The sequence below is a fragment of the Telopea speciosissima genome, chromosome 5, assembly GCF_018873765.1.
Source record: "Telopea speciosissima isolate NSW1024214 ecotype Mountain lineage chromosome 5, Tspe_v1, whole genome shotgun sequence".
Classification (NCBI taxonomy): domain Eukaryota; kingdom Viridiplantae; phylum Streptophyta; class Magnoliopsida; order Proteales; family Proteaceae; genus Telopea; species Telopea speciosissima.
The window spans coordinates 54,530,194-54,591,141 of record NC_057920.1 but is presented as its reverse complement, the minus strand read 5'-3'; the positions used below and the strand labels follow the sequence as shown (position 1 = coordinate 54,591,141).

General features: G+C 38.9%; 2 protein-coding genes and 2 pseudogenes across 2 annotated transcripts; 2 read left to right on the top strand and 2 right to left on the bottom strand.

Annotated features, from left to right (window-relative positions):
• Positions 1–411: 411 nt before the first annotated feature.
• Positions 412–3,609, bottom strand: LOC122663411 (flavonol synthase/flavanone 3-hydroxylase-like). The gene is made up of 3 exons (XM_043859090.1): positions 3,059–3,609; positions 1,739–2,066; positions 412–669 (listed from the first exon to the last, which is right to left on the bottom strand). Exons 1-3 carry the CDS (start codon positions 3,583–3,585, stop codon positions 457–459), a joined length of 1,068 nt encoding a protein of 355 aa, XP_043715025.1. The 5' UTR covers positions 3,586–3,609; the 3' UTR covers positions 412–456.
• Positions 3,610–4,663: 1,054 nt separating this feature from the next.
• On the top strand, positions 4,664–10,249 carry LOC122663087 (annotated as a pseudogene).
• Positions 10,250–11,285: 1,036 nt separating this feature from the next.
• Positions 11,286–12,611, top strand: LOC122663086. The gene has a single exon (XM_043858791.1). The coding sequence runs from the start codon at positions 11,286–11,288 to the stop codon at positions 12,609–12,611; it is 1,326 nt and encodes a 441-aa protein (XP_043714726.1).
• Positions 12,612–20,264: 7,653 nt separating this feature from the next.
• Positions 20,265–21,019, bottom strand: LOC122662083 (annotated as a pseudogene).
• Positions 21,020–60,948: the final 39,929 nt, after the last annotated feature.

The window sequence follows — 60,948 nt, the reverse complement described above, 5'->3', positions numbered from 1 at the left end:
GAGCTTCTAGTTCAGCAGTAGGCCTCTACCCATTGAGAGTGGTGTAAGTCGAGGGGTCGAGTGATGGACGACTACACCCCACCTTCTTGACTATATTAGTAGTAAACTAGTAGTTGTAGGTACTTATCAATAAATGGGCCTAGTGCCCTTAGTCTAGCTCCTCATGGATCCTTCTCTGCCTCCAATGTGGGCCTCGCACCAAATAATAAAATCGTCATTTTATCAATGCAATTCAATATTTATTTTTAAATGCTTGACGGATGGAGGACATCATGTTGGCATACACATCTTTTCTTTCTAAATAATCAAGTTCCGCAAGTACACAATACGAATACAACAACTAAAATGTCATAATTGTCCAAACCTAAAGGAAAGGGAAAGAAGTGGGATCACTTTATTAACCACACTTTGTTTTATAAGCACACTTTGTTTTCTTTCCTTCTTTAGTAGAGAGTTCTACTGGGGAAGTTTGTTGAGCTTGCAATATTCATAGTCCTTGTACTTCTTGGTTTTGTATTTTGAAGGACTTTCTTCAGTAACAAGTTGTAGAAGAGGACCTATAACCTTCTCTGCAGGTGGCGAGCAAAACACTGGCCATGACATCCTTGTCTTCTCCTTATTCACAGTGGTCCTATGCAACACACTCTTGTACTTGCCATTGCTTAATATCTGACAGCAAAGCATGCATATAAATATACATGTAAGAAGTCTAATCACTTTCAAGTGTGTTAAACTCAGTGTAAGTTACGTGAGGTTCGTAAAAATTCAATTTAGATCTTCCACTGCCGAGCTGTTTGGCAAGCCATTAATGCATAAACATAGCAAGGCGAGAAATGATCGTCTTACCCCTATAGCCCTGCCCAAGCACTTTACCCGCCCAAGCACTTTACCCGAGTGAGATAAGAGTCTCCCTCATGAAAATTATTCCCTATTTATTTTTAGGGTTTTCTTTCTTTCATCACAATGCATAATCAAATATATCGCTTCACTATTTGGATGTGCCACTATATGGATTAATCCATGTGATAGGAATAAGTATTTCATTAGTTCAATTTCAATCCAAAATAAGTAAAAGTTGATAAAATTACAAAATAAATTATTTTATATTTTATATTCATCTCCATTTGATAAAATTTTTTATTTTTTATAATTTCACTAAAACTTTGAATCTTTGAGTTAAGCAATTTCCCTTGCTTACTTTGAATTAAAATTTGGCCTTCTATCATATGGACTAATCCATGTCCTATCAAATGACAAATAATGTCGTACCAAAAAAATGGTAAATAGTGAAGAGTTATACTTCACTAGCCATAATGACATCTAATAGGACTTATTATTATTAAGGCAAAAGATCGTTGTATGATCGCATGCATAGTCCCTGCAACAATGCAAGGACCGCTGAGAACGCACGAAAGAGCATCAACATGGATGAGACATTTGATTTCACATGAGGCAAGGTAATTTTACGCACTCCTATGCCTGAGAGTAGGGTTCATGTACGAAGTTTTTTTCTATCCTATACAATGCCCGGTACAGTGGTCCAGTGCCTCTCATAGGGAGGTAGAATGTATTATGGCAGAGGGTAGGTATTCATTTCCCATCCCCTATGAGAGGAATTGGATCGGAACAGGAGATGGTAATGATATGTCCATGTACATAGATGAAACAACTGTGTTTTTTATTGTTATTTTTTTATATATATATATTTATTTATTTTTTTGGGAGAAAGTTGAGTTACCTCAATCTGGTCACCAATGTGGATGATGAGAGCGTTGGGGATGTACTTAGCATCAAACCATCGATCATCTTTGAAAACTTGGAGGCCTGGAACATCGTTAGGCACAAGAACAGTTAAGACTGACATATCGGTGTGTGCCGGCACACCAAGAGTCAGATCAGGGCGAGGGCAAGGTGGGTAGTAGTTGATTTTCAGTAGATACTCCAGTTCTTCTCCACCTACAGCGTCTCTTAGCATGTTCCCTTCAAGCCCTAATCCTTGAGAAAGGGTCGTCAGCAGCTTATCCACTACCCCTCTCAAGTATTGAGCGTAGTCTTCGTTGGCTTCTCTGCACATACAAACAATTAACATTGCCATCAAGGTATCATTACTAAAAACATCTGACATAAATGCAGTATAAGCCCAAGGTGTGCGCAAGCATCGTCTTGGACGAGATTTTCGACTTTTTATAAGAATAGTATGATACTTTTATATGTTTATTGTATATAGATGCAAGAACCACGTAGGTTATATTATCAGGTGGCGTCCTTTTCACTAAAAAAAATTTTTCACAACTAATGGTAAGATAGATTTATCATACTTTGAAAGTGGAATAAATATTTTTTCAAACAAAATAAAATAAAATGGCCATCCCACCTACTGCCTAGAACTCCGTGCTTGAGTGGATCCACACCCTGTATGTATAAGGCCGCACAACGACCGCTCGTCTAAGGATCAAAATTGTTAAAAAATAGGGAAAGTAGTCACTATTTCAAAGTGCAATCTTTCCGTCAAATCACCTTAATTGAAGAGTTTTTCTCTTCAACCTGGTCGGTGGAAAACTTTCTCAAATTAAATTTTCCCTACAGTAAGGGTACCTCATATCATCAGAATCATAGATTTTTGGCAATTCAGACATCAACTCAACATTAAGTCAATGAGTTTGGATCATTAAATGTTCGAGCTGCAACGTGTTGAAATCTCCCACTCAAATTTTTGCGGATTTGAAGAAGATTATTTTCCTATTACACATAGAATCCTCCTTGCTATGGAGTCAGCAAAATTATTTTACTCTTTTCAAAAGTAAGAGAAACTACAGTCCACCCCATCCATCCAAGGGTTGAAACCACAGAAAACTTTTGTCAAAAAAAAAAAAATCTTTCTCTGACCTTATCTGTCAAATATTAAAGTTCTTCTCTCCTTTTCCCAAGAAAACCATTTCTTAAAAAAAAAAAAAAAGACTTGAAAGACTTGTGCATGGGAGGATGGAAGAACACATATTACAAACAAAATCAAAAAAATCACATGAACTAAGCAGCATTTTTAAGTTTAGATCCGAACCTGTAAGCAGGTGGGTTCTTGGGCCAAAACTGATAGTTGATACATGAAGTAGGCCAGATATTATGGAACAAGAAATCCACCCAACTCTTCTTCTCATCACTTCTCCTAAGGTTTGTCCCATACCCTTCATTGGTGGACGAACCAGGTTTCCTAGCTACAGCTTCCTTCTCTTCCTCTGGTAATTGAAAGAACTCTCTCCCTACCTTCTGCAACTTCTCAATCACTTCATTGGGTATCCCATGATTCACAACTTGGAATATCCCCCATTCTTTACTGGCATCAGATATCCTACGAACCAAATTCTCCTGATCTGGGTCCCTAAAATCAACGGTTGGGATTTCAGGAACAGGTCCATGGTAGGTTGTAATGCCTGGTTGCTCTTTCTCGGATCTTATGAACTCATCAGGGATACTCTCAGAAGGGATAGAGAGAGAAGCTATGGCTTTCACTCTCTGTACCTCCATTGTTTCTCTCTTACTCTCTGGAATGGACAAGGAAGCTATGGGTTGCACCCTCTCTACCTCCATTTTTTCTCTCTCCCTCTCTCTTGCTTTCTCGATCCGCCTTTAACTCTCTCTGACTCCGATGGTTAATTTATAGATGAAGCAGAGAAAAAAAGGGGCGTGGAGGAACTACAGTTAAGTGATGGTAGGCAGTGGGTGAGGGAGGGAAAGGGAAGGAGTGACGTGGAATAGTTCTCTCCACTCGTTAGGCCTAACAACCTCAATAAGTAAGTGGTTCCTTGGTGATTATGAGAGTCACGTAAAAACGTCCAAGAATCGGCCCTGGTTGATTTCGAGTCGACTCGACCGCATTGCATTAAAGGAGGATCATGATCGTTTACGATGCGCTGCCCATAATGGCAATAGCGGCCCAAACACACCACTTTGCACAATGTCCGCTCTACACCTGCCCGAGCGCCTTGCCCGAGCAGGGGTAAGATGGATATTATGCGCGGTGATGTGTCTAGGCCACTATAGCCATTATGAGTAGCATGCTGTAGAGGATCTGGTTCTTCTTCAACTGTGGTGGGAGCTGGAGGATTCAGCCCAGTAAAAACACCCAAAAAATAGGGAGTGTTTGGTCATTTCATAGGGGTTCGGTTGGGTCCCACCTATGAAATGATCAAAACCACCCTTGTTTTGCTGAGTTGGACTCTCCAGCCCCTGCCACGACTGACTATGTTTATCTGCTCTATTTCAATTTCCCTCCCGCTCCTCAATTTCCTCTAATGAGGGGGTGGATCCTACCTGAGTAGTGTGTTCGGATAGAGGTAGGATGGTCATTTCAACCCTCGGGAGGTGGCCAGGAAATAGAGCTGATAAAGAGGAAACCCAAATTGTGCATTATAGACCTCGCGACTTCAATTTTTATCATATGCGGTTCACTGACCGGTGCGGTTCCCTAGTGCCTCTCATAAGAGGAGGGTGAACCCCACCTAGGCAGAGTGTTCGGTCAGGTGCCCAGGGTGGATCCCACCCCACTTTTCTGAGAGGCACTATGAAATCGCACCGATAAGGAAACCTTAGACATAACGATTCCTCGCGACTCGGAGACTTCTTTTAGACCAAGCGTTTGATTGACACGTTGAATGATGGGTATGAAATGACGTGTCGCCTTCTCTGCATGGCTGATTTATGGAACCCCATGCTTCTGAAGACACTGGTAAGTATTTATTACACGTTGCAAGGGATTCGAGTTTTAATAGCATTTGAGGTCGGTGGAGAGTTTACATAAATAACCTTGTTACAAGTTAGAATTACAGAAGAATTGTCCTTAACTTGAATCAGTTTCTAATAGATGTCTGAACGATTTTGGGACATTGGGCAGAGTAGTTGTATGGGACTCTAGGTTAGGTTTCCTTCTCTTTTATCAAAAAAAGGTTAGGTTTCTTTCTCCTTTTTTTTAAGAAAAAATTTATTTCTTGAAATTCTTGATAACGTGAGATATTTTTTTTTGGCTTTTGGTAATGAATAGCGTGGGAAACCCATGGTTGGGCATTGTATAGATCACGCAACCATTGTTAGGTTTTTGTCTTGAAAAGTAAAAAAATAAAAATTTTCATACACGATCGTGCATGTGTAGATTTGAATGAAATGCAGTCAAATGGATATGAATGTCCATTCAAAATGACATAAACATCTCCTGTCTCTCTATTTGATGGAGTTAATGGGAGAATCTCCCGTGCACGAATGACTAACTTCTCTGAAGAAATTTTTTTTTTAAGAAGTTGGGTATCCTTCTTTTTTTATAATGCAATTTGATATATGATTTAGTTAGGATTAATTCTTCATAGCCATTTTTTCATAGAAAGAAAATTTATTCATTTGACAACAGCGAAAGCATGGTTGTCATGATACACAATTTCGTCAATCATTGAGACTGTTTGTTTCAACGTAAACGTAAAATATTTCATGTAAAATTTACATTTAAAATTTTTCATATTTAAACATTTTCCGATGTTTGTTTCTTGGAGGTAAAATACGATGTAAATTGTAAATTTTAAAATTTTCCAATGTTTGTTTTGTCATTTATTTACATGGTAAAATTAGTTAAATAAAATAATTTCATAAGATGCCATAACAAATTTGAATTAGACCATATTATATGGTTGTAAAAATCATGGATTTTCATATTTTTGATAGAAGTGGATCGACATATGACCCACAATTACATAAGCCTTATGTGATCTATTCAAGGCAACAAAAGATACAATCAAAGTGGCACTACAAGAAATCCTATTTTTTCCGACGGTAAGAAATCTGGTCCGTAGCTAAATATAATTTTCTACGACGGTTAATATAGTAGCGTAGCAGAATATTATTTTCCGCGACGGTTTGTAACTATCCGTCGTGGAAACTCTAATTGGGCAACGGTATGTATTTTCCCCCGTGGAATTGTATTTTTTCCGACGGTTAGAAACATGGTCCGTAGCCAAATATTATTTTCCTCGACGGTTCTAAATTATTTGTCATAGAAACTCAAATTGGGCGACGGTGTATATTTTTCCATCGTGAAAAATATATTTATAATGAAGGTATGTAAAGTTCGTCATGGATTACACATGTATAACGACGGTATATGTCTTACCGTCGCGATTTTCTGATATGTTTAACGACAGTACTAAAGATTCCGTCGCCCAATTGCCTTAAATTTTTAGCGGCCCCCTGAGTTTCCAGCTTCCCACTTTCTTCTATCCCATTCCCTCATGAAACATCTCTCTCTCTCTCTCTCTCTCTAGCCAACCATCTCTACCCCATTCTCACATGACGGAGAAGAGATCAGCGGTCAAGCGCTAGCTCCTCGGAGTTCTATTCCTCACCGTCATCACGAAATCGAAGTGGAAGGCCTCCCTCTGTTGATTTCTAGCCTGCTGTCATTACTGCTGGAGTACCTCCTTTTTCCGATGAGTTTTACATTTTCCGATCTCAAACCTGCCACCAACAATTTCAGTGTTTCAAAAGCCTCTCTCATCGTGAAACCCTAACCTCCAATCGGACTCACACCTCTTTGATTCCCTAGCCGCAACCCCTTCTCTACTATCTCTGCAACCTTCCCACTCCCTTCTCTACTGTCTACCTCCCCCCCTCTGAGCAGTTGCCTACGGTGGCAACAGAGTTCTCTCTGCAAGGTTTGTCTCTTTCTCTCTCTCTCTCTCTCTCTCTCTCTCTCTCTCTCTCTCTCTTTTAAGGTTGAGTGCAATGTTTCCATTTCACGGTTTTGTTGAGCATTTTTTTTTTTTTTTTTTTTTGGGGTTTAAAGCTCTGTATATGTTTAAAGATATAAGTATTTGTACAGCTTAATTTTTTCTGGGTTTAAAGCATTTGTATATCGTTTAAAGCTATAAGCATTTCTGGGTTTAATTCTTACTAGTGTCTAAGAATTGAGTAGATTAGCATTGGTCCATTAGGGGGAATGGCAGAGATGGTTTTGAGCAGAAGGTCTTTACATGGTTTTATTTGTGATTTTGGTTTAAAAACATTAAGCCATGGATGAGGCACTTCCCAAAGTCCTCTATTTCTAAGTTTTTTGTCCTCTTGCTCCACCCGGTTGTTAAATCAAAGTAGGAGGTATCATTAATCGGTGCAATACTTGATTATGGCAGTAGGCTTAATTGTGAAAATACTTGATCCATAATCTGAAAAATAATAATACTAATAATTAAATGAAAATTTGTTCTTCCTTAGCCCTGAAATTAACTGTAACTTGTTTAGAACCTCTTGAACAACTATTGCCTCATTATAGAACAGTGCCACTTCAATAATATAATCGGCAGCGGCATCATTGATGCTTGAAGGCTAATTACTTAGTAGTAAATGAGCCAAGGGTTCACTATTTCCTGATCTCTAATAAAGAAACTGAAATCATTGTAGTACAATCTTATATGTTTTACCTGCAGATAGAGATCAAAGTAACAAGCATTCAATTAATGGACAATAATATATAAATATAGTTTGTATTAATCATATATATCTGATCACCCGCCATAGGATGTGCAATCTCTAATATGATCCTTAATCTTACGATAATACCAAACTGCCCTAGTCCACCTAAAACTCCATAGAAAAGTTCAGAATTTTTCTCTTTTGAACAAGTCACAAAATCTCCTCTCTTCCTTCACTCATAAAAAACTCCAAACAAGTCAAATCTCCAGGTAACCCAAAATTAAAGATTCATTTATTTAATATAATTCTTCTTATTCTAGGTTCAAAAACAACAAAGTACGAATCACCCACAAGGTAGGACCAGGACCGAATTGGAAACTATTGATATCTGATAAATCAGAACTCAGATGGGGTGGGGAACAAGGTCGAACAGGCCTCTAAGATGGATGAATAACTCCTTTAAGTGTGATTGAGATCCAATGGTTAAATTAGGAAATATAGGCAAAGTTTTGAAATTAGTAAGTAAGTTCGGAATTAGTAACTGACTAATTTTCAATAGAACTAAGTAGTGGATGTGGTTCAACTTCTGGTCAATGGAAGAATACTAGTGGTGGAGGAACTATCCAAATAATCTCAAAGATCTGCTGGGCAGATTGAGAAATATAAGGAAGGAGAAGTTTCAGCAATAGAACTCCAAGAAAAGGTCAGAACTCACAATATATCAGCAACACAACTCCAGTAGGTTAAGGAACAGTTGTAGGGATTAAGCATCACTACAAGAAATATGATTTTTCGCGATGGTAAGAAATATGTTCCGTAGCCAAATATAATTTTCAACGACGGATACCATAGTATGTTTATTTCATGTATATCTCCCTTTTAGAATGTTTTCTGAAGAACCTCTTAATTGCTTCCTAACAAAAACGGCTATGTAATTTGTCTACCTTGTTATACCAACTATGCATGTTGTCTCATTAGACTCCTGTAGTCTTATTGAATGTAGTAACTATTATTTCTTTCAGTATTTCAAAATTGATATAAATTAGAAACATTTAGTACTTCATGTATGGTTGGGGTTTTATTGGATCCCGCTTTGCCTCACCACACCCTATACTGAGATGGATTGGGGCAGTGATGAGTTTTTGTTTGTAATTTAGTGGTGACAGGGTTGGTTTGGTTCAGTACCTAGGATATGGTGGTACAGGAATGACTAGCCACAAATAAAAAAGAGAAAAGAAAGAGAAGAATAAGAATACTTACAAGAGGGGGGAAAATCTGACTTTCAATTACTTACAGTCACCAATAATTTGTTTCCAATGTTACCTGAAATTTGCATAGTCAACATTACCAGAAAGGACCTGTAATCAAGTCCATAAGAATCGTGTCAAAAAATCTTGAGAAATGCACCTAAAGTCAGGAACCAATAGCCTGCTATGGTCTAGAACAAGAGTCTCAAATAACCCTCCAAAAGAGCAATATCAAGAAGATCTGTTTGCAACTCTCATCACAACGCATATTACGTGTGAGGAATGGGTTGCTAAAATTACAAGTGAATCCGACAGTTAGATTGGGAAAAATCAAGAGGTTGTGATGACTAAAATTAGAAATATAAGGTTAGAATCAGTACCAAACAACAACTTAACTGAAAAAATAGCAAGCTTTAAAATAGAAATTAAGGAACAAATTAGTATAGTAATTAAAAGTAGCTGGACAGAATTAGAAACGAAGCCAATAAGGCTCTGTATGGCAATGTTTCTATTCTAAAAAATCGATTCTAGGTGGGGGGCCTGCTGTCGATCCCTTCTGCCATTTCTAAGGATGTGTTTGAGAGAATTAGAGTTGGATGGAAGGTGTATGGCATAGCTCGTAAAGCTGGTGAACTCCAAATTCCAAGTTCTAACTATCAGTTCATCTCATGTGACCTCTTAGACCCAATTCAAACTACAGAGAAGGTCTCTTTGCTTGAAGATGTAATTCATGTGTATTGGATCACTTGGGCAAGCCAATACCCATTGGATTCCCCTGAGTGTTGTGAACAGAACAAAGCTATGATGTCCAATGCTTTGAATGCTATTCTCCCTAAAGCCAAAGCATTAAAACATGTCTCTCTTCAAACTGGAGGTAAGCACTATCTCTCTCTTACTAGCCCTACTAATAGTAAACCAATTCTTTACTATGAAGATAGCCCAAGATTGATGAAGGTCACATCTTCAACTACATTCTTGAGGATTTGTTGATGGAGAAACTAGAAGGGAAGGTGGCTTGGTCGGTTCACGACTGTGGATTGCTTATTGGGATTTGTAATAAAACTTATTATAACTTCATAGGTGGGCTTTGTGTCTATGCTTCAATATGTAAATATCTTAACCTTCCCTTCTTATTTGGAGGTTCAAAAGAGTGTTGGGAAGAAGTTTATATTGATGGTGCAGATGCAAGGCTTGTTGCTGAACAACATATTTGGGCATAAACAAATGAAAATATCTCATCTACTAAAGGTCAAGCATTTAATGTCACGAATGGTCCAAGCTTCACTTGGAAGGAAATCTGGCCTGCATTTGGAATAAAATTTGGAATGAAATTGATTGAAGAAGAAATGTTTTCACCGGATTTACGATTTTCGGAATTCATGACTGATAAGGGAAGTATATGGGAAGAGACTGTGAAGAAGGAAGGTTTGAGACAAACCAAGATGGAAGATCTAGCTAATTGGCCTTTCATGGATATCTTATTCAGATGCTCACACAAGATTTTGCTGTCATCGGAAAAGGTTAATAAGCTTGGTTTCACGATGATGTCCAAAATATAGTTGCAGTCCTAGTAGATGTGGCCCTTACTATTATTAACCTATTTACTAGATCAATAAGAGATCTATTTTTTCTTAATAATAGAGACAGTCTTAATTACCAAATTATTATCCAACATAAATGAGCCATTGTGAAGAGCTTTGGTTCAACCATCAAGCTAGGTCATCGCTAATAAAAGGGTGATTAATTAAGGTGGTCAACTGCTAATATATCTGAATGAAGTAACATGTAATAGCACAATAGTTCTGCTATGGATTTGGCATAGGATCCATAGTTGTGAAGGCATCGCCTAGGTGTCCAGGCGCTTTGGTCGCCTAGGCGGGTGCCTTGGACGCCTTGTTCGCCTAGTTGGTGTCACCTTCAACTTTGGCCCTCTCCACCGCCTTGGGTTGCCTAACCCCCATGACAGCTATGATAGGATCAGGTGGGATTCCTGTTTCATAGCCTTCATCCTTTTTTCTCCATTGATCAAGTAGATCAGGTTAGTTTTCTGTAACTTTTCTCTACATTGCGCAAGTTAATTCTCCCTTTTATCTTGATTCTAATTGCTTTAATTTCATACTTTTCATTCATCCAAAAAAAATTCATACTTTTCTGCTAATCAGTTTCAGCCTTACTTTACCTTTATTTCTATTCTGTGTACCTTGGTTCTTATCCTCATCTTAGATCTGTTTTAAACCTACAAAAAAGCTATTGATTTCGATCTAAGTCTTTGTTTTTGGTTTTCTTATCTCAAGTTTGATTGCAGACCACTGATAAACCATGCCCAGGAGTTGGATTGGAAAGTCAAGGGATCCAAATTTCCGACTGTCTTCACAATATAAATTAGAAGTCAACAAATTCATAGAGTATGCATTTTCTAGTATTGCAGTAGGAAATCGGATACTATGCCCATGTGTAAATTGCGTAAATCAACTATGCATGACTAGAGATACAGTGTTAGAACATTTGATAGTTGATGGAATCCTATGGAATTATACGAAATGGAGTTACCATGGGGAAGGTTCATCTTCACATACAATTCACCATGTTAACACAATGGTACATGAGGAAGGTGAAACATATGATGTTACACATACTATGTTAAATGAGATGCGTGGAATAAATACAAATGAAGAAATAGAGGATGGTGTCACCGGTGAGTGTACAGAGGGTGGGAGTACCATCGGCGATAAATTTGATCGATTGATGGAAGATGCAAAGAAGGAGTTGTATCCAGGATGCATGAAGTTTACCAGACTGTCCTTCATTCTTCGTATATATCACATAAAATGCCTTTGCAAAATGACCGACAAAGCATTCACAATGCTGTTAGAGTTGTTGCAAGAGGCACTTCCCGAGCCGAATACTTTACCAAATAATATGTACGAAACAAAGAAAATCATCAAGGACTTGGGGCTTAATTACCACAAGATTGATGTGTGCCCAAATGATTGTATGTTGTATTGGAAGGGACAAGAGAAAGCCACGACTTGCTCCAAATGTGGTACTTCAAGATATACATCAGTAGATAAGAAAATCCCGGCTAAGACATTACGCCATTTTCCATTGATCCCAAGGTTGCAAAGGTTATACATGTCGTCTAAAACCTCATTTAACATGAGGTGGCACTACGAGGGTCGTACAAATGATCAAAGGTTACGACACCCAGCTGATGGGCAAGCGTGGAAAGAGTTTGATAAGTTGCATCCTACTTTTAGTGAGGAGCCTCGTAATATCAGACTTGGATTAGCTATTGATGGATTCAACCCGTTCAAGTCAATGAGTGTAAAGTATAGCATATGGCCTGTTGTTGTGATGCCTTACAATTTGCCACCATGGATGTGTATGAAGCCAGAGTATCTCATGCTTACTTTGCTTATTCCTAGACCACGACAACTTGGCAATGATATAGATATATATTTACAGCCATTGATAGAAGAGTTGAAAGAATTATGGAACACTGGGGTTGTAAATTACGATGCATATAAGAAGGAGAAGTTTAAGCTAAATGCATGTTTGTTATGGACCATTAATGATTTCCCGGCTTATGCGGTATTATCGGGTTGGAGTACTAAAGGTGTTTTCGCTTGTCCATGCTGCAACAAGAATACTACTTCTCGTTGGCTTAAATATGGGAGGAAACACTATTATTTAGGTCATCGTCGATTCCTTCCCCAAGGACATAGATTTCGACGTGATAAAAAGAGCTTTGATGGCTATGAGGAACATGAACTACAACCAAAGCCACTATCGGGTTACGATATTTTGGAGGAGCTGGAAGGTGTTCAGTTTCCTTTATTTGGGAAAGATATTATTGACAAGCATGGGAAGAAGAAGAAGAGGCGAAGGAAGTTAAAACAGCCAAAACTTCCATTTAATTGAAAGAAGAAGAGTATATTCTTTGAATTGCCATACTGGAGATCTAATCTAATCCATCACAATTTAGACGTGATGCATATTGAGAAGAATGTATGTGATAGTATCATTGGCACATTATTGGATCTTAAAAAAAAGACAAAGGATAACGTGAAGGCACGTTTAGATCTGAGAGAGATCGAAATACGATCATTTCTTCACCCAAAGTTTATTGAAGGGAAGGATAAAATATTCATACCTCTAGCATGCTACACAATGTCTACTGCTGACAAAGATTTGTTTTGTTCCGTTTTAAGGGGTGTAAAAGTTCCAGATGGCCTTTGCAGTAATATCTCACGGTGTGTGCAAGAACGTAACATATTAGGAATGAAGAGCCATGATTGTTATATCATGATGCAACAACTTCTTCCGGTAGCATTGCGTGGTGTGTTGCCTAAGAATGTTACCATTATATTAATACAATTATGTGTATTTTTTCGGGATTTGTATAGTAAAGTTGGGAAAGAGGAGGACTTTAAGAGGCTTGGTGAAAGTGTTGGCATAACACTTAGCAATATGGAAAAGCTTTTCCCACCTTCATTCTTTGATATTATGGTTCACTTGATTATTCATTTAGCCCATGAAGCTAGCTTGGCTGGTCCAGTACAATACCATTGGATGTATCCAATAGAGAGGTTAGTGTGAAATTTTTGGCTTAAAAAGTGAAGCTACTAGTGTAGGTTTCATATTATGATCATTAAATAATGTCATAAATTTATTTGTGTTTAGGTTCCTTAAACAACTTAAGGACTACGTGCGCAATCTTAGTCGGCCGAGGGATCAATAGCGAGAGGATACATTGGGGATGAGTGTTTGACTTTCTCGCTCTAGATACTTTGAAGGTGTGGAAACAAGGTCGAATAGAGCGATCGAAATGCGGGTTCAACGAGAACTAGAACATCCAATCTCTATTTTCTCAAGAACAGGTAGGCCTGTAGGGAAGTGTGAGATATTACGACTAGACATTCAAGAAAGGGACCAGGCTCATCGGTACGTGCTAAAGAACTATGATGGATTAAATGAATACCGAAAGTAAGTATTACATATCAATGTTCTATTTACAATATATTTATATTTGATTAAACTTTATATTTTATATGTTTATGAGAAAGTAATAGTTCTTAAGAAAATTATGTACATATATCTAGGCTCCACAAAGAGAAGTTGCAAAGATTAATGGGTCGTAAAGCTCGCCCACATCTTATTTCGACAAGACATGCTAAGGAGTTTCCAGCTTGGTTCAATGAGCATGTAAGTACAACACATTTCAATTGTTTGGGAGCTAGGTTAGAGCCTATATCTTCTTATATGTGGCTTAATATTGTGTCATCAGATCTTGCATTTACGCCAGAATGGGGAGGAGGTGCCTCATCATATCAGATGGCTTGCTCGAGGTCCTAACTTGGATGTGAGAAGTTATAATGAATACATCTATAATGGCATCAAGTTTCGTAGTAAGTCACATGAGAAGCATAGGAAAACTCAAAATAGCGGGGTCCTTATTACGGCAATTTCAGAAGATTACTCTAGTTCAAGAGATAGACATCCTATTGAAGGAATTATCACGTATTATGGTTTGTTGAAAAAAGTAGTTGAATTGGAATATGTAGAGGATCTCAAAGTAATATTATTTCATTGTGATTGGGCTGATAACAGAAAGGGAGTAGAGGAAGATGAGTTGGGGTTTGTACTTGTCAATTTTAACCATTTATTGTATAGTAGCCGAGATCAGCTTGCCAAACCATTTGTACTTCCATCACAAGCAGAGCAAGTGTTTTACATTGTAGATTCTCATAGGCCTGAATGGCAAGTTACCATGAGGCCTAAAAGTAGGGATATTTTTGATATGGGACAGCAGGATCCGGATCGTGATGATTTAGATCAGACATATACACAGAGTACATTACAATATAGACAATATGTAGAACATTTAGAGGATGATGGTGATGCCAGTCTTAGTTGGGTAAGATCTGATGTGGAAGGTATTATAATTGACACCCCCATCGGATTGATCAATTCAATGGAAAGTTTAGATGATGATATATCAAATTGATTGAACATTAAAATCAAGTAAGTCGCATATTCTTTGAGAAATAAATGGAAATGTACTGACTTAAATGCAATGCGTTCTTTATTCCTTCACTAACATTCAAAGTCCAATATCCAATAAATTCTATATCAATTTTTAGTCTTTTAGTGACATAGATTAAGCTTCTTCTCTTTTTGATTTGATAAACACAACCATAAGTTCCTCTTTCTCCAACTTGGATAAGTCGTTCTTTCTATTTTTTCTATTACTGGTTTATTTTTATGGAATGCAAGGAATCAAATCATCCAAACAAAATGAATACAGGTTGAATTAAAAACCATGCTCAGTTGAGAATAAACTGGTCTGAGAATGTGTAGATACATCACCATAACACTCAGCCACAACATTTTATGTTTCAGGCTCCAGCAAATGCAACCACACAATTTTACAGTAGAGAGACATCAAATTAGAGAGATATTTAAAGGTCTTATTTCTCTATATGAGGGAAAGATAGATTGAGCAATTGGATCATCATCTCCCAATTCTATATCAATTTTTAGTCATGTAGTGACATAGAAAGACTTCAGATTTTTTTACTTGATAGTGGGTCATATCCGTTGCTTACATTAATGTATACTTCACACCAAAAGTCATGTAATTATGGATTAGTTACTTTCATCAGTTTACACTATTGATATTGTCATATAGAAAATTTATCTGATATATGATTTGAGTTTATTGATTTTGCAGGAGTGAAACAGGGAAGAATCATGAGTCAGGATGATTTGACCCAGCCTCCTGGGTCGGAGGATTGGACCCAGGAGGATAGTGGCGCTACTACTCCGGGTTAGTCAATTGTAATGTTACTCTTTAAATTTGATGTCAAGTATTATTGTTACAGATGATTAATTTCTTCTTATGTTGGGCCATTTACAGTTCGTAGGGGAAGAGGCAAGAGGGGCAAAACAATGGCAAAAGACATTGTAAACATGCGTAATGGGGAAAAAATTTGTATTGGTGTAAACAAGTATGGCCAAGCAAACTCTACAAGGACAGCCAAAATAGCTACTTGGATTGGGTTGTTAGCAAAAAACACCAACTTGTTACCATTAACGTACCCTGATTGGCGAAAAGTGCCGCAAGTGTACAAAGATGATGCATGCGCCAAAGTCATGGTATTATTAATATCATATCCATAATTTGTATGGCTTACACAATAATAATATGATAACTAATATCTTCTTTTTTTTTTCTTTTAGGAGAAATTTGACATACCGGAATCTAGCCGGAGTTGGATCCTAGAGAAACTTTGTGCTCGATGGAGGGATTACAAATCTCTACTGAAATCTGAACATTTTAATAAGTATGAGACGGATTCAGAACGTATGGAAAACATTGATCTGAAATGTATGTCTAAAGAACAATGGGAAGCTATGTTCAAGATGTGGGGGGACAATAACCATTTGGTAAAGATACTTTTCTATAGAACTGAATGTAGTTTAAATATTTTTTACTATATTTACTGTCTTTGCAGTTTTAATTGAATGCAATATTCTTGGTAGGAAATTTCACAGCGAAATAAAGATATTAAGGCCAAACAAATAATGCGCCATACGACAGGAAGTACTTCCTTTGCAGTATTACGTGAAAGGAAGGTAAGTGATTTGTTTTACATTAATATTTATTTTATTGAAGTTGGCTATCTCTTAGTCCCAACATTTTCTGATATTTCTTTCTATTCTTTTTTTTTTTTTTAAGAAAAATGAGCATCCAGAACGTTTATCTCCTTCTTGTATTGAGATGTTTGATTTGACACATAGATCGACGAAGACTGGAAATTTCATAGACCCTGAATCAGAAAGGATAATGGTTTGCATTCCAACTTAGCTATTTCAGTCGACCTCTTTTATATTCCCCAAATTAAAGTGTTCTTGTTCATTATAACTTGCAGAACAGCATAAACATAGAGCTTAGTAAGAGAAGTGAAGAAGATCAACAAAAGCCTGAAGTCCGTGAAGAAATCTTCAAAGGTGCTTGCGAGGATTCTCATGCGAGAGTCCGCTTGATGGGTCTTGGAGTAACCCCAACAAAGATGTGGGGCAAAGAGGCAATGCGCACCCAACATAATGCATCTCGGTTGCAGACCTAAGAAAGCAAAATGATCGTTGAAAGAGATTGTCTCTCAACAGGGAGAGGAAATATCTCAGTGGAAAGAGAGAGCAGCTGAACAGGATGCAAGGTTGGCTAAGCAGGAACAAATGCTGGCTGAATTTGGGGCACATATGAAATCATTTCAGGATTTTATGTCTTTGTCACAAGCTTCCAAATGAGAGGTACATGGATCTCCAAACCAGAGTTCAATATTCCAAGTCCTTTAAACTCTCCCTTGTTCCTTACATATTGAGAATTTTTTTTTAATTCATGGATCATTCGCTATGCCTAACTCACCCACCTCTTGCTGCCCGTACACACACTCACACTCTCCCACCCCTTTCTTTCTTTTGTTGTATTAATCCACCCTACTGTTCTGTTCCATATGGAATTATCCATTTGGAATGTTCCATGAGTAGGCTCATGAGGTGCAGGTGGGTTGCACCACTTGAGTAGGCTGTTGGGACTATATGTAGTCTTACAACGAGTTAGGAAGAGATAAAGAGTAACCTCCTTAATTTATTGGATATGACACGTTTTAAAGTCGTGAGACTCATTAGAGCAAAACAAAAAATATCATGCCAAGAGAGGGATTGGATCATCATACATAAGCTTTAATTTAGATCATACATTACCACTAGGAATTTATGAATCTCATTCCTAAAACCCAACAAAAAAAATATATTAATGTGGGATTTGTACCAAATGGATGAACAGATAAATGCATTTGTAGATGAAAATAAATAATTAACTAGGTCCCCACCTAAACACTATAATATGTCTTCCAAACTATAGGTACTCTTTATTTATAGATTTTTTTAAAATAAAATTTTTGACCCACACAAAGATGGTGGTCGGACTCTCCTTAACTGTTGTATTTCTTTTTGATTTGGAGTCCCACAATGGAAAATATCCAACAAGAAAACCATGTCCATCCAATTATCCTTCCTACACTTTCCTTCTTATTAAACGCTACATCCTCCATCATCAAATACATTCATATATATATACCTGTATTCCACAACCAAACCTAAGTAGTAGTCACTAGTGAGAGTATCTCATTATCTTTCATTCTCTGGTTTGTATGTGTGGGTGTCGGTGGTTGGTTTTTGAAGTTCTCTGTCTGGGTGAAAATGGGCAGGAAATGTTCACATTGTGGGAACATGGGACATAATTAATTCAAGGAGTTGCACCATTTACACAGGAAGTGCTGTTGGAGGTCTGAGGCTTTTTGGTGTTCAACTTGAGATTCCTTCTTCTTCACTTGTCATGAAGAAGAGTTTTAGCACAGATTGCTTGTCATCCACTTCATCAGCTTTGTCATCCTCACCTGCTTCCTCATCATCTTCTTGGCTATTAAGCTGAAAGAGTTATCAATCTTCTTGGCCAGAGTGATAGATAGTGTGAGCGACCTAACATTGTTGGACATCTGTTGAACCCGGCTGATATGGTTTCACAACACTCATCAGTGGATCCACCAACTGTTCACCCTTTCACCATCTCATATGGTTTCACATGACCTCCAGCCCTGTTGCAACAGGGCAGCAGCTCCCACTCTCCATCTCTTCTACAATGCTTCTTATATTTTGTCTCCTTCAACTTCTTCTTCCCATTCTACTCTTCTTCTTTCATTTTCTTCTTTAAAACATCATTCTAAAGAAGGGAAAGTGCAGACTGAAATGGTAAATAAACTTCTGGTTTACCTGAAAATAAACTTCTGGTTTACCTGAAAATAAACAATTAGATCAGTCAGTAAATGAATCAATAAGTGGACCCTCATTGAGAAGGTTAAATTAGAAGATATTTGGAAAACAAATTAAAAATCAAAACAATGATTACTTCTGTATTTGTTTCCAAGACTCAATCATGAATATTAGAAACACAAATCCAAGCAAAAATTCAATGATTTCTCTTGATATTTGGTTAAACATTTCATGGAAAGTTGACTGTAAGAACATCATACATGAATTATGGGTCATGGGAATCATGGCGTCTATAAAACAGAAACTAGGAATTTGCTAAAACAGTTCTATTCAAAATTATGCACTAAGATCAAGAGAACAGCTTTAGAAAACTCCAACAACTTGGAATAAGAGATATACAAGTAATATAGGCAGCAAGAATTAGAAAATATGGACATTACAGAACCTCTTGTGTGTCAATCTTGTTATGTTTTTTGGATGGTGAGGTGGACCTTCTTAGATCCCACATTTCTGAGTGGTCAGTTTTCATCTTGGTCTGCATTTGTTTATCAACCATGAGACGGTCACTGGGTTGCTCAATTGAATTCCCAGATCCACATATCTGCTCTGTTCCTTTTACCTCAGCTTGGGACCCAGACTTCAAATTCAAATTTAAACTGTCTTCTAACCTGTTTGCTCTTGGTTGCTTTGCTTCCTCCTTGATTTAAGGCCATTGGCTGCACCCTTGGAATGGAGCACAATGGTGAAGGTCAGAGCTTTAAAATAGAATGGCAGACAAAGATGTCAATGAGGTATTCAGAATTGATTAAAAAGGAAAAGTAGGAACTTCCTTCTCCTCTTATTTTTACTTACATTCTTTGATTTGTCAGAAAGGATTAGTTCTTACATACCTATTGATCAACTCTTCTTGTGTTTAGGGTTTCTGTAGTTAAGTTCTCTTGTTTTAATTTTTTTTTTATCTTAAACTTCCTTTCTCTCTAGCTCGCTCTCTGTTTCTGCTTCGTTTCATTCTGTGTTTATCTATGGATTTGCATATGTAGTTTATATATGTATGAACATGTGTTTATATTGGTGATGTGATGGTGAAAAGTAAAAACAGTAGAATGTGAGCTAATTTGGATTTGTTTTGATCAAACAAAGGTGGGGAAAAAGAAAATAGAATAGGTTTTACTTTCATCTTTGTTCTATTTGTTTCTAAGTGTGTTTAGGATGTTATATTTTTCCTATCTTTTTCAGTTCTGAATTATGGTCATTATTAGAAATTACCTAGCTCTAATTACTACTTGCTGTGGATGTCTTTTTTTTTTTTCTTTTCTTTTCTTCTTCCTTTTTTGGGGTTTGAAACTCTTGTTAGAGTTTCAGAGTGAAACCATTAAAACCTCAACAATGTAACATCCTACTGTATAGTTGGTGAAACTAAAGCAGCCTCAAGAGCAGCCTCTCTTTGTTTTCTTGCCTACAACTCCATTTTAATATCATCTGGATCAAGACTCCAGAACTCCACATCATCATATACTGCTCCAGAAACTTCACTAGACCTACTAGAGAAACGACCCTTTCTCCCAGGCTGAATGCCATTAGTCTTGCTATCAGAATACTTGCGGCTAGCACGATTACCTTTTGGCACTCTAGCACCTCTAGAATATGCCATTTCTTGAGCAGCCTGCAGCTCTTTTGATTGTTTTGCATTTTGCAAGGAAAGCTTGGTGACTTCTACCCCTAATATTAGGCCCTTAGTCCCTAAAAGATGAAAGATAGGTAAAACTTACAAAGAGTGTCACAGAGTGACAGAGAGAGTTAAAAAAAGAAACCCCCTTGTAGCTCTACACTCATTGAGAACCTAAACAAACACCACTGACAACACAAACAAACCATTATTGCAGTCTCAAGCTTCTCAGAGAGCCATGGGATATGGAAGGAGTTTCAGTATTGAAACATGTCTGCAGAAGCCATGATAGGTTGCTGATTTAGATAGAGTGAATTCCATGGGTTCATGAAAGCTATCAGAACTGATTAGAGTTTCCTCAGTTTCAAAACGGTTATTGCCCTCATTTATGTACTGGATGATCTCATTAAGGGACTGCAATCTGTTGTTCAACTCCCCCATCTAAGCTCTCAAAACTAAATTCTCAGCTTCAATGGCCAAGTAGTGCTGAGTGGTGAAGTTCATACTTGTAAGGATCTGGTTATTCTCCTTCCTGAGCTGAGCCATTTGGACCATCAGTTCATCCAAATGCTTCTGTTTCCGCATCCTTGATCTTCTCGCCGATTCACGGTTTGATAGCATTCTCTTCTTTTTCCTTTGATCCATTACAAGCTGAAGGTCTTCTTCTGAACCATATTTTGGAAGCAGAGTTGACCCCGAAGAAGTTCCAGAAGAGGAAGGCATGGTATATTTACAGCAGAAATTTTATAATAAACCAAGTAGAGGGATTTGACTAGACTTTAAATACAACAAAGACAGGACCCAAATATTAAAAAAGAAACCAAAATGTATACATTATACCTATTAATTAAGATATAAAAATAGATATAGAAGAAGTGCAAGGGTCTATCTAACAGTTATTAGATTGTGAGTAGAGCCAGTTCATGAAAAAAAAAAAAACAGTAAAGGAACACAACAGAGAAGGAGTTGTAAGAAAAGATCCTCTCTCTCTCTTTGTCCAGCTTCTATGCATGTTGCAAGTTTTTTTCTAATTCTTCTTTCCAAATATATCTGGGTTTACACTTTGAAGGTGTCTTTGTGTCTTATCTAGAGAAGACAAAGCAATATGGTTATTGGTGTTTCTGGGGTTTTATGTGACTCTGTTCTGGTTTCTGGTATTTCAGAACCATTTATTACTCCCATTCATCCATTTTACATGAGAACTGTTGGGGTTTGATCCGGAAAACTGTTAGAATCTGTGACTCACAGGTCAGGTTGCATCCGTTTATCATTTGTTTAGAATATTGAAGCAATTCCTGTACTCTGTTACTGAACTATGGTTCTCCAAAGAAGTTGATTTGTAATGGTCTTCTTTATTATCTCTTCCTTCCATGAGTAAATAGATTAATACATAAATTGTATGTGCTTGGTGGTCTAGATTTCTTTTGCTTTTCATTTTTTATGTTATCAATATTTTGATGATTTAACAATCGAGCATGAAGATTTTGCTTTCTTGCATGCTTCATAATCCATGCTGTTTCATTGGTTTTTGCAATATGAAAGTCGAGGTTACTACAAGGCCCATATGGAGTTAGGCTTATATTATCAAACAGACAACTATTTGTTTAACCAGAGTTGTCTCAGAACAACATGTTGCCATAATAGCTGAGATGACTGAGATTCATTGTAAACAAAGATCTCACGAGCATGTTAATTTCTTCTAGAAATTTCAACAGCACTTCAGTGACTGTCCTCCTAGAGATATAGGAGAATTGGCAGTATGCAGGCCATTACTGTGGGGTCTGAACTCCAGAGGGACATATTAAATCTTATTTGTTTTGTACTCATTATTTATTAATCTGCTTAATTTCATTTCCTTTAGATTTTCTTTGGTTTATTGTTACTAATTAGGTTAGTATGATTTTGAGTTTCGATTCTGCCATTTCCAATGTCTAGCTATCCTGTGAATGGGGTTCCTGTGCAAGGATGGTTTTATGTGGAGAAAATTACTATTTTTGGGGTCATTCGTCTGTACATCATGTGACATTTTCTTCTGTAATGCCTTGTTTGTTGTATAGTAAAGTCTACAAAGTATAAAATACAAGACTACCTAAAAGATGTTATGCACTTTCCCACTGTCCACAGAAAATTGGGAATGGTTTCGTAGTGGAAAAAAACCTGCTACGACAATTTGTATTTCTTCTCCTTCACCCATTAAAATGAGGCTTTAACCTAGCATGCATGGAAACAGAAAAATTTCATTGTTGAGATGATAACACATTTCAAACTTCATCTTGAAAAAAACTCACTCTTAAAAAAAGAAGGGAAGGGACATCAGGTGGTAGGGAGATTACTTGTTCTGGATTGGATTTGACATGCTTGGAGGTACCTTGTGAAAGCTTTATTTTACTTGCTTCATGGGCTGCTTCTTCATTTCTGCCTGCAAATTTTCATTAGCTTGAGAATGCCCTGAAGATTGTGGTTGTGATGGAAGAACTCTTGCTTGGCCTTGGTTTGCCCCTAGAGAAAACATTAGTGCCAGTGCAAGTAAAACTACCCATAATCTGCAGTACCAACCCATCATTGTTCTCTTGCTCTCCTTGTCTTCTTACTAAATTTTGAAGATGATTAGTGAGAAGTGTTACATATGTTTGATTTATCGGAAAAAGATCTCTGTCCGGGAGTGTGGCCTACGCCAGCACTTGCATGAGTCTATCTGTCTCCTCCCCATGTGAAAAGACACTAGCCCCCTTGTTTTAAGGAGGAGAGATATAGACACATGGGAGTGCTGGCGTAGGCCACACTCCCGGATAGAAAACTGCTTCCCTTGATTTATTAATATCTTTCTCTCCCTCTCTCTCTCTCTCTCTCTCTCTCTCACTGAGTCAGTAGATGAGTGGGCCATGTGATGCATCTTTGATTGTCCCAGTTTTGAACTAATCTCTGACTCAGTGATGAGTGGGCCATGTCATTGAACATATATCTTTGGTGAGAAGTGTTACATATATTTGATTTATATTTATTCTTTTTCCTTTGTAACGATGAATCAATGATACTACATGGCTGTTGCATTGCTGCTACTTGCTTGCAACTTAATTGAAAATAAAAATTCCCAATTTGACCTTATTGGATTTGTACATCTTCCCATTGGTTTTATTTTTTGGTCAATGACATATATGCATATTTCCTTCTCATTTGAGTGTCATGGTTGGTAGAAGAAATCTATATAAATGAAAAGAAACTGATTTCTGATCTGCAGGTGTGCATGCTTTCTTTTTCTCTTGCCCTTTGGAAGAATATATCCCTCAGTTCAATAGAAGTAGTAAGAGAGAGATATTATGGACTTTAAATCCCTTGAGGAAAGCTGTATAAACTTAGACCTAAACATCTCAATAGCCATCTCCAACTCTAACTAGAAACTGAAACTATAAATTTGTGCACTTGTATACTGTAATTTGCTAATGATACTACTCATAAATTTTGTTCTCTCTTGTATCACAATTTAATTGAAATTACAGCATAAGCATGGAGAGTTACAACAAGGAACTGTGATTTGCAAAACTCTCAAGGACCCCTTTAGTAATTAGGTTGAGAGTACCAACCTGAACCTTGAAATACTAGGTGGATCAGCTGGGGTAGTTTGTAAAGTGCCATATTGGGTTTGTTTTAGATTGTATATAATTAGACTCAGAAATGCCAATCTGAACCAAAATTGTTTATTACTTGGGTTGTGATATTGGAAAAACCTGTTCTCATCTACTTTTTGGTTTTCTTGATCTGTTTTTTCATATTTATTTCCTACTTAGAAATGATCAGAGAACCTGTTTTTATATTCTGTATACATGTATTCCTTTTCCATGTACAAAGTGAAATCCTAAGGCAATTCCCTAGAATAAAAAAAATTTGGGTGCTTATGGAAGACAAAGTGTGCTACTGGTTGAGGATATTGAGGACAGTGACTCTTTTAGCACACTAACCGTGGCAACAATGTCATGGTTTTTGTCTAAGTGAGATGAAAATGCACCCTGCTTTTGTACTTTCCTTAGATCTCCAAGGCACTTGCTGATCACCTTAGTCACCTTCTTCCTGGACATGTTTGTTTCCTTTTTACTGTTGGAATATATATCATGATTCCTTTTTTTTCATTTTTCTGATCATGTTGTTTGAACTTTATGGAATTGATGTCGGAAATACAACCTATATTTACTTAAATGTGGTGTTAATGATTAAAAATGATAGTTTAGTTTGGTTTGGCATTATCAATGAAATTAAAGTGTCAAGATGATGACTTGGCAGGTTGGATATGGTTTGCCACTTCTTAGTGTGAAGATGATGCCTTTTTGTTTCTTTTAGTCCTTCAAAGGATTTTAACTTATGTGTAATTTGTTCATCTATGTTTCCTTCAGGTGCAATGAAGTTAGAAGCTAGAAAGTTCCAACTATGAAATTCAAAAGGATGAAAATTGGAAGGAGGAATAGATTATGATGTTCCTGATCTGCAATGTGGAGAGCAACGGTGATGAAGTATTTTATTAGAAGGAGTACTAGATTATGATGTTCCTTTGGCTAGAAATTTTTTCTCTTTGGGTTTTTTTTGTTGGTGTTTTGGTTAACAACATTGGTGGAGAGTTGATTGAAAGTGAATTTTAAAGGAATCCTAGCCTTTTGAGTTTTTTGTGTTAATGGAAAGCAATGAATTAACTACAATATATGGATTTTGTAGTTAATAGTTTTTCTTTTATGGAATGAATATTATATATAGATGTAAATTGCAGGTGAAAATTTCCTTTTTTGAATTACAAACAATGAATACCATATAAATGGAAAAAAAAAAAAAAAACAATTTTTGCCGACGGTAAACATATTACCGTCGCTAAAGATTTATTTTTACCCACGGTTATTTAATTGTCCGTGGTATAAATTAGATTTTCCCTGACGGTATACAAAAGACCGTCGTCTAATATTTACATTTTTAGTGACTATTAAAACCGTCGCTAAAAATACATTTTTCACGAAGCTTTATGTTTCCGTCGTTAAAAATATATTTATGGCGACGAAAGCATAAATGTCGCCATAAATATATTTTTAGCGACGGAAACATAAAGCGTCGTGAAAATGTATTTTTAGCGACGGTAATATAAAACGTCGTCAAAAATTATTTTGCTAGTCGGTAGCAGTTTTACCGTCGCGATTTTCCCCGACGCCAGTTTAGCCGACGGACTGGCGACGGTTAAATTTACCGTCGCTTATAGTTTCAGCGACAGATATCTATTTTTGGCGACGGTTTATTACCGTCGCGAAAAATCATATTTCTTGTAGTGTGGGACGTTTCCTATCACCCCAAAAAAAAAAAAAAGTGGGACGTTTCCATCTTTAGTGTGTTTTATTTTACCAATAATGGCTGATAGTTATTCTAATGTGCTATAGGGAGTAATTAACGTGCCCACTGCATCCCACAACTCTCATCATAATTCAATAAGTTCAAACGTCCCACCAAATTATGAGTGTGCCATTCCAAATTTATCACCACATGCTAATCCATTATCACACCTATTATTTCTCTACAAGATACGTTACCATATCATTTCCAATTCCACTACCCCAATTAATCGGGGAAGTAACGTCCTTAATTACCTCCATAACTTAACCACAAACTCCCGAAATTACTCAAGCTTTGTCTACTCTTCTCCCCCACCTATCGGGTTGCACTCTTTCACCCCCAAATCAAGACTCAACACATGTGCAACCATCCCAACCATTCTCCACTGTTCAAGGCAATGGCCTGAGTACTTTACAAGCTCCAAAGAGGCCTCGGGTGGCAAAGGAAGAATCAGATTCCGTGGAAGATACAGATATGGCTGTGCTTGATTTAACTGATTCTGTGCCTAATTTTTTAGGGCAGACTGTTGGATTTTGTGTTTTTCAAAAAGCAGTTTCAAAACTTTCCTTTTGAAATGTTCTTTTTGAAATATAAGTTTCAAATATGAAAAACCTTTTTCCTCCACTTTGTTTTGATTTTGTTGGAAACACTTGTATATGTGTGTGCATGGTGGTTAGAACCAATGACCTCTTGTATAAACTTGTAAGGAAACTTGAAAAGGCATGAGAACCTCTTCAAGTTTAATCCCACATTGGTTAGGGACAAGTAGAAAAATGACCTAATATGAGCTCATGTAGCTTACAAGGGATAGAGGGTTCTAAGGGAACTCTCCCTTGTCCCATGTGTGAGGTTGGGGTCGCGGGTGCTTTTCACACACGCGCATCGAGCCGAGTCGAATTGATGTGGATTCATATGATGTATTCTTTTTGGCATCATGCATTATAGTACGTATAGGCACGTACATGCATGTTCATGCACCCATACGTAGGGACTTGATATGTACACATACCTATACATAGAGGGGTATGTATATGGGGGTGTACATATCTGTACAACTAGTAGGCCTATATATACAAATGGGCTTTGGGCTTCAAGATATACAATTTATGCAAGTGTTTCCTGTGCTCTGTAAACAGTGTGCTCTCTGCATTCTGTTTGCTTCTTTTCTTGTTCTTCTTCTTCCTTTCTGATTACTGAGTAATTACCTTCGGATACTCTGTATTGTAATCACTCTTGGGTGCTGCCAGTTGTGATTGAAGTGATTTTATCTTGGAGGTAGAACGCTAAGGTCAACCCGAATCTGCACGTATAGGGGGCGTTCAACACCTTAAGAAAAGTACTCTCTGTACGACTCCACTTGTGTTGCTGTTTGCTGCTTAGGAAGAAACAAGGAGACAGTCGTTGTGGTATTGTAAGTTGTTTTATTTCTGTATTTATTTTGATATTTCATTCGGGTATATATATATATATTATATACAAGCAGATTCTGTCAAGTCTTATACCGATTGCCTAGAATCCTATTTCTTGCACAGACCCCCGTGGTGGCTGGGGAGCAGCACCACAGGAAGCAAGGAAGATTCTTGGGTGGAACTGTCAAGGGTTTGGGAGGTCCACGACAAAACGTTCCTTTTCATCACCTCCTCAAATCTGACTATCTAGATATTGTGTATCTTATGGAAACGAAGAGTCAAAAAATAGGTATAGCCAAATTGTATCGGAAAGCTAAGTTTCGTTCATGCTTTACTATTGATCCCCATGGTGCTTCCGGTGGTCTTGCGATTTTATGGAAGGATAGTGTTTCTTTAAATGTGCTATATTCAGATCATCGGTTTATCGATATAGAGGTTACTTCATCTGATAATCCACCATTTTTCCTTACTTGTGTTTATGGCGATCCTTTGAAACATAGAAGGCATTTGGTTTGGGATTTTATAACTGCTATTGACAGAGCGCGGAATGGGAGATGGCTATGCCTTGGCAATTTCAATTCATATCTCTCATGGCATGAGAAATCACGTGGGTCACAATCTCTATCTCGTGACTCTGATATCTTCAGATCTTTTGTGAATTCTTGTAATTCCTTGGACTTGGGTTTTCATGGTCCACTCTTTACATGGAATAATAAATGAACTAGAGCCTCAAATATCAGAATACGGTTAGATCGGGCTTTATGCAACCCTGATTGGAGGCAAGCATTCTCTGAGGCTTCTCTTTTTGTTAAGCCATCAATTGGCTCGGATCATTGTCCCATTTTAAGTGATTCTATTGGTGGAGAGTCTAGGGGTCGCCGTACCTTTAGATTCGAATCCATGTGGCTTCAACATGCAGATTGTCGAAATGCTGCTCGTAAAGGGTGGTCGATTACACCTTCAGGTTCTGCGACGCAGGTATTGATGGGAAAAATCCAAAATTCACAACTTGTCTTTAAGAAGTGGAACAAAGAAGTCTTTGGTAATATCCATGAGAATATCAAGACCCTCAAAGCCGAGTTGGAGCATATTCAAGGTCTTCCATCTTCACTGTTTTCCCAAAACCGTGAGACGGAGGTTCAACGCTTACTTGATGATGAGCTCCAAAAGGAGGAGGAAATGTGGCGACCAAAGTCAAGAAATACTTGGTTACAGTGTGGAGATGAGAACACCTCCTTTTTTCACATTTCTACTGTGCAAAGGCGGGTCCACAACAAGATCCTGAAGCTCAAATCCCCATCAGGTCAATGGTCGTCCTCTCCCTCAGAGTTTTCAAATCTTTTATCCAGACACTTTCAACAATATGCTTCTGAGACAGTTGATAATGATGCCATTGCTCAGGTTTTAAATATGGTTAACCCTGTAGTTTCTTATGAGATTAATGACTCTCTATGTAAACCCCCAACAATGGAGGAAGTCCGCCTTGCTTTGTTTGCTATGGGTCCATTGAAATCTCTAAGACCTGATGGTTTTCCACCCATCTTTTTCCAACTTTATTGGGAGTTTGTAAAAGAGGATATTTTTTCTTATGTTGTTGAGTTCTTTAACACAGGTCACATCCCTTTGGAGTTGAATATCACTCACATATGCCTAATTCCAAAGGCAGTTCAGCCCGAGTCAGCGGATCAATTCAGGCCCATAAGTTTTTGCAACCTGATTTTCAAAGTCATTACCAAGCTCATTGCTGATCGTTTGCATGGTGTATTACACCAAATCATAGCTCCATCAGCTCCATCACAATCTGCATTTATTCCAACAAGGCTAATTTCTGATAATATATTGGTTGCCCATGAGATGTTTCACTATATAAAGAAGCAAAAGAAGGGGAAGGCAAAATTTCTAGCTCTCAAGCTAGACATGCGGAAGGCATACGATCAGCTGGAATGGAGATTTATTGAAGATGGGCTTTCGCCAGTATTGGGTGGACCTTGTAATGGCCTATATCTGGTCCGTCTCATATAAGCTCCTAATCAATGGTGTTAAGGGCTCTATTGTACCATCCCGTGGTATTCGTCAAGGAGATCCCCTCTTGTCACACCCCGAACCCCCCCTGGGAGGATTCGATGGCTGACCCGAATACCCGATGTATTCGGAGACCACCAGGATCCAAATGCAGTAAATACACGTCACAAGCACAACACAATTTCAAGATAACACGTGTTACATTGATCAGAGTGCAGGGAAAGTAAAGTGCTATAAGTTTTATACATATTATTTACATTGAAAGTTCCAACAGCTCGATATTCCCAGGTTCACGACCATCGAACCACCACACAACTATTCTAAAATATATACAATGGAAATTCATCCACCAAAAAGGATAGTATTAAACAAAAGAAAATAAAAAGGTAACGTCACGTCATCAGTTCCTATTCTCCAAGTAATCCTTTCTGCCACAAACGCATTCACCTGCAAGATCATCTAAAAAGAGAAAATTCCACAGGGGTGAGCTTCATTGAGCTCAGCAAGTAAAGGATAGACCACACACACACAAGCATGCATCCTAAATGCCTGGGTTCAATTTTAATATTAAATCCACCTAACAAACAAATGCCTAAGTCGGGTCTGTGCTAAGACAACAACTCGGGAGACGTTCTCGGTTCCTTCTTAACCGCTCCGAGACGAAACCTCAACTGTTGTATGGAGCCCACAGCGGTCGTTGGTATTATATACTTTCCCGTGGGTAGACCCCGATAATCATAGCCAGGACCCCATCCCGACGTCCTTCACACTCCTCAGTGACAGGGAGCTATGATCACCCAACACCTGAACCCCTGCTGGTAAGGGTTGTAGCACTAAGGAATGACATTCCTAGTCATATGCAGTCTAAATGGCATAGTACAAGGTGTACAGTGCTCCCGCATCCCATACCTGTCGTTTTCAAGCCGACTACGACATCTAATCTATCACAAGAATTCATATTGCCAATCATTCCACATCATATCATTCACAACCATAAGTTATAAACAATGAAATCAATAAATATCATAAATAAAACATGAATTTAAATATGCAAATGATTCATGACAAATACATCTAAGAATGGAATAGACACTCTTAAAAGAAATCAAAGCTTACCCCCACGTACCTTGTTATGATTGCTATGGTGATGTTGGGTTATGTTCCGTGTCGATGATCGGCGCGATTTGACGAGCAAATGGTAAAGTCCTATGAATGTTTAACCACATTCGGTGTTTGAAAGTGTCAAAAACTCGTGTGGAGTCCTAGGGTTACCTCGTGGTAGGGTTAGATAAGGTTTAGAACGTGTTCACGAGTGAAACAGCATCTCAGGTTGATGAGGCAGTCAACCGGGACACCAACCTGAGATGGCAGTGGTTTAAAAATTGAAACAGTTATTCTCTGGATGATGAACCATTCAACTGGGACACCAACCTGAGATATAACAGGTGTAAAAACTGAAGTAGTATTCTCTGGTTGATGACCCAGTTGACTAGGACATTGACCATAGATGCACAACAGCCCAAAAATCGTAGAATTTCATGGTCTCGATGGGTTTTTGGCTGAAATAGGAAATCAAGTGCCTTCATTCAATTATCAAGGCATCGATGGGATTGGTAACCAGATGACATAGAGGTAGGGTTTTAGAATTTGAACATATTTAAGATAACTGTCTTAATCTCTGAAATTCCTAAACTATTTAGCTATAGAAATTAGTAGAGAAAACCATATTCAAACTTTAATTTCAGAAACTGGTTTAGCATATGTAAAAGAAAGAGTTAGAAAACCAAAGATTTCATAGGGTTTGGCATCTACATGAAGAGGAAATGAATTCAATCATGGCCTCATCAGTAAAGTTTGAAAATCGATAACTTCCCTTGAGATTCAGCAAGGGGTTTGAGATGAGGAGATAATCTAAATGATTAAAGACAATGAAGGATGGGTTTTACCTAAAGGCAAAGATGGCTTGCAGTGGTAGTCCTTCAATCGGCCTTCTTCTTCTTCTCTTCTTCTTCTTCTTCTCTTCTTTTCCTCTCTCTTCTTTTCTCTCCTTGTCAATCGGTTAGTCTAAAGGATAAGTGAACTGGTTCTTAGAGATTGGTTTGTACTTAATTAATTCTTATTCTAGTTAGGCGGTTAAAGGATTGCTTCATTGTTTAATTAATTCTTATATTTGTTAGTCGGTTTTGAGTTTTAGATAAAACTTAATTATTTAAATCTTTATAACTCAAGATAGGCCGACACTATCACTTAATTGAAATATTTGTTATTTAGTGAAATATTGGTATTTGTTTATGTTTTAATCCAACACTAATACTAATTACCATATTTGTCATTTAGTATAGGTTTGTATTTGTTTATGTTTTAATTAAACACTAACACTAATTACCATATTTGTCATTTAGTAATAGGTTTGTATTTGTTTATGTTTTAATTAAACACTAACACGGGTAACCGAATTGGTGGGCCCCATGTATCCAAAGTGTTGGGAAAAACATTCCAACTAATTAATCGGGATGCGGCGACGAGATCCCCGGCCCAAAACACTGGGCCCCACGCCTCTAGGAGCAAAATTCGCGGTGGCAGAATTCTCTGGTCGATGCAGCAATCGACTAGTACATCAACCTAAGATTTCTGTCTTCGTTTTCTTCGTGTCGGAACATCTAAAAGTCAATTCGTTCCGCAAGCGAACCCACAAGGACATAGTTATAATACCAAAACTACCTAATACGCGGTTAGGATATCTTACCACAAGTTGTACATCCGCGTGTGGATCCCACAACCGCACAGGGGAGGTATCTGTCATTTTGCCTACAAGCAGCGTGTTACCACCGGGATTCCTTCTTCATCTTCTACTTGTTAGAACATAAATCAATACTCCATAACGCACACGATGCCACGACTTCGGTTTCCAGATCTACATTCGGATTCGGGTTAGGGTTCGGATCAAAATATGCAAGGCCGTAACACCTCTCGCTTGCTATTTTCATTTTATGTTCCCAAGCTCTTTCTTCAGTTATCTCTCATGCTCAGGAGCTTGGTTCTCTGCAAGGCATCAAAGTTCGTCACAGAGGTCCCCCAATCACACATTTACTATTTGCTGACGACTGCTTACTTTTTTCAAAAGTGAAGTTGTAGGAGGTCATATCTCTCAAGCAATGCTTGGATTTATATTGTAAAGCCACTGGGCAGGCTATAAACCTTCAAAAGTCCTCTCCTACATTTAGCCCAAATACACCTAACAGGTTCTAGCAGTGGTTTTCGAGGGTATTAAAAGTTCCATATGGTGATGGACCTTCTAAATATCTAGGATTACCAACTGACTTTGGTATTTCCATGAAAGTTTTATTTCAAGAAGTGAAGGAGAGGACTCTTAGGAAACTGCAAGGTTGGAAGAAAAATTTCCTGTCCCACGTTGGGAAGGAAGTTTTATTGAAGGCTGCAATCGCTCCTATGTCTAACTTTGCAGGTTCACACTTTAAGTTGCCAGCTTCACTCCAATGATTCAATCAGAAAGGTGAGCTCGGATTTGTATTGGGGAGATTCTGACAAGGATTCCAAAATTCATTGGATTTCTTGGTCAAAACTTTGTAGATCCAAGGTAAAGGGGGGTTTAGGTTTTAAAGACTCAAAACTCCAAAATCAAGCATTATTAGCGAAGGTAGCTTGGCGGCTATGGTCATCACCGGACTCTCTATGGGCTCGCTTTATGAAGTCAATATCTTTTCCACACTCAAATTTCTTTGATGCAAGATTGGGTAACAAACCATCATGGGGTTGGAGAAGTTTACTAGAAGGAAGGAAAACTCTCCTCAAAGGGTTACTTTGGCAGATAGGAAATGGAGAAAATATAAACATTTGGCTAGACAATTGGATTCCAACACTTCCTAATTTCAAGATTCAAGATCCAAAACCCCTTGGGTGCCAATTAAATTCTGTTGCGGATCTCATTGACCCCATCTCAAGACGGTAGAGGATTGATCTTCTTCAAAAATACTTTCAGCCGGGTACAAGGGAAGCCATTCTCAAAGATTAATTTGAGTCTTTTCCAAATGGAAGACAAGCAGGTATGGGGCCCATCGAGGAATGGTATTTTTTCTGTTAAGATGGCTTACCACTTGCTATCAAATGAAGCTCAAACTGCTACCACTACAAGCGCATCTTCTTCACACATTCATCAGTGGGACCTTATTCCAGACTCCACCTGGAAATGCATTTGGGGTATGAATACTCTCCCAAAAATAAAAAGCTTTATTTGGAGAGTTTGCGCACAGGGTATTGCTTCAGGGGAGGGTCTTCACTCTCGTCGAGTTCCAATCGATCCGTCATGTCTTCGTTGTGGGGCGGATAAGGAAACTGCAGATCATATTCTATTGGGCTGTTCATTTGCTCGCTTGGTTTGGTTTGGCAGTAGTTTGTCATATTCTTCTCCTTCCAACCATAACCCATTGCTACATGAATGGATAGGAAGTTGGGATGCCCTTTATCGGAATGATAAGAAGCTTGCTCAAGAGTCGTTAGCGCAAGCATCCTTTCTTTGCTGGTATCTTTGGCGTGCAAGAAATGATTTAACTTTCAACGTCAAAGCATGGAGTCCTCAAGAAGTGATTTTGGTAGCGGAAAAAGCCTATATTGAGTTCTCGACAGCATCTACAAAGGGCCATCGACGAGATGCACCATCGATTGGTCCTATGAATGTGGTGAATGTGACATGGATGCCCCCCGCTCTAGGTTTCATCAAAATAAATTACGATGCAGCACTTCCTCAAGGAACATCGACTGGGGGTTTGGGTTTCATCTTCAGAGATCACTTGGGAAGCCAAATTAAGGCTATCTCTGCTCCTTATCTTCTAAGCTCAGCTGTCCAAGGGGAGGCAGTGGCAATCAAAACTGCATTGTCACAGGCTACTGCTCTTGGATTCACATATCTTCTAGTTGAGTCTGACTGTAAGGAGATCATTGATTTGCTTCACACCGGTAATCGGTTCCCGCCCTTGGAGGTGGCAGCGATAAAGCCGATAATCAATGACATTAGGCATCAATGTGCTTTTTTTGCATCAATTTCTTTCTCTTGTATTCCACGGGCTCTGAACAATATTGCAGATGCCCTGGCAATGAAGGCCCTGTCTATCATGTGTACTACAGATTGGCCAAATTCTATTCCTTGGCTTCATAGACTTTGTGATTCTGAAGCTAATGGCTTTACACATGGTTCTCAATTTCAGTAAATCTATTTTTCACCAAAAAAATAAATAAATTCAAATGTACTATTCAAATTTGTTAGCTTATAGACCGAAAAACCAACTTCTGGTTTATTTGTCTATAATTTCTGCCTTTGCATTTAGACTTTCATTGAAGACTATAATCATCAATTGTTGTTGAAGCTTATAAAAGCGTATTGAACATACGTTGTTTCAAAGGCAAAGAGGGGTCTGTTGGAGAAACGGTGTGAACAATTTGAGTGGCCCACTATATAGGGGATCTTTGGTGGTTGCAAACCGCATCCAATTATTTCACCCATTTTACTATTAAAGGTGGTTTTACTAACAAACTCTAATGCTTTTACTGTTATCTTTTAGGGGCATTTTACTACCGCCGCTAAATGATAATTCATATTGTATTCTTTTTTTTTCATATTTTTTTGTTCCTCTGTTCCGTGGAAAGGACTTGGGTTTCCTCCAGCTGTGGCGGGAGCTGGAGGATCCAGTCCAGCAAAACAAGGGGTGTTTGGGTCATTTCACAGGTGGGCCCCATGTGGGCCCCCTTGTGAAATGACCAAACTCCCCCTTGTTTTTGCTGGGCTGGATCCTCCTGCTCCCGCCACGGCTGGAGGAGAGCCAAATTGCCCTGGAAGACTACATAAAGTTTACTTACAAAACTTTAAACATATACTAGAATTTTTTTTTTGTTCATTTCAATCCAAAATAAACTATAAAATCAAGTATTTACAATTTTCCCAAAAAAAAAAAAGATCATCCTTGTACAGGATTTTCTAAAACAAAATCCATCTAAAAAGTTTGAATATTGTTTATCAAGTGTTGCTCCCATGACGAGCTCTATGATCCCATACTGAGCAATGAGTTGTAAAAGCCCTCTCTCAATATTGTCCATTTCAATGGATCGGGTCTCTATATGTACCTGTCAAGAACTAAAGATGGACCAGTACGGTCAATAACCATTAAGAACATGAACAATGACCAGCTACAGATATGTATTAATCAACCACTAAACTTCACAATCTAAAATGTAATATTCTGATGATGTTAAAACAAGCACTCAACTAATGTGAACAATGGCCAATTGCAGATATATATACTCTTTCTATTGGCTACTACTATGGCAATAATGAATTAGTTTTAAAAGTGACACAAGGGAAGGTACTGTTTGGACTAGGGAGAGGGGGAGGAAAATTAAAGGTTATTCTATTGTAGGAGAACAAAATTTAGTACATAATTTTGTTGCAAATAAGTGAACCATATCAGTAGACTTCTCCTTGTAAATATTAGCAACTTAATGCTACCACTAAGTTTCAACAAGTTTATTACTCATTCTATCACTGGTGATTATGAAAGTCACGTAAAAACGTCTAAGAATCGGCTCTGGTTGATTTTGAGGCGACTCGGCCCCACAGTGCATTAAAGGATCTAGCTTTCCTCCAACCGTGGTGGGAGCAGGAGGGTCCAGCCTAGCAAAAACACCCAAAAACAGGGGGTGTTTGGTCATTTCATAGAACCCACTTGGGTCTCACCTATAAAATGACCAAAACCATCCCTGTTTTGCTGGGTTGGACCCTCAATTCCCTTCACGGCTGAGTAGGATCATTATCCTCTGCTATCCGCTGTCCACTGCACCTGTTGTCCCCTCACATGGGGGCGAAATGACGACTCAACCTCTCTGCCCAAACACACTGCACGAGGGAGGTTAAGTCGTCATTTCGCGCCCCATGTGAGGGGACAACACTGTGCTGTTCGGGCAGCAAACAACAGAGAATAAAAATTCCGACTGAATATTTTTATCTGCTCCATTTTCACAAGTTCCTTTAATAGAGGGGGGTGGATCCCACCCAGGTAGTGTATTCGAACAGGGATAGAGTGGTCATTTACGCCTCCCTCTATTAAAGGAACTTGAAAAAATGGAAACTGCCTAAGAAACGGACCAGATAAAAGAGAGCCAAATTGTGCATTATAGACCTCGCGACTCTGAGACTTCTTTTGGACCAGGCGTTGAATGATGGGTATGAAATGCGTGTCACCTCCTCTACATGGCTGATTTATGGAACTCCACGCTTCTGAAGACATTCATAAGTATTTATTACGTTGAAAGGGATTCGAGTTTTAATAGCATATGAGGTTGGTGGAGAGTTTACATAAATAACCTTGTTACAAGTTGGAATTACAGAAGAATTGTTTTACCTGATTTTTTTAATCAGATCTCCGTTTACCAAAAAAAACAAAATAAGTAAATAAATGTCCGGACGATTTTGGGATATTGTGCAAAGTAGTTGTATGGGACTCTTTTGTATGAAGAAATTTATTAAAGATGACGTGAGAATTATTTTACATTAAAAAAGAAAATATGAACTTAGATAAACGACATATATACACAGTTTTTAGATTGCCAACACTAATATTGACAACACGAAATCTTGACCCCACTATTATTTATGTGTTAACAACTTCTGAACAAGTTGAAGTCAAATCCCGCTTCTGCTTTGGTGGGGGATGCCTTCGGGGAGAAAGCCATTAACCTTAGCATCGGAACAAAGGGGACTATATTCCAGCTTTAAGCCGGGGAATCCCATCAAGGAAAAGCAATCATATTTTATAAACGTATTAACGTAGAAGTAGGACCCATTCTCCATCAATCAGGCAGATCGGCTAATTCAATTGATTCGGTGGGTAGGCAAGGAAAAGAGAGAGAGCTATCCATGCTTAGCTAAATTAAGGGCTATTACCATACAAAAAGAATCTCCCTTATTATTAAAGGAGACATTTTAAACTATACTATTTATATATAGGCAAAAGGTTATCTGGTCTGTCCATATCGCATCAACAAATCTTGTTCGTTCTTTACATTCCATAATCCCATACGGTCATATACGACATACGTCACTTCGTTCAAGGGAAAATACGATCTCAAAATACACTTTCCTCCCTCCTTTCCCATCGTTTGCTTCGTTCTAAGCGAAGGCTACACCTCCACTCCTAAACCCCAATCTCTATCCATTCTCCTCTCTGTCTTCTCTTACCCTTACAAAAAAAAAACAATCTTTGCTTCCTACAGAAAAGAGAGGTGTTTAATTCAATGAGTATGAAGTTCAATCAAATATGGTAGCAGTTCACGAAGGCTTATTTTTGAGTTTCCACCGTACTGTGAAAGCTGCTCACGAAGGCTTATTTTTGCCTGGACCAGTCCGATCATAGTGCCAGGGTGGTAGTAGTTCCCTAGTGTTCGCAACTTTGCGTTCGAAAATACCTTTCAATCGTTAAGAACTAAATCACACCATCAGCGATCGAGGATGAATGAGGAAAGGAAGGGATTCAAATCTCCCCTGTTTCCGGAAGTATGGACTGCTTTTCTATATAGCCTTTTGGGTTCCATTGAAGAAGAACTGAAACAAAATCTAGGACCATAGAAGGAGGATGAGTGAGTCGCCACTGGCGATGGATCAATGGCACTTCCGGATGCTGCAACCAATTCGAGCTACTTGGTGTTTGCAGGTGGCGGTGTAGAAGGCCGAAGCGAGATCCCTAGTGCCATTGTACTCGTAGAATTCGATTTTTCTTCGAATTCTAGCTCTCTCCCAAGAACCGGTGAGTACTTTTTTAAATGATCTAATATCATGTAGATTTTGGGGGTTTTAATAGTACCAATTCATTCAGTTCCATGCTATCTTTCGTAATTGAATTAGATACTTGCAAATAATCTATTCCCATATAGTGTGGAACTGTGGATCAGCTGCGTTACATACGTACATTGAGTCGTCTCCCTGATTTTCATGGAATTTACCCTTAACTGTTCTATATGCATTTGATCATTGTTTTCATTGGTGGATACACATTAGATATTATCTTTCTTTCCAGTTTCAGGCTTTCAACCGTCTTAGTGTTCATGTTATCAGCTGCTACTGTAATAGTAGAGTTGATCTAGCTAACGTATTGTCATTTCAGGGCTTGTAGTTTACTTCTTATGACCCAGTATGTGTTTCTTTGTATCTTGTATGCTATCTTTAATTTGTGATGGAATGGTGCTATGCTGCAGAGCTCTATTTGTCTAATTTTTTAAATTTTCTGTATCAAATGGTACATTGTCAACAATGAGCATGTTCCATATGTATCCTTGCTTCCATTTACTGGACTTCCCCAAATTCATGAAATGCAGTATTGGGATACACTTGTATGAAATTTTTGTAGACAATTTATAGCTCAATAATCCATGCGTCTCCCGCAATTCACCAGTGGTCCAAAACTCACGCCTGTATTCCATATTGGTGTGAATTTGAAGAAATCTCCTTTGCACTGTGGTAAAAAAATTAGATTAACAATTATACTGCCACCCCTTGAGATTTATATTAAATACAGAACGATCTCCTATATTTCTAAAATATACAGTCACACCCCCTGAGATTTGGTTAGTTGTTACAGAGCCCCACTCTGTTATATCATTCCCGTTAAGGTGGTATTGTGATGGTAATTCATGATTTAAAATGACTAATGTACCCCTAATTTTCAATTTTTTTCTTTTTACTAATTTTACTCTTGAAACAAACTTAATGGGACCCACCATCCCTCCTTCTTCTTCTTCTTCTTCTTCTCTGCAACCCCACTGGCCCCACCAGCTGCTGCAACTCAATCCCACCCGCCCTACCCCCCTGCAACCTAACAACACCACACCCCACCCTCCCTGATGATCAATTCAACTAACTACTACTATTGCTTCTTGATTTCCTACGTCGCCTCAAACTTCTACATTTCTCTCCTGCTTAAAACCAACGGTAACGCTCAAGATCTCATATATCTACAATCCGATCAAAGAGCTCACCACTCTCACAAAGCTCCATGGCAAGGTGCACGACGTCGTTATCTTCGTAAGTAACACTAAGCCTAACAACCTTAGGGGGTGGTCGGGAACGCTAGACATGATCGCAACCTCTCTTCGAACATCCTCGATATCGATGGTCGTTCTGAGCTTCCTCTTGGAAATAGACTTGCAGGCTAGGGCTTCTTTAGTTTCTCTATCGGTACATAAATAAGTGATACCAAACTCGCCTCGACCCAATTCGCGACCCAGTATATACTTGTCGTTGATTCGTGTTTTGTGACAGAGTGGAGCAATGTCTTTAAGGACTCGAATTGGCGCCGGAGAGCTTGGGTCTTGAGCATAAGGATTGGGTCTTTGTTCTCTGCATCCCTTCTTCCTTCGCTTCTTCTTCTTTAATGTGTTCTGGTTTTCTGCGTTCACTACTGTTGGGTAATTGTATTACAACTCCTTACAAATAATTGAAACAACACAAATTATAATACAATAGATTGAGCAGTAGAAACTAGGCTTGACCTTTGGCTGAAATGAGAAGACTAAAGCTTGAGTTTGATGTAGAACCACACCCGCAATAACTTGAACAAGCTTAAGGTTGAGTCACACTTGTGGTGTTGCCTTTAAGGTAATTGATGCCTCCTACTGCCAGGGAGTGTTCTACACCACTACCCCAAGATAAAACAACCTCCAACTAGAAGATGAAGCAGTCCTTCTAGTCCCTTGAAGGAGCCAAGAGCTTCAACACAGCAACCCTCTAACACACTTAGAAGAAAAGAGAGAGAGAGAATAATACTCTTAGTGATTGCTAAGTATGGGCATGAACATGTATCCAAAGATGTCTCTTACAAAGCAATTGGTTGGGTTTATATAGGCCCAAGACCAATCATTGCACTCCCTTGGAATTCCCAAGAATAACCATCCACTTATGACCAAATTGAAGAATAAGATTTATGGACATGAATTGGAGGTTAATTCCAAATTCATGGTCATTCCCCACTAAGGGTCATGAATGACCTTAAAATTCATTCATTCTCCACTAAGACCATAAAGACCTTAAAACCTCATAAAAGGTCATTCTTCATTAAGGACCATAAAGGCCTTAATACCCCATAAAGGGAGAGACATCACCTATGACCATGAATTGAGAAATCAATCTCATTCAATATCCTTGACCCACCTTCCCACTCATGATAGTGACCATGAATAGACTTTAGGGTACCCATAGAATGTTACAACCTTTGGAATTACTTCTTTGATCACATGGGTCCCACACCATAACATAGCAATCAAAATATTTTGAAACTTAAAATAAAATAAAATATATATTAAATATATTTTAAATCTAACAATCCCCCACAAGTTTCAAAACGACACGAGACACACATGCTGTGACTGAATTAGACACTATAGGACACATCATTGTAGGTGTCTTCCGGACTTGAACCTGCACTAGGTCTAATGGACCGCGCTACAGAGTAGAGGTGGAGTCAGACTCCTTGAACCTTTTCTCATTGGTGTAGCTGACCGTCCCATCAACCATATCCCATAGGTAGACTCTTGCGCTACCCATCATAAAATCACTTTGGACTTTTGAACCGGCCATATCCCTTATCTTGAACTCGTGAATGTTTTAGAGAACTCGCCTATAAGTTCTCATCGGCGGCGGCCACACCCCCTACATTCACTTAGGTTAGTCCCTGGTGTGCACCACAACTGACACACCCCCACATTTTCTGGGATTAGACTAATTAAGAGCTTTACCGCTCAACCTCTTTCTTTGTGATAGTACTACTTTCACCATCTATAGCTTGGAATGAATATTTATATAAGTAGTAGTACAAAATCGGTCAACCGGTGATTTCGTTTGTACCCCTTGAACCTAATTCAGGCATTTAGCCTCTTCACATAGGTAGGGTGTCCATCACATGACCTATGGATTAGGTATTAACCCCATTCCTGTAGATGCACTACACAAGTTCTTGACAGACATAGGCTTTGTGAACATGTCAGCTTGGTTACTTTCTGACTTCACATAATCGATAACTATCATTCCTTCATCTATGTACTGTCTCACAAGGTTGTGTCTGAGGCGTATGTGCCTCCTCTTACCATTGTATATCCGGTTCTTGGCTAGATGTATAGCCGCTTGGTTATCACAATGTAGTGATACCGATGGTGCCAGTTTTTGCCACAATGGAATACCCGCCATTAAGTTTCTAAGCCATTCGACTTCCGTTCCTGCCTTCCAAGGCTATGAACTCAGCTTCCATGGTAGAGTCTGTCCCACAAGATTGCTTTGTGGACTTCCATGAGATTGCACCGCCTGCTAGTGTAAACACATATCCACTAGTAGCTAAGGACTCGTTTGTATCCAAAATCCAATTTGCATCACAATACCCTTCCAAAACTGCTGGTTTACCACTATAGTGTAAACTATAGATTATAGTGCCTTTTAGGTACCTTAGTAACCTATCAACCACGCTCCAATGTTCCTTACTTGGATTATGAGTATGTTAACTCAATTTTCCTACCACAAGGGCAATATCTGGACGCGTACAATTCATTAGATATGTGATCGAACCAATAATTTGAGCATATCTTTTTTGATTCACTGGTTCACCTAGGTTCCTTTTCAAGTGACACCCCATATCAAAAGGTGTTTTAACCGCTGAAACTTCATGGTACCCATACTTTTTAAGTATGTTTTCTGCATAATGGGCTTGGGATAATATAATATGATTTCCTTGCTTAGTGATTTTGATCCCAAGAATCATATCAGCCTCTCCTAAGTCTTTTGTGTCGAAACTAGACACCAAAAGTTTCTTTGCTTGATTAACCATTTCCAAGTTTGTTTCCATTATGAGCATATCATCTATATATAGTAGTATGAATACACCCCTAACACCATGAAACCTGTTATATAAGCATCTTTCAGCGTCGTGTACAATGAACCCATTTGAAATTAGAACCTTGTTCAATTTTTCATGCCATTGCTTCGGTGCTTGCTTCAATCCATATAAGGATTTTCGAAGTTTGCAAACCTTTCACTTTTGACCAGTTACAATACAACATTCTGGTTGCTTTATGTAAATTTTCTCCTCTAAGTCCCCATTAAGAAATGCCGTTTTCACATCCATTTGATGGATGACCAAGTTATTTATTGACGTCATTGCCAACATAACCCTTATCGTGGCAATTCTAGACACTGGGGCAAATGTGTCAAAGTAATCAATATTAGGCTTTTGCCTAAAACCTTTGACAACGAGTCTGGCCTTGAAACGATCAAGTGACCCATCACTTTTTAATTTCTTTCGAAGTATCCACTTGATTTCCAAAGTTTTGGACCCAAATGGTAAATCCACCAATTCCCAAGTGTTATTCGCCAAGGTTGAATCTAGTTCATTCTTGATTGCCTCTTTCCAAAAGACGGCATCCAGTGATGTAATAGCCTCTTTGTATGTAAGAGGATCCTTGTCTACTAAATAGACAAGCCACTCATCATCTGTATATTTGGGTCTTTTGAGTCGATTACTCATCCTAGGCCGACTTTCGTCATCATTACTCAATTCTTGATTGGTAATCCTTTTATTTGACTCAATTTCCCCATTAGTCAATTGACTATCCTTACTTATAGGTAAGATGGGCTTAAAGGAAAATAAATTTTCAAAAAACTCAACGTCTCTTGATTCTATGATGCTATTTGGTTCAATAACATCATCCATGGCTTTGATCACCATGAATCGGTATGCCGTACTATTTGTAGCATAACCCAAAAACACACAATCACATGTTTTTTGCCCCAATTTTCTTTTCTTGGAATCCGATAACAACACCTTAGCCAAATAACCCCAAACCCGTAGATGTTTTAGACTTGGTTTCCTACCAAACCATTTCTTAAATGGAACCATACCAGTCTTGCTATGTGGGATTCTATTTGATAGATAACATGCCGATAGCATGGCTTCCTCCCATATATCAAGTGGTACACCTGAACTCAATAACATAGAGTTCATCATCTCTTTAAGAGACCTATTTTTTCTTTCGGCAATCCCATTTGATTCCGGTTGGTATGGAGCGGTTGTTTCATGGATAATTTCATTTTCCTCACAAAACTTATTAAGGTTAAAGTACTCAGCTCCTCTATCGATTCTAAGTCTTTTAACCTTTTTACCAAGTTGATTTTCAACTTTCATTTTGTAAGACATAAACGCATTTTCGGCCTCATCCTTTGATTTGAGTAAATATACAATGGTATATCTAGAGTGATCATCTATGAAAGTTATGACATAGTTGTTTCCTCCCCTAGACTCATATGACTTATAGTCACATAAGTCACTATAGATTAATTCCAAGAGATCACTCTTCCTATCCATAGTCTTGTGAGGTTTTTTGGTTAATTTTACCTCTACACAAGTTATACACTTGTTCACGGGGGGTTCCACCTTATCGGTGATCATGCCTAACTTGCATAGTTTGGTGATATATTTCACATTACTATGACCCAACCTACCATGCCACAAATTAAAAAAATTAGAATAGACAATCATGTAAGCAGAAGAAGTACTAGTTTTCTCAATTATAACATTTCCAACACTTAGTACAAACAACCCCTCACTAAGGTATCCCTTCCCCACAAAAACATTATTTTTAGTGATAACCGTCTTATCACTTTCAAAAGCCAATTTCATTCCTACTTTATTAAGCAAAGGAACTGAAATTAAATTGCGCCTAATATCCGGTATATGAAGAACATTGGTGAGAACCATAGTTTTTCCTGACGTGAGTTTCAAAGTCACTTTTCCTTTTCCCATAACTGGAGCACTTTGGGAATTTCCCATAAATACCTTTTCATCCTCTGTATTCATGAAATAAGAGAAAAATATCTTCAAATCACCACAAATATGTCTTGTGGCACCGGTATCCAATATCCAATCCTTTGGTTTTTCAACCAAATTTGCTTCCGTGACCATAGCAATAAAGCCGTTGTCTTCAACTAGGTTCACCTTTTCAGAATTTTTCTTCCTGAATCGACAATCTTTCTTGAAGTGTCCTAGTTTACCACACACAAAACAAGTAAGTTTCTTCTTCTTGAAAGAAGGCTCATCATTGTCTTGACGATTCTTCCTTTTCTTGTTTTGTTTGTTGGTCTCTACCAAGTTCGCTTTTAGGCGTCTGTCCCCAAGGTCTTTTTCACTCTTGTCCTTGTGCGTGTTCTTCTCCTTAATTTTGATCCTTACAATCAATTGGTCTAGAGTCAACTCCGTCTTCTTGTGTTTCATAGACGCCTTAAAGGCATCCCAAGAAGATGAAAGCTTTTCAATCAAGGCACCGGTCACAAATTCTTTCGGTAGAACCATCTTTTTCTTTGCTAGCTTTTCAACCAAAATTTGAAATTGATCAATTTGGTTTGAGACGATGTCACTATCTTTCATAGCAAAGTTTAGAAAGTTAGCCACCAAGTACTTCTTTGAACCAGCATCCTCAAGAGAGTATTTTTTTACTAACGCATTCCAAATCGAACATGCATACTCCAAAGAACTATACACATGGTATAGGTCATTTGATAATGCATTCAAAATCCGATTCTTACACTGGTAATCCGCTTGAATCCAAGCCACGCTTTTGCCCTCCTTTTCAGGATCATTACTTTTTTTCAGCTTGGGTTCAGTCAAGGAAAATACCACCCCAATTTGGGCTAATGCAAATAACATCATTTTCCTCCATCGTTTGAAGTTTTGACCTCCAAATTGTTCGATCTTGTCAAATTCAGAGACAATCCTCATCTTACCCAAATCTGGGATAAGCTCCGTCACCGACGGGATAATGTTGGTGGGGATTGAGTCAACGGTAGGAAAAAAAAGAATCTCCTTACCATTGCGGCTAACAGAAACTCCGCCTTCTTGGTTGTTGATTGCTCCTTCAATACTGATGTTTGAAGGATTTCCTTCGTTGGCAACTCCATCAGCGGTATTGTTGTTCGAAGCATCACCCTTGTTGCTTACAACTCCAAGATCAGCCATGAGATCTTACAATAATCAATTACCTTAAACTTGTTGGGTAATTGTATTACAACTCCTTACAAATAATTGAAACAACACAAATTATAATACAATAGATTGAGCAGTAGAAACTAGGCTTGACCTTTGGCTGAAATGAGAAGACTAAAGCTTGAATTTGATGTAGAACCACACCCGCAATAACTTGAATAAGCTTAAGGTTGAATCACACTTGTGGTGCTGCTTTTAAGGTAATTGATGCCTCCTACTGCCAAGGAGTATTCTGCACCACTACCCCAAGATAAAACAACCTCCAACTAGAAGATGAAGCAGTCATTTTAGTCCCTTGAAGAAGCCAAGAGCTTCAACACAGCTACCCTCTAACATACTTAGAAGAAAAGAGAGAGAGAGAGAGAGAGAGAGAGAGAGAGAATAATACTCTTAGTGGTTGCTAAGTATGGGCATGAACATGTATCCAAAGATGTCTCTTACAAAGCAATTGGTTGGGTTTATATAGGCCCAAGATCAATCCTTGCACTGCCTTGAAATTCCCAAGAATAACCATCCACTTATGACCTAATTGAATAATAAGATTTATGGATATGAATATGGACATAAATTGGAGGTTAATTCCAAATTCATGGTCATTCCCCACTAAGGGTCATGAATGACCTTAAAATTCATTCATTCTCCACTAAGACCATAAAGGCCTTAAAACCTCATAAATGGTCATTCTTCACTAAGGACCATAAAGGCCTTAATACCCTATAAAGTGAGAGACATCATCTATGGCCATGAATTGAGAAATCAATCTCATTCAATATCCTTGACCCATCTTCCCACTCATGATAGTGACCATGAATAGACTTTAGGGTACCCATAGAATGTTACAACCTTTGGAATTACTTCTTTGATCACATGGGTCCCACACCATAACAAAGCAATCAAAACATTTTGAAACTTAAAATAAAATAAAATATATATTAAATATATTTTAAATCAAACAACTACTCCCAAGCAAGCATAACAGTTCCCCATATTAAGAGCTCAAATGAATGAAAAAGATCCCTTTGTGCGGTTTTTAAGGACTGGGTTTTATTCTCTTCTTCTTCTTCTTCTTGGAAATGAGGTTTTTGTTGGCCGTGACGTGACATGGCAACTCTCCGGTGGCGAGCAGTGAACAACAAGGGGTTGAGTAAGTGAAAGAGACGACTTTTTTGAAAAGTCTCTAATTAAAGAAGGAGCAGGTTTTAGTATTCTACTATCTACTCATTAGAGGATGGAATCAATGATTTCTTTAGCTTTGCTTTGCTTATAAGGTTTGATTTGATAAACCTAATAAGTGGAAGGGATCCAAGGAGAAAGAGAATCTGGTGGAGTGGGACGAAGGTTGCAGCGGTGGTGGGTGGTGGGTGGTGGTTGAAGAAGAACAAGAAAGAAGAAGAAGAAGAAATAGTGATGGGTCCCACTTTTTTATGTTAGAAAAATAAAAAATTAGAATAGAGTTATTTTAATTGAAGGGCAAAGTTGGTATTTAAAATATATTATTTAACATCGTTCACCCACCGTCCACTTAGGGGTCTGGTTGTATATTTTAGAAACATAGGGGGTCATTCTATATTTTATATAAACCTTAGGGGGTGGCACTGTAATTTTCCCGTTTTTATGACAATCTTCTTTTTTTTTTTATTATATATAATGAGACAGCTTAATTTGTCAGTTTAGAGATCTAAGCCAAAACTTGAGGGATGAGACTTAAGATATCTGAGATCAAAAGTCTCCTCTTCTGTTTATTTATTTTTTATTTTGGGTGTTATCGATACCCTTCTATTTGATCTATGGAGGTAGGTGATTGTGATTATATAGTAACAAACTTAGAGAACCGCGCTATGAATTGCTTTGATATTCTACATCATTACAGGTGTTACATGTGTATTTATACACAGTTGGTTTGAGAGATTCTCAACCCTTAGCTTACTATATGAGAGAAATATAAAATCTGTTATATAAGGTTACAGAATAATAGATTGGCTGAAGACTGTGACTGGAGATTGAGTGAATGGAGTTGCCACATCTGTGTGCACAATATAAAAGGAAACGCTCCATAAGGAAGATATGCCAAGATCACCAAGCTGGACCGAATATAGCCTACCATATGTGGCTTGTGCTATATTCGGCTGATACACCCCCTCAAGCTGATGATTTGATGGGTCAGATCTTTAGCTTGTCGCTGAAGAACTGGAACCGGGATGAGGACAGACCTTTTGTGAAAATGTCTACGATCTGGTTGGCTGTGGAAATGAACTGTACTGAGATTTCCCGATGGGCGACTTTTTCGCGGACGAAGTGATAGTCAATTTCAATGTGTTTCGTTCGGGCATGGAATACCGGATTGGCTGATAGATATGTGGCCCCAATGTTGTCACACCAGAGTACTGGAGGTTTAGGTAACACAATACCAAGCTCTTTAAACAAGGACACAAGCCAGGTTAATTTGGCTGTAGTGTCGGCCACAAATTTGTACTTGGCCTCCGTAGAGGACCGTGCTACTGTACGCTGCTTACGAGATGACCACAATAATAGATTAGTGCAAAAAAAAACTACAAAACCCCCGATGGACCTTCTATCAGTGTTGTCACCATCCCAGTCAGCTTCAAAATAGGCTTGGATATGCGGGGTTGATTTCTTATCAATGAGGAGCCTATGTGACTTGGTGCTTTTGAGATACTATAGGATACGCTTCACAAGGGACCAGTGCTCCTCTGTAGGGGCGTGCATATGTTGGCAGGCCTGATTTACGGCATAAGCAACATCGGGTCTCGTAAGTGTTACATATTGTAGAGCACCCACAGTGGAACGATACAATGTAGCATCAGGGAACGGTGCACCCCCTGACTTGGCAGGTTTGCAAGAGATTGGAACTGGAGTAAGAACCGGCTTGCAATCAGTCATACCTGTTTTGTGTAGCAAATCTTTAATGTATCGCTGTTGAGAGAGAAGCAACCTTTTGCTATGTGCTACAGCCTCAATGCCCAAAAAATAGTGCAAGGGTCCAAGATCTTTGATTGAAAACGCCTTGGAGAGCTGGTCAAGAAGGGCTGATATATAAATAGACTTGCTGCTTGTGACCAATATGTCATCAACATGTACCAGAACACAGGTCGTAACCCCATTCGCTAGATAAATAAAAAGTAAAGGATCCGTCTGGGATGCTGTAAAGCCATGCTCTAGTAGAAACTGGGACAGTATGTGGAACCAAGCATGTGGTGCCTGCTTGAGTCCATAAAGAGAGTGATGTAGCCTGCAGACACGGTTAGGTCTAGGTGGATCCTCAAATCCTAGTGGTTGAACCATGTGTACTTCTTCTATTAGGTTGCCATGTAGGAATGCATTGCTAACATCTAGCTGCCGTATGGGCCACCCACTGGATATAGCTAAGGAGAGAACAGTTCTTATGGTCGTGGGCTTCACCACGGGGCTGAATGTTTCACTGTAATCAATGCCTTACTGTTGGTGGAACCCTTTTGCAACAAGGCGGGCCTTGTAGCGCTCAACCGACCCGTCCGCTTTCCTCTTAATCCTGTACACCCACTTACAACCAACAACATTAAAGCTGGGGTTGGGGGGAACAAGAGACCTTATTTCATTTCGAATTAATGCATTAAACTCCTCTGCCATGGCAGCCCGCCAAGTTGGGCTGCGTTTAGCTTGACTGTAGCAGGTGGGCTCAGCATCTTCTAGCTCACTAGTGGTGGTAGACAGTGCCTGTGCCCCTGACACAGGGGCCACCTATGGTGGGTAAGGGACAGTTTGGGTGGCTGCATACAGGTCTAAAAGTTCTCTCATCTTTCATTGACCACATGGAGCCACAATGTTGGGTGGTGGACTGGTTGATGGAGTGACAATAGGGTTGGACGGTGGAGTGGGTGTGTGGGCTATAGGGTTGTTTGGTGTGGTGGTACCTGGTGTAAGATGTGATGGTTGAGGTAGCAAATGGAGCCGCATTAGAGGTGCAGCCATGCGATGCATAATCGGTACTAAAGCCCACGGAGTAGAGGGCATAGTCGATGGTACGGGCCCAAGGATAGACGACTGAGATGTAGAGAACGGAAAGACTGTTTCATTAAAGCGAACATGCTGGGCTATGTAAATTCTTTTAGCAGCAATGTCCATGCATCGGTAGCCAGAATGTGATGGGTTGTAGCCCAAAAACACACGAGGAGTGGAACGAAACTCCATTTTGTAAGAATTATAAGGTCTGAGATTAGGAAACCATAAACAACCAAATATACACAGAAAATTATAATCAGGAGGACGAGTATAAATGAGCTCAAAGGGAGATTTACCTCCAGTAGCATGAGACGGCATTCGATTGATAAGATATACTGCCATCTCAAACGTAAAGTGCCAATAATGATGAGGCACCATTCCCTGAGCAAGCAAGGTCAATCCTGTTTCAACAATATGGCGGTGACGTCTTTCGACGGTACCCTGTTGTTCATGGGTGTGTGGGCATGCAACATGATGTTGAACTCCTAGGGATTCAAAGTACTTGGAAAGATTACAAAATTCCCCACCCCAATCAGACTGAACTGCCTTTATTTTGGTTGAAATTTGACGCTCTGCAAGCGCCTGAAAGTTTTTAAAAATAGCATAGGCATCTGATCTGCAAACCAAAGGATAATACCAAATATGCCGAGTATGATCATCAACAAAAATGATAAAGTAACGAAAACCATTAACAGAAACAAAGTGTGACGGTCCCCAAATGTCCGTAAATATAACATCCAAAGGAAATAAACTGCGATAATTAGAGGTGCGCAAAGTTTGTCTACTGGCTTTGCCAAGCTGGTAGGCCGTACAAAGAGAGCTCAATGAAGAAGGAGAAACTACTAATTTATGTCTAAGAATAATATGGTGATAAACTTGGGAATGGGGATGGCCAAGACGACGGTGCCACCCATCAGAAGAAGTGCGCTCAGCAATATTGGCATTTGGCGTTGTTGGTGCTGTTGGAAACGTGTACAGACCACCATTACTCGGACCGGTAAGAAGAGTGCGATTGGTTTTCTGATCCTTCACAAAGAAAGAAGATGGGTGAAATTCAAAATACACACCATTATCTCGAGCAAAGCGTTGAACGAAAATAAGGGATTTTTTCATATCAGGGACACAAAGGACATTAGAAACATTAAGAGAACCACTAGTAGAAGGAAAGGAAGTGGAACCAGTGTGGGTTATGGAAAGACCCTTACCATTTCCTATGTGAAGCTGATCAGTACCTGAGTACGCATCGTAGGATGATAGTGCCTGTAAATCTGGTGTGACGTGATGTGTCGCACCTATGTCAGGGTACCATGTAGTTTGTGATGGTGGAACCATGGATGGATATGGTTGGTAAGGTGGTTGGGCTGGGCTATGGTTATTCGGCCAAGGCAGTGGTTGATGATAGGGAAAAGGTGGGTAATTTGTGTGGTAGGCTGATGGGTGTTGGCTATGGGTTTTCGGTTTAGAAAAACAATCGGTTGTGTTGTGGGTGTTTCAATTACAGCAGGTGCACCACAGACGGCCCTGCTGATTAGGGCGATAACCACAACCATCACGTCCTCCACGGTTTCCACGCCCACCACGATCGCCCCTTGAAGGGCCACGATCCGAATGCACACGGGTGGATTGATTATTGGATGACGACTCCGTGTTGCAACATTGGTAGCATGCGTAGAAGGAGTACTACTTGCATCAATAAGTGATTGCTTTTTCAATTACGAGATGTGTAAAAACTCATGAGTCTGCAACTGTGAGTGCAACTCATCATAAGAAATCGGGGTCACACGACCAGCAAGTGTAGGAATTATGTCTCGAAGATCAGCAAGTAGAGCTCTGAAGATATGAATGTTAAAATCAGTATTTGATATTGGTGTTCCAGCGGCAGCGAGGTCATCTGCAATGGTCTTAGCATGTTGCAAGAAGGCAGCAACAGGTTCGTCAAGCTGATGAACGAGATCCTGGAGTGCCAAATGTACAGAGAGCACACGGGTAGCGGAAGCAGATGCATATGTTGTAGTCAATGTTTCCCAGATTTCCTTGCTGGTTGTCTTGCCAATAATGACCGAAAAAACCTCCTTGGTTAGAGAAGAGAGAAGAAGGCTGCGAAGGACTGCGTCTTGCTGTCGCCATGTTGCTGCAGCCACCGGATCTGTTGGGCAGGGATGTGAACCATCGAGGAATCCAAACAAATTCTGGCCAAGAAGAAAGGCCTCCACTTGTGTGCGCTAGTACAAAAAATTCTTGGGTGAGAGCTTGATCGATAGATAGTGATGGGCATTTGGAATAGCTGGAGATAAAGAGGAGGGTGTCAAGCTCGGTTGCAGACTAAGTAATGGATCTGTGTAGGTGGAATCCCCCATTATCATGTGTTGCAGGGAAGAAAATAGAAAAAAAGAATAAGGCTCGATGGAGCTTAACTTGGCTCTGATACCATAAGGAGAACCGTGCTATGAATTGCTTTGATATTCCACATCATTACAGGTGTTACATGTGTATTTATACACAGTTGGTTTGAGAGATTCTCAACCCTTAGCTTACTATATGAGAGAAATATAAAATCTGTTATATAAGGTTACAGAATAATAGAAGATTGGCTGAAGACTGTGATTGGAGATTGAGTGAATGGAGTTGCCGCATCTGTGCGCACAATATAAAAGGAAACACTCCATAAGGAAGATATGCCAAGATCACCAAGCTGGACTGAATATAGCCTGCCATATGTGGCTTGTGCTGTATTCGGCTGATGTATAGAAACTTGTCCCTGTTAATCCATCAAGCCAGAATATACTCCATGTCGTGTTAATGCACTGTGGTTTACAACTTCGATAGCTTGGCATACACTTTAATCTATTTATGGGAAAGGATTTCTTAAGGCATGACATTGCTGATAAAAGCAAGCATTAATAATTATCTCTTTCAATAAGCCCCAGCAGCTTCAATGTAAAGGAGGAGGACAGGTTGATGTGGCCTTCCATCTCCTGTTTGAATTTCCCTACGTGAATAATTTCTAAATTACTCCTTGATCCAGACCTTTGAAGAACTCTTCCTTAAGCAACTATTGGAAGCAAGGTTATAGGTATCGGTATCAGCATCCATATCGGTCTTGGCCAATACCAATATGGATTGGCTGGAATCAAGCCGATACCAATTCAGAATTGCAATGAAAATTTATTTTTCCGGTTTTGATCCATGTTGCAATTGCAATTAATTTCCAAGGGTGTTTCCAAACCGCCAGTCACTAGAAAGGGTCATGGAATACTTTCCTTTTTGTTATAGGTTTGCATGCGTTTCAGGATTAAATTGGACGACAAGGCTGCTACGTGACTCATCCTATTTTCTTCCTTGGTGATGATTTTTATTGTTGTTGAGCACCTTAGGATTATCTTAAAGGAATTACCCATTTATTTCTGCAATTTTAGTCTTAGCATTAGTATATAGAAACCATATTGGTGACATTTTAGTATGGAAACCGTTTTAGTGACAGATTATTATCATGACTCGTCATATGTTCATCGTTACAGGCTTGTCTAGAAAGAAGGCTTAAGGAGCATTCAGAGAGGCAGAACCGTATTAATTATTATATCTTTACTGATTTTGATGTGGCTGTGGTTGATAATCTTGGAGCAATATTTTAGAAATATCCATATTTTCATATTGCTCCAACTTTCCGGAATAACAAAAACTAACCCCTAAATTCAGGATTCATTGCAATGAAGGGCATAACTGCTTAAATTTTAAGGTCAACGACTTGAATCCCATTTGTCATTGTATCAGGTTGTATTTAGTTAGATATGAAGTTGGTTGCCATGATTTTAGAAGCCTTCGTTGTCGAGAACGAGGTAGAGTGGTGAACTGATTCGAGTGAACTGATGAAATTTTAAGGTCAACGACTTGAATCCCATTTGTCATTGTATCAGGTTGTATTTAGTTAGATATGAAGAGAGTGAAAATGGTATGGTGTTGAAGTGGGTGTCTCTTATTATCATTGGTTGGAATACAAAAAAGAATCTAGCAAGTCATGCATTCACTTGTTGCCAAAATTTTCACTCAATGACTTTATTTTTCCCCTTTGATTTTGAAACGACATCTGAATGTAACTTCATTTTCCACCAAAAACTCAATTTAAAGTTGCTTTCTTTTCCTGCTTGAATCCACTTTGGATATGTCTTCACTGCTAAAGAAACACTAGCCTAAGGTGGAGCCCTATTTTTGACTTCATCTGCGGAGAATGGGTGGAGGGTTCTACGCGGTTCTGTTTCTTCAAAAGTTGTTCCTTTGAAGCACCAAATGTTCTTGCATTAGGCAGTGAAGGCATTGGGTTGAGGCCTTTAGTTAAGAGATCTTGTGTTCAGTTGACAAGAATCCCAGGAAACATTCACACTGTCTCTACAGGGAGAATTCAAGCTGAGGAAATTGAGATAATGGATCATGGATGCTCTGGTGAAGAGTTCCAATCCTTCTTAGCTGTTGAAAGCTTGAATGTTAGTATTGCAGCAGGCTTGCTTCTTCACCATTTTGCTGGAAACAACATCAACAGACATAATTCTCTCTAAGGTGATAAGCAAACCTATGCACTGAGTGCAAATGCATCAAATGATTTTTCACATGATTATTTGATTTCCTACATGGATTTGTTACAACCTATAACCAATGTAGAATTCTTGACTGAGCTCGGAGGTATACCTATTGTTGCTTATTCTTCTACTTAAGTTGATATGTTATACTCTATTATTGTCTTGTGTTTTTTAGCATTCTACTGCAGTTCTTGGTTTTAATCTATTAGTACTTTCAGAGTTCAAACATATGACTTGGTTTACACTCAACATTAGGTAGATTTTAATTACTCATTTTTTGTCGAGCATTCTGAATTCATGAGCTCATAAGGCCTTACCTTCTGGAAATGGAAGAGCAGAAGTGTAAGATCATGGATACAAGCCATAAAAGGAATTCTTTGTTCTTCATAATTTCTGTTTTATGCATGTGGCTGTGTAAGCATTTAACTTTACTGCTTCATCTATCATGATTGCCTATATAATGCCAAGCTACCCTTACCAGACCATGACGTCTGTACGGATGTGGAAGGAGACATAATAACATCTGCTTTTCGATCAAGGGTGAACTGAGGCCAAGATGTTTGGGCCATTGTTAATTGGCAGGGCTCCGAACATTCCTAAATTTAATAAGGAGATATCTTGTGTCGTCCAACTCAATGTTGGACATAGAATTCTTGGATTTATCAGATGAACATTGTATAAGAGTTGTCCTGACTTGAATTTTTATGGAACTATTTTTATACTTTCAGCACGTCCTCCGTAATTATATCTCACCACCTTCGGTTTTTCAGTTTATCATTCCGAACTTTCTCTTAGTTTCTTCTAGGCCTACAGATACCTTGTTTAGTAGTATTAATGAATGCTTAAGAAACTTCAATATAGTTATCATTAGTATTATTATATTTCCGGGCCAAATAATGGGGTCACCATTGGGTATTCTTTGAAGCAAGGTTTGTGGAAATGTCTCATGGTTATTTGTAAATTCCAAACTCTGCTTTATGGTGGGTCTTTAGCTCAAATTGGTAGAGCACTTGAAACATAAGCTTGTCTCAAGCATATTTCAAGGAGATGGTGGTTTGAATCCACCAAGACCTTTTTAATTCAACTGTTCATAGATAGTTAAGGAATCATCCACACAAAACAATAGCGCATGATGTGTCAACAACCTTGATATGTTGTTTGGAGATCCATCCTATAGTTCCAGATCAAATTTGCCTCAACTCAGATGTGCAGTGCAATTGCTTATGTTGTAGGGTAAACCGTTGGTGTGCTTTTTTTTTTTTATTCCTTCTTTATTACTTGGAAGATGTCTATTTCATACCATGCTACATATAAGCACTCATTGGTGCTTGTTATTTTTTTTTGTTTTTAATTCGTATAGGACAATAGTCAAGGCATCATAAGATGTACTCTAGATGACATTTTGTCCGGTTCCCCTCATTGACACATCGATGCATGTGATAACTCCCCCCCCCCCCCCAAAAAAAAAGGTCAAATTGTTTTCCCTATAAAAAACATTGGCGTTTATTTTTTAAAAAACTTAACTGAGATAATAGAGGAGGCATTGTATGATCCAGTCGGATTGGCATCTAGATTAGTTGTCGACATATCGACGCTTGTGTTTAATGGCGCAAAAAAAAAATTCCATTACCAAACTAGGTCAAATTGTTTAGAGGAGACATCTTATGATCCACTCAGACTAGGGCATTTGGTCAAGAAATCTTTTCGAAAAAGAAAAAAAAAAAAGGACTAAAGTCACTATGTTTGGTACTTATTCTTACTTTAATGAGTAACTATGCTATATAGCACTTATGTTTAGTAATTATTTTACTTTAATGAGATCATAGAGTCAGCATTTGGACTAGTTACCATAATTGACATGTCAGCAATTGTGACAGGAAAAAATAATATTCAAATTCCAACAAATCAAATTCAAGTGCTGAAAATAGTTGGGGATATCCTCCATCTTGCAACTTTTTTTACTTCTTGTTCGTTCCACCATATTTCTAGGGAGATTAAAAACGTAGCTAACTCCCTAACTCAAAGGACTTCTTGGTCCATTTCCTAGGACCATAGCGCCTAGGACTTCTTGGTCCATTTCCTTCACATGATTGTATGATATTTGTAATTCTGATACCGTGCGTCGTTCACGTTTCAATAAATAGCTTCCTTTATACAATGTTTTCCCAAAAAATCCATCAATGTTTATTTTAATGAGATCATAGAGGGGGCAAAATAAGATCCATTCGGGTCAACATTTGAATCAGTTACCATGGTTGTGTAGGTCAAACTACGATCCAGGGATAAAACCATGGTTCCCTAGGGAAACCAATTATAAACCAATTAGGGTATTGCATGCCCTGGGTTACCCCAAGGTGTTCCATGGGTGCCCCATTTTAATTTTATAATTTTCCACGGTTGTCCATGGGAACCCTAGTGCAACTCTGTTAGGATTTTCCCTTCCCTCATGTGTCCCATGCAATTATGAAACGCAAAAGGGACGGAGAAAATCATCTCTAATCCATCACATGGTAAGAGGGATCCATCCCATACCCAAATGAGCAGCGGAAATAAATCGATTCGGGTCTATTTTGCATCCCATAAATATTTAATAATTAATAACAGGAGGAATCAAAAGAATTGGTAACCTGGTGAGCCTCAAGTGTTGCTCCTCCAATAGACAATGGTTCTTCCTCCAATGAGCGCTCCAAGTAAACAGATCTAAACCTCCAATGGTGCTACCAAGGTTCTTCAAGCCAATCTCAGATGCTCTCAAATTCTTCAGCACAGATCTAGGGTTTCTCAAACCTTAACTCTCAAACACAGATGAGAGAAACTAGAAGAAGGAGGAGAGAGATCACAAGAGGGAGAGAGAGTGACCAAAACACAGGAGAGGGGGTCCGGCTGAAAAATGTAGAGCACTGTGTGCCCCCTTTGCATTTTGGTCCCCTTTTATAGATGTAGGATGTTAATTAAAAAACCCTGAGATTTGTTTAATCCCTGTGAGAGTCTGACTCTCTCTCTCTCAGTTTGGCAGTTCTGTTTAAACTCAAAGTGCTTCTAAAAGGAAAAGAAGCAGAATCTAATAGGGAAAGTATTAATTAGTTACTTTATTTAATATTTATGGATAATTATAATTAGCACCATATCGATTAATTAAATAAAGAACCAATTAAAATAGTAAATTCTAAATAACTCCCTATATGATAACAAATTATCATATATAACCCCCCACTAATCAACACTATCATTATGGAATCTAGGGCATGTACACATGTACTGCGAAACCCCAATCCATAGTACATGTCCATATTAGAGCGTCTGTGCATTTGATCGGGTCCCGCAAAACTCGATAAAACACTTTGTTTAAATAATTATATATAATCTATCATTTTATGTAAAAAAAATTTTGCAAAACCATTTCCAAAACGGCACTGGATCCAGATTTTGATCCGACCATATACAGACAGTCTCAATCTTGGTGTTCCCCAATCCTTCACTCACAAAGTGCTCACGCATTCTCAGAACATCGGCTTTGACTTACTAGAGTCTCAGTCATTGATGAACCAAAGAATGCGGTCACACTTTGCAGTGACAAGGGCTCCCTCAGGTAAAGGGTATCGGTGACACATGTCTATCCCTTCCTACATCTGGCAGTAATACATGAAGGAATTGACAAAGTAGATTCTTCGCTTATACTCACATCAAACATGTGAGTACTCGCATTCGTACCCTGACATCACATGTCTAGGCATACCCACTGCGACGACCATATGATAAGGGTGCCCGGCCCAAACCCTAGTTGTGACTACCATTTTAAGTAAAACTTACGGACACATAATGCTCAAAAAGTTTATATCACATGTGATGATATTAAACTAAAATATATAAAAGTTCAATACAAAGTTATATCGGGTTGAACCGGATCGAACCGGGTTTGATGAACACACAAGTCCAACAATCTCCCACTTGTACATCAAAGCCAATTCCCCATACATTTTAAACCCATGCCCTCCATGTGTTTCTCAAACACTTCAGGTGAAAAACCTTTGTCATGGCATCATACACATTTTCAGTTGTGTCCACTTTGGAGATACTCACGTCGCCCTGCTGGATAATCTCTCTGATGAGGTGATACTTCCGCTGCACGTGCTTGTTCCTCTGATGAGCCCTAGGCTCCTTAGCTTGTGCAATGGCCCCTCTGTTGTCACATAATAGGGGAATAGGGCCCTTGACAAGGTCAGGGATAACCTCCAAATCTGATAGGAATTTCCTCAGCCAAACACCTTCTTTTGCTGCATCGCAACTTGTAAGGTATTCTGCTTCGGTAGTGGAATCGACTGTAGACTTCTGTTTCGCACTCCGCCACACAATGGCACCTCCACCCATTAGATATACCATCCCGGACGTGGATTTTCTGTCATCCTTGTCAGTTTGAAAGTCCGAGTCTGTGTATCCCAAGACTGACAACTGATCAGATCCAAAAACCAAGAAATATTCTTTATTCCTTCTCAAGTACTTAAGGATATTCTTGACAGCACTCCAATGCTCGCGTCCAGGGTTAGATTGATAACGACTCACCATACCTACTGCATAGAAAATGTCTGGCCTTGTACACAACATCGCATACATACGACTCCCTACTGCTGAAGTATAGGGAATCCTCTTCATCTCTTTAATGTCCACCTGAGATTGAGGACATTGAGATCTGGAAAGACTGACTCCATGTCGAAAGGGAACACTTCCCCGTTTGGAGTTCTCCATGCTAAATCTGGTCAAGACTTTGTCTATATAGGTAGCCTGTGACAAGCCTGGCATCCTTTTCTAGTGATCTCTTATGAGTTTGATCCCAAGGATATAACTAGCTTCACTAAGGTCTTTCATCAAAAATGTTGTGAATAACCACTGTTTTACTGAAGAAAGAAATCCTACGTCGTTACCAATCAACAATATGTCATCTACATATAAAACAAGAAAACATACTGCCCTCTCACTGATCTTCTTGTAAACGCATGGTTCATCCATGTTTTGATCAAAACCAAACGATTTGATTGATTGATCAAACCTGATGTTCCAGCTCCTGGAAGCCTGCTTCAGCCCATAAATGGACCTCTGCAACTTGCACACCTTTCTTTCTTCCTCCAAGGAAGAGAACCCCTCTGGCTGTTCCATGTAGATTTCTTCTTGAAGGAACCCATTCAGAAATGCAGTCTGCACATCCATCTGCCAGATCTCATAGTCAAAGTATGCAGTGATAGCCAATAAAATCCTGATGGATTTCATCATCGCCACTGGTGAAAAGGTTTCCTCATAGTCTATAACCTCCTTTTGGGTATAGCCCTTTGCCACCAGTCTCGCTTTGAATCTTTCGACCTTTCCATCTGCGCCCTTCTTCCTCTTGAAGATCCATTTGCATCCAATCGGCTTGACGCCAAGTGGTGGATCGACTAGAGTCCAGACCTTGTTGGAATGCATTGAATCGATTTCAGAGCGCATTGCCTCTAGCCACCTAGTGGCATCAACATCCTTAAGAGCCTCAGAGTATGTCATCGGATTATCATCTGATTCAACCGATACCATGTGGAAATCTTCCATTGTTTCATCTTCGGTTAGAAGAGTAAGCCTGGTGAGTGGTCTAATAGTCCTCCCACTGCGTCGAGGTTCTTCAGGTATTGGTATTTCAGTGGGTATGTCAATTGGTCTCACTTCTGGAAGTGACGTTTCTGAGCCATCTGATAGCTCTTTAATGACTATTGGTTTGGACCTCTGGGTCATCATTTCTTCCTCCAGAAATGTAACGTGTTTACTTACAATGACCTTTTGGTTAACCGGGTCATAGAAATAATAGCCTATTGTGCCTTTGGGGTAGACTAAGAAATAGTATCTTGAAGTCCTACATTCCAACTTGTTTGTCTGTTGCTTTCGCACATGTGCTATGCAACCCCATACCCTAAGGTGTTGAATACTGGGCTTGCGCCCTTTCCACAACTCAAAGAGTGTCTTGGCTACAGACTTGGATGGAACCCTATTCAAGATATAAATCGTCGTTTCTAAAGCGTACCCCCAGAAAGAGAGAGGCAGCTCACTATAAGTGAGCATCGTCTAGACCATATCCAATAGGGTCCGATTGCGTCGTTCAGATACACCATTTTGTTGTGGTGTGCCTGGATTAGTTAGTTGACCAACTATCCCTTGTGATATGAGATATTCTTTAAATTCATCCGATAGATACTCCCCTCCACGATCTGATCGTAAGGACTTGATGCGTTTATCGAGCTATCTTTCGACCTCAGCTTGGAATTCTTTGAATTTATCAAAGGCTTCCGATTTCCTACGCATCAAGTATATGTAGCCATATCTAGAGTAATCATCGGTGAATGTGATAAAGTACTCATACCCATACCTTGTTTGTATGTTTATGGGTCCACACATGTCAGTGTGTATCAACTCTAACAGATCTGTGGCTCTAGTACCTTTATTGCTAAAGGGTTCCTTGGTCATTTTACCCTGAAAGCATGACTCACAGGTGGGGAATGGTTCCACCCTTAGACTCTCTAAGGGCCCATCCCTCACCAATCTACTGATTCGGTCCAAATTAATGTGACCTAATCTTAGATGCCACACGTATGTTGAGTTCACTGGAGCTGCTTTCTGTTTCAAATCAACATTTGAAATAACATTCGTTCTAATAGGGCAATCTAGAAAGTACAAACCACTTTGCATATATCTGGATACCACAAAAGAATTATTAAAACGAATAATCAATTTAGTATTAAAGGAAAAACTATACCCGTCCAAAACAAGTTTTGCAACTGAAATAATCTTCCTCTTGAAAGAGGGTACATAATAGCAATCCTTTAAAACTAAACAAGTAGAATTAAAATTCAAAATAAAAGTTCCCACAGATATCGCCATGGTCTCAGCTCCAGTGCCCATCCGAAGACGCACCTCATTTCTTTCCAGGTTCCTTGTCTCCTTGAACCCCTACAAATCATTGCAAATGTGAACAGTGGAACCACTATCCACCAACCAAGAATTAGTCAGCTCAAAAGACAAATTAGACTCATAAAGAAAGTAAACATCACATGTACCTTTTTTAGCAGCCTCTATTTCATCCGGCTTCATGTCTTTCACAGTAACCAAGTACGCACGACAGTTCCTTTTCCAATGACCCTCCTTCTTGCAATAGATGCACTTGCCTTTGCCTTTATTGCCAGACTTCCCACCCTTGGGTTTCAAGGTTTTACCCTTACTTCCCTTTTTCTTCTTCTTCCCATTTGAAGAAGGCTTCATATCAGTTGCATTGACCTCAGCCTTGTCATTTTTCAAGGACGCTTT

Bases quoted from the DNA above. Each gene is read 5' to 3' on its own strand.
- LOC122663411 (XM_043859090.1), bottom strand. From the start codon at position 3,585: ATGGAGGTAGAGAGGGTGCAACCCATAGCTTCCTTGTCCATTCCAGAG. The intron at 2,067-3,058 runs GTTCGGATCTAA...TTGTATGTGCAG, and splicing joins AAGAACCCACCTGCTTACAG to AGAAGCCAACGAAGACTACG. The intron at 670-1,738 runs GTAACTCAACTT...CTTTGCTGTCAG, and splicing joins ACATTGGTGACCAGATTGAG to ATATTAAGCAATGGCAAGTA.
- LOC122663086 (XM_043858791.1), top strand. From the start codon at position 11,286: ATGGTACATGAGGAAGGTGAAACATATGATGTTACACATACTATGTTA.